Source organism: Blennius ocellaris (genome assembly GCF_963422515.1).
Source record: "Blennius ocellaris genome assembly, chromosome: 10".
In the NCBI taxonomy this organism is placed as follows: Eukaryota; Metazoa; Chordata; class Actinopteri; order Blenniiformes; family Blenniidae; genus Blennius; species Blennius ocellaris.
Window position 1 is genome coordinate 19,701,626 of NC_137659.1, and position 72,089 is coordinate 19,773,714.

At 46.6% G+C, this 72,089-nt stretch overlaps 1 protein-coding gene across 1 annotated transcript; it reads right to left on the reverse strand.

Moving 5' to 3' along the window:
- Nucleotides 1–4,412: 4,412 nt before the first annotated feature.
- Nucleotides 4,413–58,871, reverse strand: chd7 (chromodomain helicase DNA binding protein 7; the record flags this gene model as incomplete). The annotated part of the gene is given in 45 exon segments (XM_080503717.1): nt 4,413–4,868; nt 4,870–5,435; nt 6,232–6,412; nt 6,521–6,625; nt 6,733–6,873; nt 7,046–7,261; nt 7,347–7,390; nt 7,393–7,414; nt 7,417–7,584; nt 7,673–7,762; nt 7,764–7,841; nt 7,843–7,845; nt 8,057–8,311; nt 9,251–9,417; nt 9,725–10,738; nt 10,829–11,037; nt 11,230–11,650; nt 11,943–12,046; nt 12,312–12,441; nt 14,347–14,450; nt 18,193–18,282; nt 21,429–21,588; nt 22,059–22,258; nt 24,542–24,753; nt 25,966–26,076; nt 26,177–26,356; nt 26,507–26,674; nt 26,981–27,176; nt 28,261–28,477; nt 28,558–28,759; nt 28,876–28,974; nt 29,068–29,211; nt 29,341–29,517; nt 31,059–31,302; nt 31,951–32,072; nt 33,259–33,396; nt 33,501–33,584; nt 33,840–33,954; nt 35,034–35,089; nt 36,217–36,282; nt 36,741–36,872; nt 37,892–38,036; nt 49,123–49,601; nt 56,415–56,749; nt 57,392–58,871. Coding segments are annotated over 45 exon segments (10,026 nt in total).
- Nucleotides 58,872–72,089: the final 13,218 nt, after the last annotated feature.

Below are 72,089 nucleotides of genomic sequence, written 5' to 3' on the forward strand. Positions count from 1 at the left end.
GACGCAGCAGCCGCCACCATACTGCCTCTAAACCCAATGTCTCTCATGACACACTCGTTGTCGACGTGATTCTGCGATCCAAAACATCTCAACATTTCACATTTTCAACAAAAGGGAAGGCTGTCAAGTGACATTGTTTGTGGGAAGGAGGATTTCGAAACAAGCAATATCAGAAATGTAGCAGTGGTTCTTTTGAGACAGGTTTTTTTCCCATCCCCCCGCTGACTTGAGTCTCCATGGGTCAATGTGCAATCAGACTATACGTCCTTATAGAATAAAACAAATCAAAAGCGCTACACTTGTGACTACATTGAATTAACTACAGTTGAATTCCTGAAGACATATTGGACTGTAGAACTCTACTGTAAATACTTCAACACCTACATTCACCTTGTCTTCAGTATTAGGTTTGTCTTCACAAAGACGAGGAGTCCCTATAATGAGAGTGCACACACACACACACACACACACACACACACACACACACACACACACACACACTGGTGTCTGGCTGTCAGGTCATGTTTTGTCAGCAGCTCCAGTGGGAGAGGCCATTTCTGATTGCTGGCCGGAGTGGACGTGCACACGCTCTCTCTCTCTCTCTCTCTCTCACACACCCACACACACACACACACACCCCCCCCAAACCCATATAGCCACAAAATCAGCATCTATACAAATACTTAAGTTTTATTAAAACAAAAAAACAAACATCTTCTCCAGTGTGGACTGGTGGCATGTAATGACCACCGCGGCCTCTAGGGGCCGCTGGCAGGCCTCTCAGACTACTGTACGCCCTTGCACCTTCTTTCACTCACCTTATGTTGAAAGGGATCTGATCAGTCACTGGAAAACACTGATGCATTTTTTCCCCCCTAAGTCAGCCACTCTCACGCAGCTTCCAGCTTCGCCTGGAGTCGTTATTTTATTCCACTACGTGAGTCACGCTGCCGTACGACCTCGGGCATATCTACCCTTTAACTGTGTAAGCTGCTGAATCATGTGCTGTGATGTAAGCTTCAGCATCCATCTTCAGGCCTCCAGGCCTGCTTACGTTATTAGCGGAGTGGCGCTGAAAGGGAGACGCTTCAGTGTCTCAATTCAAAGTAAAAGGTTATTAAATGAAACAGGAATTTGTCAGCGAGCGGCTTCAACATGATACATGTCAATGTTTATTTTTACATTTTGTCATAAATGAAAGTAGTGAACAAGATCACATCGTCGTTGAGCTTAGATATTCCACATAACAGTGCTCTTTCTCTTGCCCCTGGTTTACACCAGCATTTACAAAGTCATGTCACTTCTTGATCTCACAACAAATAATTGAATTCATTCCACCTTGTGTTGATTTTAAAAGTCCTGTCATTTTGAATTTGGAGCGCATGAACGCAGTGCATGGAAACACCTCATTTCACTCTCTCGATGAAAAAACAACGATAAATTGCATCAGTCTGATAACTTTGAGGGCTTCTCAGCTCTGTGATTGTGAGAACTGTGAATCCGGTTGAAGATCTCATAAAACCCCTTTGATTCAAGATAGAATCTTCTCTGCAAGGTTGGAGAACGCTCCGCTTGGAAGAAAACAAGACGAGGAAAAAGCATTTCTTGATCTGCAAACTCAAGTGCTCAGAACATTTCATCACTTTACACTGAGGTGGAGCATGGTGGAGGCAGCATCATGCTCCTGGAGTTGCTTCAAAGTGAAATTGAGCTAAATGGGTATTGGGAGCTCATGTTTCCCGTCAAGATATTTAGATTGGTGTGAAGGAATTCCTACAACTACAGACCCAGAAAGAAATAACGACTCATGAGTACATTTGGCCTGAACTTCACCGACGTCAATGTTTTGCTTTAAAGTACACGCCCGTAAAAATAATTCCACATCTTTGGTCAGTTAACTTTAATGTGATTCCTTGATTTCTGCTTCCAGGAGTTGCAGCCTCAAGCTTCCCGGTCAGTCGTGTGAAATGACGAGACGCAGGCTGAGAGTTGGTTTCCTAGGCGAATATCATGATTCACTTTTATTAAAAGCATCATAGCTACAATTCATCATACATGATGTCTCCAAAAAAAACAAAAAAAAAAACAAAAACAAAAAGACACACACCAAAATAAGAGGAAAAAAAACATTTACATGGTATGTCTGTAAACTTCAAGGCTAGATAAGAATTTTGAGGTAATGCTCTTCAGCTTGCTGGCTAAAAGTAACAAAATGTCCATTTTTTTTCAAGAAAAGTAGCTAAGTAATAAAGGTACCTGATTATTTTAACTCTTTAACACCAGTGCATCAACAGGAACAGAGTGAGACAAAATTGATTGCAGTACTTATTTGTCATCATTTACAGTTTTAGTTTGTTTTCTATTCATACGACACTTGTGGTTATTCATATAGTGTGTGTGTGTGTGTGTGTGTGTGTATGTGTGTGTGTGTGTGTGTGTGTGTGTGTTGGGAGAGTAATGTTGGAACATTCAAAAGCTGCCTTGGTTATTGCTGTCTCAGCGTTGAGAGGAGACTGGATCTTTGACGGGGAAGGTGTCTTCCAGCGTGATCCGTCCCTCTCTGCATCTGCTGGGCTGGCTGTGATAGCAAAATGTTAAAACGACCTGGCCACAGTGTGTGTGTGTGTGTGTGTGTGTGTGTGTTTGAATGGACTTTCAAATATTTGAATCACTTGCAGTGCTTGATTTATCTCGGACACTTGAACTGGCCTCGGGGGGGAATGGAAACAAATCAAGCACCGCCCGCACTTTTCAAGTATTCAAAAAAAGAAGAGACAAAAAAAACCAACCATCTAACAACTTTATCTGCGACCAGAGTTGTACTTCATAGAGGAACTAGTGAAAATCCAACTCCAATGAAAACGTGTGGGCCAGGCCTGGTGTCAGTGTGTGTGACTAGAGCAACAGTCTTTAAAGAGAAGATCACGAGGGAGCAGCACTTGGTCTGAAACTAGCGGGTGTGAAGGGAAAAGAAGGGAAGGAGATGTTTTTGCGGCGGCAGCGACCGTGGACAGCGGAATAAGAGGACAAGACAACCATCTCATGTGCCTCTTGTAAAAGAATAAACCTGAAACATCACATTCCTGTGTGGACTGCCGCTCTGAATCCATTCACAGACGCCTCCGGACGAAGGAGGCCGGCCCGGGTGGCACGGCGCCGGCCAATCAGGAGGCCTGGCGGGTGGCAGACCCAGCCCGCCTGCCACCGCGCCGCACACACCGGCCGCCTCCACAGCTGGAGGCCGGATCCAGACGTGGCAGAGGAAAGACTCGAGACTGGTATTCAGTGTGGGACTGGGGTTAGAACAGTATTACACACACACACACACACACACACACACACACACACACACACACACACACACACACACACACACACACACACACACACACACACACACACACACACACACACACACACACACACACACACACACACACACACACACACACACACACACACACACACACACACACAGCTGGGACGAGCCCTCCCAGAAACAGTCACATGACAGAGAAGGTTGGGGTGTGTGTGTAGTGGTGGCCACCCGAATGTCTGTGTGTGTGTGTGTGTGTGTGTGTGCAGCTCATGATCAATGTATGCGTTGGAATATGAGTGTTTGTCGTCAGCAGTGTGAGGCTGAGCTTTCCGGCCCGCCTGGTTTGGGATTCCTCCTCAAGTCTAAATGGTCTGATATGTGAGAACTTAAAACGAGAAGCCTGCTCTGACACAGAACGGCTCGATCAACTACATTACCCACAATTCCTTTTCTTTCGCAGCAGCTTGGCCAGACAGACAGATCAGCTGTAATGCCGTTTCTTCGCAGCCGAGAACTGGCGGAAGAAAGAAGCGTCTTCTCCTCGCCGCTGCCAACAACCAAAACGGTCCGTATGAAGAAGACGGAGGCAAAAATAACAAGACTTGATAGCTGAAAGCAGCAATAATAATAATAATAATAATAATAATAAAACTATTGGAACCTTGTGAAGTCCTATTTGAGGGATTGTGAGAGAAGCGCACGGAGGCCGACCAGAGAGAGAAACAGTCTATAAAGAAGAGGCGAGCTCTGGGCGAGCGGCCGCCAGCATTTTCCCTGACTACACTATCCATCAGAGAGATTTAACTTAACACAACACACACCTCGTCCTCTCTGACGCATAGTCAATATACCTGGCCAAATAATACACAACAAATGGTGAAAGAGAAATCATCAACGCAAAAGGAAGAAGAAAAAAAAAAACAACAAAAAACAAAAACAGGATTCATAATAGTTTGGATATTTCTGGTGGAGGCGTGTAAACGTGGCAGTGAGGGGGGGGGAGGGGGGGGGGGGGGGGGGGGGGGGGGGGGGGGGGGGGGGAGGAGGTCAGAGGTGAGGAAATGTCCAAGGCCAGTCAGTTTTGTGTTTTATTTCAGTCACTTGTGTCCTTCTGAGGAGACGCCGCTTTCTCCTCCTCCTCTCCCACCATCCCTCCATCCTCCACGGCCGAATCCTCAGCCTCGCCCCTCGCCTCGCCCTCCGCCGCTCCCTCCCTCTCCTCCGCCAAGTCACTCTCTCCCCCGCCATCCTCATCCTCATCCTCCTCTTCGTCGTCCTCCTCTGCCGGGGCCCTCGCCGCCGCCTTCTTGTCCGCCTCCTCGTTCCTGGGGGGGTTGGGGGTCATGATGCTGCCCCCCAGCGCTCCGGCCATGGCGTTCTGCAGCTCGGCCAGGGTGGAGGCGGTGGGGAAGCCCGACAGGCTGAGCGCCCCGAGGCCTGGAGGGAGGAACATGGAGGGGTAGAGGAGGCCGGGGGCCATGGTGGAGAGAAGGAAGGGGTTGAAAGCCAGAGAGTTGGCGGACATGCCGGCGGCGGCCAGCAGGGCCGCGGGCGTCGCCGTTGATGGAGGCCTCGGCCGACGAGTCGGCGGCCGACATTTGGGCGTCGTTGTGCGACTTCATCTTCTCTGCACCGCCCTCGCCTTCCCGCTCCATCCTCTTCTTCTTCGCCTTCTTCACTCCTTCCTCACGCTCCTCCTCCTCAACCTCGCCGCCCTCTCCTCCCTCTTCGTTCTCCTCCTCCGCCCGCTTCCTCTTGGACGTCTCCGTCTCCTCGCCCTCTCCGTCCAGCGTCCCGTTGGTGTTGCCCGCCGCCGTGGAGACGGCGGAGTTGGAAGCGGCGGTGACGGCCGCGGCCGTCGCCAGGTTGCCGCCGAAGAGCCCGCCGAGGCTGAACATGTTGGGGAGGGCGGCGGCCATGTTGGGCAGGCCGCCCATGCCGGGCAGCATGAGGGGCAGCATGGAGGCAGCGGCGGCGCTGGCGGCAGCCTGCTTGGGATCGGTGGGAGGAGGGAAGGCCATCAGACCAGCAGCCAGCTGGAGAGACTGGAGGCTCTGGAGAGAAGACAGATCCATCCCACCAAACAGGCTGTTCAGCAGCAGAGGGTTGATGCCTCCTGCAGGGACACACACACACGCGCACACACACACAGGGTCAACATTGAGCTCTCTGACCTTTACTGCACAAAAACATCAAAGTTAGAACCCCCCCCCACACCACTGAATCTCTCCAGGCTGTTGGTTCCTGTCATCAATATGAACGTTCAGAAGACATTTTGCTCCTGCAGACTGATAGAAGCTACTAGTGACTGATACATCAACCACAATGGAAGCACATCCAACTCAGGCTTTAATAAAAGTCCTTTAAAAAATTGGAGTCGGGACGTTCTGAATTTGGTAAATACACCAGCAGACCTTGAGAGAACTCCTAATAAAATGTTGTGATCCCACAGTATTGACATGCTCATCATCCAGGTCAAATTCAAAACAATCCTTCATGAATTGAAGTGCTCTTGTCTCCAGCTCAAACTGGTTTATCTGTCCAGGTTCTGGTTGCTCCGCCTGTGATGAGCTGGATGCTTGGCTGCATATGTTCTCGCCTCACAGTGACACTTTCTCCATTTTGGACCCGATGTGGAGTTTGCATGTTCTCTCATGTGGGTTAAATCTGAGTACTCCCGTTTCTTTCCACAGTCCAAAAACATGTGCTTTAACGATTAAAATGAGATGAAACAAGTTGAAAAGAAAAAAAAAAAAAATATATATATATATAGAACAAAACAAAAATATTATAAAAAAGCCAATTTCAATATACTGTGAGGTCAACTAGTGATTCTAAACTGCCCGTTGATGTGAAGGTGATTGGCTGCTAGAGAAACGCCCGGAGCAGGAGGAGGAGCAGGAGGAGCTCACCTGCAGAAGAAGCAGCAGAGGCCAGTGATGCCTGTGCAGCCTGAGCTGCTGCTGCTGCCTGTGCGGCGGCAGCAGCCTTGGCGATCTCAGACTTGGGCCGACGCCCTCGACGACGGGTGCCCTCCTCCCTGACAACCGGGCCGGTCAGGAGGCGGTCAAACATGGCTTCTGGGAGGAATCCCTGCATGAACGAAGGACTTTGGTTAATTATGCAGAAAGTTCGCAACAGAACGTCAAAGCTGATGGTTTTGATAAAGTGTTGACGGCCGTTATCTGATGGTCTACTGACCGACTGTTTGACGATGTCTGTCCAGTCCGGAGCGATGGAAAACTCCGGGTTCTCCAGTAACCACCTGGGAAGCTCCTTCATTGGTGGAGCCATGGCTCCGCCCATCTTCAAAACAAAACGGCATGTATTTTTTATTTTGGATTCGGGTAGAAACAAAACAATCCAGACTGTGACATTAGACATTTTGGATGTCTGCAGTTGTGAGTGGCCACCTTTCGTCCATTTCGTCTGTTGACCACGGGCACCCTCTCATCCCCGGTCAGGGTGTTGATGTCGATCTTGTTGGGGTTCCGACAGCGATGGCGCTTCTGTTTAGGCTTCGAGAACTGAGAGAGCATCACGTCCTCGCTCTTCTGTAAAAAAACCAAAACAAAGGTAGGTGTGAGAACTTGTGGCTCCGGGGGGGAGAGCAGGAATTATTAATGGGAAATTTCCATGAGGAGATAATCTGTCTTAAGCTCTGAACGTGTACAACAGTAATGAAATAAAGGTGAAGATGAAGGGGAACTACTAAGTAGGAATTACTGGTGTGAATCCAGCCATGTCCATGGTGTAGGTCGGGTGCTGCCTCAGCCACTCTCCCAGCTCTTTGTTGGAAACCGCTGGCTCCTCTTCCTCCAGACTGCCAGAGGCAAGAGATCTGGCACTGGGACTTTGTTCGGGGACGGCGACAGGTCTGTGGGCACGGGGAGCCTCCTGCACCCCCTCCACACCCGAGCCCTTTGCCCCGTCAGCATCGTCCTAAAACACACGGGGAGAACGGTCACATTCATTTGACCCATGGACATCTGCGGTGGAGAAAACGCGTGACTGTTCCGCTACACACCCCTCCTGCTCTCTTGTTGCTCATGAACAGCAGCTCCAGGCCTCCACATTTTTCCTGCGGCCACGCCGAGACTCCTTTTCATGAGGGGCAGGTCAGCCTCCAGCGAGCCATTGGCTCGGTGTGCAGAGGGCGGAGCTTGCTGCAGCAGCTCCATCTGGGCCTTGAGAGAAGGGTTTGTCACCAGAGCGCTGGGGAAGCCAGCCAATGACGGCGAGGCCTTGTGGTGATGATGCATGCCCTGATGAGCGAAGAAGACTTCAGTGAATAAACTTGACGACGGGCATTTGAAAAGCTTTGTTTAGGATGTGCTGAGCCAACGGGAGCACCTTGGTCAGGTCTATGGCCTGATTCTGGGACTCTGCAGCGGCATGGCTTTCTCTGAGCTGAGCCACCATCTCCATCAGGTTCCGCCTCTTGGGCTGCCCGTTCCGCCTCAATCTCAATCTTCCTCCTCCTCCTCCTCCTCTGTCGAGGCACCGTCAGGCTCAGAGCATCCATCCTGTAACATACAGGTCAAGTTACGGTGGCAATCCTTTAAAGACCTCCTGAAACAATTGTCTCATCCAGAGTCGAGGGCATGTGTCTATAGACTAGTGGAGAAAAGGAGGTTTTATTTGCTACGGTCGTTAAACTGACAGCGGGCCTAACTCGCATCTACTGTGAAGTCTTATCGACTCTCTGAACGTGTGTCGATGAGCACAAACACTCACGTGGACCTGTGGCGATAGTGTTTTATCTTCGCTGCCACTGTACGCCGTGTGGATGCCGGCCATCGTCAGCTCGGCCAGGCTCCGCCTCTGCAGCGGGCTCTCCGTCGCTGTGGCGATGGCGGCTGCGGTTGCCGTGGAGCCGTGCCCCGGCAACAAGTTGCTCGGGAAGTCAAAGATATGGCGTCTGTTGACAGGCCACTTGCCCTTCAGGACAGCCTCACAGATGTTATCCATCCTGTTGATCATCACTCGGTCCTGCGGAAGGAGACGGAGATTAGTTATTGGAGCAGTTCTGCCTCAGTCCCGCTTCAATAAACCACACAGCTCACTGTGGAAATCCAGGCCTTTTCATTTGCCATTGTACAGAACTAAATGTAAATTTATTGCAGAATCATTTTAACATTGAAGCGGATTCAGTTTCAGCCTGTGATTCATCAGCATTAACGTCGGAGCCGGGTTCAAACCACCAGGGACAGGCTTCATTTCTTCCTCCTCCCTCCGGCACACAGGCCGTGACGTTAGCAAGGAAAACAAAATGTCTCTCATGGTGTCGTAACACGCCAAACAATCTCCCCGCAGATCAACAGAAGCCCTCTGTCTCCGGGCCTTTTCTGCTGAAATTTCCAGGCCGTCTTCTCTCTCTCTAATAATTCTCCCTCCCCAGCAGTGGCTTGCAGGATCAGCCAGAGGTCCAATTCTTCTAGCTCCGGACACGCTGTTGCTCCCACTTCCAACACAAAACTCAAACTGTTTTACATTATTTCTGCTGAGTCGGCTACTGTCCAGTTAACACTTGGACACATGTTTGATATTAAACGCGGTTCAAAGTCCGAAAGCTTTTTTCCCCCCCGATAAGAATTTACTATTGGGCTGGATTTGATTATTTATGTGGCCTATTAAATTTAACAAGACAGTGTAAATGCTTATCACAGCCCGACGGAGCTTAGATTGTTAAAATGTTTACTGCAAAAGGAAAAATAACTGCAGACAGTTTGGAACAAAATTATTTAACAAGTTATGAGTTAAAATGGAAAATCTATATAGGTTTGACTACAGTTTTAAAAATGTAATGCTGGCTGCATAATTCTCTTGTCTTTATGTACTGACATGTGGCCCAGCAGAGGCAGAGTGTGGGGACATGGTGCAGTTGTAGTGCCGCTCCTCTCTTTACCCCACCACCAGCATCCAACTCACTTTTGGCCAGAAGGAGAAGGCGAAGGTGCGGTCCTGTAAGGCCTGCAGCGCCGAGGTTTCCGGCAGATCGTCGGGGCAGAATCCGTCTCTGGTTTCGTCTCGGGCCGACGTGCTCAGAGACGCGATGCTCTCCTCGTCGAAGTTCTTCTGCTCCGACGCGGCGCTCGCTGTGCAAAAGGAGGAGGGAACGTCAGGCTGCACCTCTTAATTAAAAAAAGCTCCCAAACAGTCGTCGAGGGATCTCAACTCATTTTACTCTCTCGCCCCTGGAACGGAGGCTCATTAAAGCAGTGACGAGTCAGGAGGGGAAACACCAGAAATAGGTCTGTGACTGAGAGTGGGGTCAGCAAGGAGGAGGCGGCCAGCAAGCAGGGCAAGTTAAATAAGCCGTGAGATACTTGGCCCGTCGCAAATTGGAAATATCGGTGACTTCAAATTCTTCCAAGCAAAGACCCCAGTTAATAGACTGCTTACCTTCGGCCTGCGAGGATTTCTCAGACTTGTCGTCTTCATCCAGCCTCTCCTCCTCTTCCTCCTCCGGGCTCTTCACCGTCTCTGCAGACTTTGGAGATTTCGGAGAGTCCGGGTTCTCCCTCTCCTCTCCATCTTGCTCCTCTGCAGGCTTGTTGTCGCCCTGTGCTTTAGAAGGAGAGTCCGGAGGTCCCGGGAGCTCTGCGCTCGTCTCCTTGTGGTCGCCGGCAGAGTCCACGTTGGTCTTCTCTTCTGTCAAATCTTTGTCTTGATCACTTTCCGTCTTCAAAGTCTTGTCTTCATCTGCACTTTGTTCCTCCTTCTGCGCCTCTGGCTCCTCATTTTGGACTTCGGGCTGGGCCGCCTCCTCTTTCTCCAGCTCCTCCCTCGGTGAAGCGGCGGCCTCCGTTTTCACTTCTACAACCTCTGCTTCCTTTTCTGTCTGCTCATCTGGAGTTTCAGTTTTGGGGTCAGGAGTGTCATTAGCGTCCCCTCCCTCAGACTCCTTTTTCACCTCCAGCTCCTCTTTGCCTTCCTCCATTTTTACATCCTGAACTTCTCCCACCTCCTCCTTCGTGGCGTGAACGGCGATTTTGGCAGCGGCCGCGGCGCTCGCCAGCTCTGCGGGGGTGAGGAGAGGAGCCGAGGAGCTTTCCGCGGCTTCCATCCCAGGCTTGCTCGCCTCTGCTGGGACTCCGGCGGAGACGCCGGAGTTGCCCCGGCCCGCGTAGCGCTGGTGGGACTCCAAGAAGGCCAGGGTGGTGTCGTTTAGGATGTGATAGTCCGTGCGGCTCACGCCGTGCTTGGAGGCCCCCAGGAGGAGGTCCCGGTCATGCCGACCACACTCCCACCACTCCGGGAGGTCCTGGGAGGGCTGGCACAGCTTGAGGCGCTCCGAGAGCAGCGGATGAGGGAGGACCTGCTCTCTGATACGGCGGAGCAGCTCGATGCGGTACAGAGTGCGAGAGGCACGCTCCTCCGTGATCGGGTCGATGATCAGGGTCGGGTCAGGGAGTTCTGCTAAGACAACGAGGCAAAAACACAACAATGAATGACTATGGAACTAAACTACTGCACGATAAATACCTTTTTTTTCCCCTTTCATACCTGTTTCAGTCTTGACCTGCATTCTGCACACTCGTTTACACATGGCGATGAACGAGTAGTAATATTTCTCCAGGCTCTCGTCCGTTTTCTTGTCCAGTCGAGCAAAAGCCCTGAACTGTGACCAATCGAATTTCTGATGCTGCGTATCAAAGACGACTCCAAAAGTAGAAACAACGCGATAGAAATCGGCCTCTTCGCGCCGGGTCCATCTGAGAAAAAGAGAGAGAGAGAGAGAGAGAGAGAGAGAGAGAGAGAGAGAGAGGGAAAACTAATTTGAAATTTCATTTCTTACTACATTTCCAGGATGTTTCTGGGATATTGACTGGATGGAGGATCTGTATTTTTATTGCTTTTGCACATCAGTGACTGAGTACCTAATGCGGTATTAAAAGTATCACTACCTTTGTCTTCTTTCTTTGTAGTACATGGCTCCATCAGTCATCAGGGAGCTGGCAGTCATCACTGGAGACGCCTCTGGCATGAACTGTCCACCTTTGGCAAAATAGGCACTTCCTTTAGCCAAATACGGGCTTCCGTCTGTCATGAACACCCCCGCTCCATCTTGTATGAAAGTCGTTCCTCCTCCCGTTTCAGTAACCATGGCGATGGAAGGCAAGAACTCCCTGCGTCGCCGCCGCCGGCCATCGGGTCGGTTCATCGCCTCCTGGCGAAGCTGCTCTCTTCGGTTTGAGCGTTGATAGGCCGTGATGAGGCGACGCAGACGAGCTGTCAGAGCCGAGGCGGCTGGCCAATAGAGTCGCTCGCTGGAGCCTGAAGATCCGCCCACAGCAGGCACGGGCTGACCATTTTCACCCGATTTGGCTACAGGACAGTCAAGAAAAGAGGCGTGATCACCACTTCCTTTATTTGCACTGAGGCTCTGTACTGTTTCCTGATTTTACGTTTTGTCATTTTTATCAGTTCTCTTCCCTTTGCATCAATCGTCATGAATCATGGGATGTTCACACATATCTGTATTTTGTTGCCTGAGACTCTCACATGTGAAGCCTCTTATCTTAACTTCAGTGGAGTTCACACATTTGGAAAAATTCTGCTTTGAGTGCATCTTTCACCCTCAGTGTTGGGAGCAATTTAAGTTTACCTTCAGATTCACCTTCCACTGTGTCGTCTTTCTCATCCAGGGGAGAGTTGGTGAAGTCATCCATGTCATCTTTGAAAGGCATTCGCAGCGGCTTGTACTCTGGATCCTCATCCTCACTGGAGAGCCAAGCAAAGAAATGCATTTAAAAAAAATGTTCCTTCACTGGCTTTAATTGAAATATTTTCTATGTCAGGGACAAAAGGCCCACGGAGCTCGAGATCCTAAGTCGAAACTAAACTACTACTAAAGAGGACAAAATGGAAAAAGCATTGCGTTGTGACTAATCAACACCCGAGACAGGGACTTGACACAGACAAAAACTACAAGGACTTGAGAGTAAAGAGCTGCATTCTGGTCAGCAAAGCCTGCTTGCTCTCTTACCCCTCAACACCATCTGCCATCATGTCGGAGCCCCTCTGCTCAGCGGCGATAGCTTTGGCGTCTGGCATGCCGACTCTCTCCAAGAAACACAGGGCGGGGTCGGCTCGCATGGAGTTGTACTTCTCGTAGCCTGAAGGGGAAAGAGAACGACATGAGTAAGACTGACGGGGTTGACCCCTGCAGGTGAGGGAGGCTAGAAATTCCACTTCAATCTTAAAACTTCCCTCTGAAAGACTTAAAAGATATTGGCCAACACACACACACTGCTGAAAACAAACTCCTGGAAAGATGAGTGAAGAAGGGGGGGGGGGGGGGGGGAAAAAAGTTACTCACTACTAGACAGACGGGATGCTGCACGGTCCCGACACACCCAGAGTCAGTCAGACACACACGCAAGCGCGCACACACAACATCCATATTAATTGAAGGAATAGACAAAAACAGCAGCAGAAGGGCAGACCCCAGGAGCCAGCTGCTGACAAGACAGACAGCCTGTGCGTGCGTGTGTGTGTGTGTGTGTGCGTGTGCATGGGGTTTTGTGTTAGAACGCTTGCCTCCGTTCTGCGAGTGCATGTACGTGTGTGTGCTTATCCAAGTGAGCCTGCAGGTGCTCATTTGTGTCAGAGAAGGAGAGCGCAGGGGGGAGAGAGACAGAGAGAGAGAGAGAGAGCGAGAGAGAGAGAGTTGGGGGAAGAGAGAGAGAGAAAGAGAGAGAGCGAGGATGAAGAGGAAAAAGTGTGCGTCTGTGAAAGTAAGCGTGTGTGTGTGTGTGTGTGTGTGTGTGTGTGTGTGTGTGTGTGTGTGTGTGTGTGTGTGTGTGTGTTTGTCCGTTAGGAGCGCTCAGGCAGAACAGATTAGAATGTGCAGATCCTACTGAGACACGTTGTGAAGGAGACATGAGGGGAAAAGGGGAAGGAATGGGGGTGAAAGGCGAGTGTGCAAGATTAAAAAAAAGAAGGTAAAAGATAAGGAGAGGCAGAGAGAAGGACATGGATGGAAGGAAACTAAAAAAAAAAAAAAAAAAAAAAGAGGGCACCAGTAAAAGAACCACTGCACCTCTTATTTTCATTTATTCCTCTTTTTCCTTCTTCCTCTCAATCACATTTCAGTAAGGATACAATTTGACGACTCATTGTTGCACACACACACACACACACACACACGCACGCACACGCACACGCCTGCAGCCAAACGTTAATCATCAGGGCCTTTATAGGCCATCACTCTTCTGTGTGTGTGTGTGTTATTTTGTGTGCGTGTTCGTGCCCCTGAAGGGGCCTCCCTGGTGAATGAGGATTATGATTAACTATGGGTGAGCCCTTTTTATTCGTGTGTGTGTGTGTGTGTGTGTGTGTGTGTGTGTGTGTGTGTGTGTGTGTGTGTGTGTGTGTGTGTGTGTGTGTGTGTGTGTGTGTGTGTGTGTGTGTGTGTGTCCTAATTGAATCATAGAAGGTGGCAATGATGGAAAAATTATGACAATTATGCTAAATTAATATGAATGAGGGTCTCCACACCCCCACACACATCACCCCCCCGGAGAAACATTATTACACCCAGTGTACACCTAAATGTGGGTCAATGTGATAATAACACATTTGCACATGACGTTTAACCAGCTCTGTAGTTAACAGGCTGAAGATTTTGCCATTCGATGGCTTCCTTCACAACATTCACACCTGTAACTCCGAGTGTGTAGACACACGTGCACGCGCGCGCACACACACAGGCTCATAGCCAGTGGTGAAGCCAGCTATCAATCACACTCCTGACAGCCCTTAGAGCCTGCTGGCTGCGTACTGCCATCGCCATGGCAACACCAATCAACTGGTGGCAGCAGAAGAGGGTGTGATGTGTTTGTGTGTGCGCCACGATGCTTCACTGGCTTGGGAGTCACTTGTGTGTCTGCGTGCGTGCGTGCGCGTCTGTGAATGTGTGTGTCGGCGCCCCTCATGTGATCAGCGGGTGTGCGATGTGTCACCGCCGTGGATCTGCGTGTACGGAGAACGTGCGAGGACGGCGGTGGGTGTCCCGTTACCGTGTTTGAAGACGCCGACGAGCAGGGATTTGTCGGCCTCGCTGTCCCACCAGTCAGCTGGGACCTCGGCGTGGAACGGCTGGGGAATCCAGACATCCAGCACACTGTGGCGGAGGCAGAACAAGACTCACGTCACCGATAGTCAGACTAAACTGTCCGCGTGTTCCATTTAGTCCAGATGAGCATCCGTCTTGTATTTCAATGGGGAACCAAACGGGAGGAAAACGAGAAGTGGAAATCTGATTATGAGCCATTTGGGCTGGAATCAAATTTTAAAAGCCGTCAGCTGCCAACCTGAGATAAAGATCAAAATATTGAAGTATTAATGTCCTTGCAGACAGCTTCGGCTCTCTGTTGTATCCTAGTTATGTTCTTGTTCACTTGAGCTGCACAGCTGCATCTTTGATATCCACAAAGTGTCTGCATGACACAAATAAATCTAAACGTCCCCCCCCTCCCCCCAACCCCCCAACTGAGCGGCGAGAAGCAGCATATTCAGGAAAAACAAACAATGCTCTGAACAGGAAGTGCTGCTTGTTGGCATCTGTTTGGTTGCCATGGAAAGGTCAACCTGGAAATCACTGTGATTTGAGAGACTGAATGTCAAAGGTCAAAAGGACCTAAAGTGTGCAGTGGAGTGTCACTGCACACAAATAATTTCCATAAATGGCATGGATTTTTTTTGTGTGTGTCCGACGCAGGGTGAAGGAAGAAACAAAGGGAGATCACGTTTGGTAAGACGCTCACCAACACGGCACATGATTCCATGTCACAGTGAAAGCAGCGGTTACAAATCATGGATGCACATGTTTGCTTGTTGTATACCTGCATCTTTAATTAATACCAACGAGAGGAATTCACAGGCGACAAGAACCTCATTAAGTGACCATGTTGTGTAACTAAGCCTAGAAACAATGATCAAATAGTCGTTAAGAAAGTTGCTGTTATGTTTTGCCTCTTTGAATTTATCTTTTCCTCCCCCCAAAAAATGTGGGGCCAATGTGAAGCCAATCTTTGACAAAAATACAGCTTTAAATTTAGAAACATTTAGGAAATTATTTATATATAACATTTTATTTGTACACGTTTATTCAAACAATTACACATTAAAGTCTCGAAACATTCTAATCACACCATTAAATTTGTCGACTTTAAAGCATTTAGATGATGGGTTAAACAGACTTGTTCTCGTGGCATTTCACTCTCATCACGGCCTAAAGTCAGTCGACAAACTGTTTATTCAGTCTTTTCTGGAAATAAAGCATTTCAAAGTTTATGCCGCCATTGATTAATGTTAAACTGTTTAGTTTCCAATGTAGCTTCCACACACAACTTGCATTTTGTTTTTGTAGGTCTGCATTTTTAAAATGTTTTCATCTATAGTGTACATTTTAAGAGGCCGTAGTAATTCACCTTCAAAATCAAGTTTTTGACCAAGAAAAACAAGATGGAAAGGCCATTGACCTGCAATTAATCTGAACAGTAAAAATTTTGCTTTGCGTCTGTATAAAAAGATGTGACGCTAAATATTTGCATTATTCTGCAGTTTTATTTCTAACAGGTTGGCTTTTAAAGGACTTTTGCAGGCATGCAAGTTAACTTGCAATCCATTTGAGATATTAGAGGGTAGGTTGGAACTTGAAAACTAAATATTGCGGGCATTCTTGGCTTGCTGGCGTGGCTGTAATCCACTTTTTAAATTACAAGTGCCACTAAAACCAGATATCTGCTTTTTTCACACGGGCAAACAAACTGCAAATAGTTTCAATGTGGAATTACTGGATGCTCCTCCACACTGCGGCACCAAAACGACAAATAAATAAATAAAAGCCTTCCATTATGGAAAGAAAATGGTGTTTCCAGCTAGTTATGGAGAGAAAAGGGTACAATACACAATGGAAGCAGAAAGACAGAGGGTGACAGGAGGAGAGACGGAACCAGGGAAACAGTCCCTTATCTCTGCAAACAGCAGCATGCCCGGCCTTGGCAACACACACACTGACGCGTGCGCGCCAAGACTGGCATGCTAAATCCCCCTGGCATATGTTGGCACGATGGCACCCCGTATGCTCACGTCTGGCACGCGCTCGCTCACACGCACACACACACACACACGAGCCTGTCACGGTAGCCATCGGGTAGGGGGGGGGCCGGGGCGGGTGGAAGAGATCAACATGGAGTGCACGTGCTCCACATTATAAATGCATTCACATCTGGGTGGCAGGGTGATGAGAGAAGGGGGGGGATGGGAGATGATGAGAGACTAAAGTGCACTGCCGAGAGAGGAGGGACGGACAGATGGCAAGAAAAGTGTGGTGTGACAGAGAGAGGGATGGCGGGAGCGTCGGAGGAGCCGTCGCGGGGAGATGAAGGAGCGCGTCAAGGTGAACGGCGCGGCTCACCTTCACGCCGACGCCGCTGCACTCCGACACCTCGCGCCAAATCGTAATGGGCAATGAGCTCGTCAAAAAAACAAAAACAAAACCAAAAAAAAACCTTCTAAATGGGTCAAACTGATAGAAAAGCTTCATTTCCCCTGATGAAGGAACTGCGTGTTGCGTCTGTCAGAATAGGGAGAATCCTGCCAAACAGGCCACTGGAACAGACTAAAATATACTTTAGTAATTATTCATCACACGCTCGTATAAATATCCGCCTCTCAACTCACTTTCATAATGCGTTCAATACATTAAGCCTTTCCACTGCCTTTCCAGCTGGATTTAGTTTTCTAGGAAAATTGTTGTGCTGCATGGTGTGTGTGTGTGTGTTTTTTAGGTCAGTTACTGCCTGTTTACCAATCATACATGTCACAACCCAAATTTTATCAGTTCCTGCTTCAACATTTCTACACTTCTGAGACGCTGCCAACCAGTTAGAAACATTAAACAAGAGCAGCACTGAGCCAACAAACCAACCTGTACTTCTCTTTTTATGATACGTTCTTACTTCCAACAGTTCAACTCAAGTTCCTTGTTGTTTATCGGTGCCGACATGTTCTGATCAGTATCTGATTGTCACTGGTAACATTTTGCCCTCGACCAGAATATTTTTATAAGGCGGATTAAACAAAAAAAGAGAAAACATTTATGCACAATGTATAGAATTATCATGGGTCTTTGAAAATGTAGTCTTTGAATCTTTAATCACAACCTCAAATGACCATGTGTGATTAAATGCTTGTGAATACGAGAAGCTTGAGAGCAGCTTGTCTGGCTTCAGGACAACACCAGCATCTCTCAATGACGAGGCTGAATCAAGAAAGAGTCAACTTTTCAGTTCCAGTATGCCAAACACGGACGAAATGGAGAAGTGGCGTGGCACAATGTGATGATGTTCTAAATGATGCTGAAATGGAGAATATTTACCTTTCTGGATTTTACTTCGGTAAATTACGCTGAACTGCACTAACCTGCATTAAAGGTTCATTACGAATACACTATGTTGGTTGGTAAAAATGTTGAAATCCTTAGTGTAGCTCTCTAGACTTTTTCGGACTTTCGTTCAATACGAGCACACCTCTGAACAAAAAAAGCACAATTGCACGGCTCAGAGCAGGAAGCACAGCTTAAGTTCTTGGATTTCTTTGCATATTTTGACTGAAAACTGAGATTCAGATTCTAATCCTATATATAAAAATCGGTAAAGGTATATCCACAAGCCTGAAGAATAAAGCTGCCCACTTCAGGCAAAAGTAAAGCCTTTTTTGGGGGCATGAAATAACCAAGAGCGCGTGGCCCCCGGGCCATACACTGCCGGGACCGGAGCAGGAGGTGATGACGCCTCATCCGAGATGAGAGAAGGAGCGAGAGCCTGGGGGGGGGGGGGGGGGGGGGGGGGTCCACTCACCTGGAGTCACCTCCGTCCAGGATGTGCTCGGCCTGGTCTCCTATGACTTCCTGACGCAGATAATACAGCATTCTCACTCTCAGCAGCACCCTGGAGGACAAGGAGGGAAAGAGTCAGGTCAAGTTGAGCAACTTCACTTCAAGTTTCCAACACTATCAAGCTATCTTTCCATTCGTTTCCCCATTATTCAAATAGCTGACCAGAACCCCCAATGCCACATCTTTGCCACAATAAACTGGTAAAAATATTCCTGTAATGCAAAAGACACCCAACATGACTTAATACATACATTGAGGTTGATGTATAATCTTGATCATTTCTAAAAACGATACCCAAGAAGAAGTGACTAAATGTTAACTGGCGATCAAACATAATATAAATGAAAGTTCTCAAATGATCACTTCCATTACGAAGGGTCACGGACATAAGAGGACTTCTTGGAATAGCTTGTTCAACCTTTTCACAAGTCTTAGGAGACCTAATGAAATAAAACACAGAAGCATTTAATTTCCAATCTTTAATATTAATCCTCTGATTAATTCAATTGGTTCAAAGATAATTTATTAAAAAAAAAAGCAAAGTCTGAATTTCCACCATCGGAATCAAACCTCTAAAGATGTTTCAGTCCCAGAGGAAGCCCTGATAATACTGCTCACAGTGGAGGGATTGTACTGGGGGTGGGGGTGGGGGGGGCCGTAAACTGAAATAAGGGGGCAATTTCTTTGAAGACTGAAAAGGGTTGGGGATCTTTGATCTTAAATTACTCCGATGGATAATGTCCCCAGGTTTTCTCCCGCTGATATACTGCTGCTAAAAACTATAATTCATTACTGTGCCTCTGCGCTCTGTACAGCTGCTGTCAAGAGGCTGGTCATCTTCTCTGGATACAAATTACAGATGTTCGGTGTCAGAATTCGCTCCGAGTGTGTCGCCCTTCCCCAGTTTAAATGGATCGCTTCAGTCAGAGGGAGAACCAGTCAGATTTGATCTTGTGACATTGGAAACGCTGCTATCTGGGAGATCTGCTTCACTGTAAACATTTGTCACCAGATTTGTCACCAGGATTTAATGCCAGTAAAGGCCTTTGGAGCAGAAGACCGAGAAGGAGCGGAGGGGGGGAGGAGGAGACGAGTGGGAGGAGTAGAGAGAAGAACTGAAAGGACGGAGCTGTGCTGGATGGGAGGGAACAGAAAGTTTGGAGAGGCAGTGAAGAGAGGGGGGAGGGTATGAAGATAGTCATTTGCAACTCATTCTGCCGTGTGTGTGTGTGTGTGTGTGTGTGTGTGTGTGTGTGTGTGTGTGTGTGTGTGTGTGTGTGTGTGTGTGTGTGTTGATGGCATCACAAGTTGCAGTGTGTGTGTTTGTTGGCAGGCTGTGTGTGCTCATCCATCAATGTGCCAGGCCTGATTAGCCACACAACGCTGTGCTCCAGCCTAGCAGATGGCACCACATAATCACCCCCAAGTGTGTGTGTGTGTGTGTGTGTGTGTGTGTGTGTGTGTGTGTGTGTGTGTGTGTGTGTCTTTCACCCACTTCCAACAGGTCTGCCTGCCTAGCACCTGGCCTGGCATATAGCCAGACAAGCACTCGCACGCACGCACGCACATACACACACAAACAAACAAACTTCCCCCTCAAGAAGAAAAAGAAAAAAAAAAAAATCTTGGAATTGAATGTGGAGGGCAAAGAAGCATATCTGCCTGACGACAGGAGAGAACTGACCACAGACGAGCATGTGTGTGTGTGTGTGTGTGTGTGTGTGTGTGTGTGTGTGTGTGTGTGTGTGTGTGTGTGTGTGTGTGTGTGTGTGTGTGTGTGTGTGTGTGTGTGTGTGTGTGTGTGTGTTCAGACAGGAGACTCCTACATTGAGCAAAGTTTGAACCTTAAACTGTCCACACCTAATTTTAGGTCTGTCCTCGCTATATGTATTTGACAGATTCAATTAAAATTCATATATTTTAATAACCATCACAGCAATGGCTTGTGTGTGTGTGTGTGTGTGTGTGTGTGTGTGTGTGTGTGTGTGTGTGTGTGTGTGTGTGTCAAAAATCTCTGTACACACTTTGCATAACGAAACTGAAAAAGCAAGACAAGTCAGCAACCTCACATCCATTTCATGTGCTCGATGAAAACAGCATTGACCTTGGCATGCAAACGTCCTCCTGCTACGCTTCAGCTGCATCCACTTCAGTTATAAAGTTGTCCAGCCACGTGGATCCCCCCCCCCCCCCATAAAAATTAAAACATCCAAAGCCGCTATTCCTGAGTGCATCAATTGTAATTGCACAAACATTGTTCGCATTGTAAAAACCAGCATTTCTAAAGCTGAATCCAACGTCCCGCGCCGCCTCTCGCAAACAAAAGTCTGTGCAGAATTAGATTAGACTTTAATAAAAGCCCCAAACTTCTGCTTGCTCTCCTCGCTCATCAACATCTCTGAAACTGTTCACACTGTAGGGACTTAAAATGCAGTTTGCATTTGTACTAAAGGCCCCTTTCCATTTGAAAAACCGCTGTATGTTTGGATTACTGTACGGCAGGTCACAATGTCACAGACAATACACCCTTTCACAATAAAGCGGATGTGTTTAATGAACTTTTTGAATATATATCGTCTGACGCATTGACATTTGACAAATTTACAACAACAGACCTGGGTTGAAATCAGAGTGAAAATGACCAGAGATGAGGAGGAAGACAACTATTCAGCAGGTTGGGTCATCAAATCAAACATCTGCTCCGTAGTAAATGATGAAGCCTGACCCGAGTCGCTCTGATAATACGTCTCATTCTGGTGTTACCTCATGATCCATTAAGACGAGCACGAGACATTTGCTAAACTGACGATAGCTGGCGAGTGGCACCGAGACGGCCGAGGTGGCATAAAGACGTGTTTGTTTAGCAAACTATTGCTACAGAAACGGCTCTGCAACATTCTGCAACAGCTTGTCCTGCACCGTCTTTGCTCTGCTGGATACTTAGTAGAGTTTATTTCACGAGAAGGAATAAAATCACTGAAAAAAAATAACATAGAACCATGACTGGTTACAGTGTAGGCTGCTGCAGGAAACAATCCTGAAAACTGTAGACCAGTTTAACAAATCATAAAACCAGTGGACAGTTAGAGGAAAAACTGAAAAACGTAAATAAAACATGTTCTCCCAACAGGATCTCTGTCACTCCGACGAGCTCCACGTGTCCGCAGTGTTTCAGATGAAGGTTTGATGGCGCCTTACTTGTTGCAGTGATGTTTGAGGTGTCTCTTGTAGCTGTCCTCCTGCAGTAAGTGGTCAGGATTGCAGCTGGCCAGCCAGTCGGCTCGAGGAGCCTGCGCTGGGAGCGCTTGCGGCTTCCCTTTCTTGCCCTTCCTGCCTCTGGGAACAGGAGTAGAGAGGCCTGGGGAGAGAACAAAGACAGACGTGAGACAGATGTTTAATGTCCCCAAATCAATACGTGGACACCTGCTTGATACAGCTTGTATCAACCATACCGTAGTATGGAGTGGCTATACTGTGTTACAATTCCGTTCTTGAATCCAGAATGTGAAGTTTAAACCCAAACTTAACATTTCATGACTTTGCGTTCTAATATTTTCATAGCATTTAGGTACTTTCTGACCGTGTCAATGACTTCATTGAGTAGAAAGCAATTGTGTTCTTATAAATGAACAATGACCTCAAACTAGAAGTTTTGATTTATAATGAGAAAGAGCCGGCAATAGTTCTGTGTTCATACTGTTTTCTGATCATGTAATATTGTGATCAACTGGACTGCAAGAATCTGCTTTTCCCGCTTATGTGTGGTGAGACAACCGGAAGGCAGAACACGTTTGGCATTATATGCTGTGTAATAGAGTGTGCCGTCACCAGAGTGGTTGGTCAGCGTCTTGGTGGTCCCGTCTTCGCTTGGTGTGATCAGATCCCAGATGAAGCTTTTGATGTTTTCGTCTCCACGGTAATGCAGCAGGCAGTAGGCCAGCAGGGCCCGGCAGATCGTCTCCACGTCGGCCTCCTTCAGGGGGCGCTTGAAGCGACCGTGAGCCAAGATGTCACTCCACCGACCCCAACTAGGAGCAAAGAGGAAAAGAACCATATCCATCAATGTGTGCACATATTCCGTCCCAATCATATATGTAATAAAAACACCAATTGAGGGGGCAAATGAAGCAAACAGCTTTAAAGTTAGGTCATCAATATTTTCACTTGGTGTGAAATGATTTGCTTCTTGGAACAATATTTCTACAAACATTAATATTAATATATATTTACATTTTCTTTGATCTGAAGTTTGTAAACTATACATTAAAAACAAATAAGTTTTCCTTTGCGCAAAGCAAACAAGCAGGTTTTCCCTTGAATGTCAGTAATTGTGCTTCTGGTCTCAGACGCTCTCCTGTGTGTGGCAATTATTTCACTAAGTTAGCCAGGCAGGTTGTAATTCTGTGCTTCACCATTTAATGGCTCGTATGACCCTGATCCATCAGGAAAATACACAAGCACACATCAGCGTGTCTCTGGCAGGCACACGCTCACGCACACGTGTTGGGCTCTCATTATATTGCACATTTTAACCAGTCTGCTGATTTAACCGTTACTGGCACCCTAACTAGTGCCACATGGGGGTGCGTGTGTGCGTGTGCGTGTGTTCATGGCTCACAGCCCCCCTCCTCCCCCCTGCCACCACCAGCGCGAGAGCGAGCGACCCTAAAGGCTGATGTGGCGCCCGAGATCCTTCAGCCTGTCTTGTCCTCGGCTGAAACCTCCTCCACTGCCCTGTCCCAATATCCAGCCGACCATGTCAGCCAGTGTTACTGTGAACCTTTTTAGAAAGGGTAAAATGGTGGGCGAGGGCGAGTGAGGGAGAGGCGGATGATGGGAAAAGACAACAGCGCGCTGAGCGGAGAGGACAGGCCCAGTCAGACAGTGTGGTTTTGTGTCCTACAGCCTCGGGCCACGAGACTAGACTGTAACAATAACAACGCTGACATCTCACTAGCACCACTGTTCTTCTTACACACACACGTCACGCAAGTCAGCCATGAAAATGGACGGGACCCGCCGGTTAATCACTGTCTGTAGTAAGTGTGTCAGTTGGTGTCGTGCGCCCGTGTTTGTGACTCTGCTGGATGCTACTGGCCGAGTTGAGGGGAGACGTCCTGCAACGAATAGCAAACAGTCAAACGAAAGGTTCCACGCAAACTAATCAGCACGGGGGGGGGGGGGGGGGGGGGTGCATCTGAATGTCACATTTTCAGGAGGAAATAAAAACGCAAGACGAAGCAAAATTAAAAATAATGCATGCATGCAAAGTGAATTTCATGGGATTTAAAGTGTGTGTGTGTGTGTGTGTGTGTGTGTGTGTGTGTGTGTGTGTGTGTGTGTGTGTGTGTGTGTGTGAGCTAAACACTTTGCTCTCCAAGGCCACTTTGTGTGCATCAGAATAAGCATGCCTGGAGTCTGCACACGCGCACGAGTGTGTTTAGAGACGGCGTTGATTAGTGGCTGTGTGTGTTAATGGCCTTGACTGCAGAGATTTCTGTCTACTAAATCACTCCATGTGCAGGTCTGCATCCATTACCTGGCGTGCTCTTTTACACACAGATGCACACATTAACTGAGCGATGAACTCCACCCACCAGCCTGACTGCACATCCACTGCAACCCAAACCAGGCTCGCTTTTCTTTCTCCTCGCGTGTATTTAAGACGTTTAATTCAGTAAAAACTTACTGACGTCCGTGTCCGCTTCATTGGGAAATACCTGTGCCAACTGCATGATTGACCCGCAGATACTAATGTTCAATAAAGATTCAGCCTCAACATTAGTAAACAAATGGGTTTTTCTTGTGGGCAGCACTCGCATATCAGTTCAAATTATGAGGCTGCTATAGCTCGCCAGTTTGCTTTTGATAATTAGACAAATAATTATCACCATAAATATGTTTTCCTCCATTTTCAGTCATTAAAAGTGTCTCCTTGTTCAATGTATAATATTTGAAAAAGTGATAGTCTGGATGTGAACCCGTCAGCAAGACGCCTCTGTTCCAGTCATGGTGGAGTTATAAATATCACTGCTAATAGAGCAGGCGTTTTCAAGTGGAATACAGTATTTTCCCATATTAAACCCAAACCAGCCCATTAAGCCCCAGAATAAAATTTGCATGTATGATTTGTCCCACATTTCTGCAAATTAGGATAGATTTTAGTAGGAAACAATGGCATTATTTAAAATGCATTTAGGTCACGTCGGACTCGACAAGGAGAATGGTGTCCGTGTGTCTCCGGGTTACGCATTTCAAAAACTCCTAATCGGCTGACGTGGATTCTGCGAAACCAATAGTCAGCAACGCACCCGTAGACCAGCAGGTTCTTCTCCACTCGGAAGCACTCGGACCGGGGATAGCCCTGGGCCTTGTCTTGGGGCCGCCGTGGTTTGGTGGAGGGTTTGCTCGGCTCGTCGTCGTCACTCTCCAGCTCCGAGAACTCCAGCATCTCTTCCTCTTTCACACTGCTATAGTGCCGCGTCTGCTTCCTCACCCTCGGCGTGTCGATAACCAGCGTGTTCTGGAGATAACATTCAACAAAAGAGGCTTCAGATGAAGTACTTTTACGGCTTCTTTTCATTCAGGCATTAACTTTACCCAGCCCTCTTTTTTTCACTGGAAGCTGAATTTCCCTTACAGATGGTGTCAAATCTACCAATAACAATATGCAAAGTACCTTCTGTTTCATTCCCCTGAAGTGGCCTTCTCCCATTTATAAATACCTTGTACATGCCGACTTCTTTGACTTGTGTGAACCTTGTGAATACACAGCATCCTCAGGACCAAATCTGATTAATTGGATATTTGGCCCCGCGATTCATTCCAGATACTGAGAAAATTGCTGCCGAGCTCAAACATAAACTGGCATTAATTATGTTGTCTAATGAATTACATTTTTGTTCAATTAATTTGATTTTTTTCCCCCCTCCTTCTTGCAATTCCATTAATATGCGCAAACAGGGCAGTAGTTAGTTCCACAATTATCACAGAGTGCTGCAGTCATTTCCATTTTAACATCACACAATAAGAAATCCCAGGGGAGCGGGCCGTATTCAGGCTCGCAGAGCTGGATTAAGTGTTCCAGTGGAGGGCCCTCCACAAGAGAGGCAGCAGAGAAGAAGTCATCAGGAGAGAGAAAGACACAAAGGGGGAAAAAAGAAGAAGCTGAGGATGTAGGAAAGGAAAGGAAAGAGGAATTTAAAGATGCTGGTTAGCAGAGCGCTGAATGTGTGCAAGAATGTGACGGTGGTTGTGTTTCTGTGTGTGTATGTGTGAGCGAGCGCTAGCCTAAGTGATATCTCTGTACCCTCCAGGCATCTGCGCTCTGTTAAGTGGAGCTAAGCAGCTTACTCTCTCTCGCTCAAACACACACACGAGAGCAGGGAAACATGGGTAATTAAGGAAGAGAGGAGATTCCCAACTGTCAATATTAATCTCCCTCTCTTTCTCCCTCTCTCGGTCTGCTCCCCTCCTGTCCTCTGTCTCACATTTTTCCTCCTAGTTTGTGGCGATAGCACTGACTAATTACCTTCACTAGCCCCGTTTTCATAAGGGGATCACCAAGACCATGTGTGCTTGTAAGACTATGCATACAAAATATTTACATACACGGTGTGGTGATTGCTTCTCGGTGGTTTTATGGCGACCAACCTGAGTGGTTCTTAGAGTGCAGAATATTAGATTTACAGTAACTGCGTGTCGTTTACACGTGTGCGTCTCTGTGTGTAAGTACCCTTCCATTGATGGCATCCATGTCCAGCTCGGCCTTCTTGGCCCACTTCTGCCAAAAGTCTGGATCCTCCAGGGAAATGTCTGTTCGGTTTCCAGTTGCGACAAAGCTGGCCTGCAGAGACACAAAGGAGATCCCGCTTCTGCTCCAGCTGCTGACACAACGCGGCCTTCACACGCTCGAGACGAGATGGTGGGGGGGGTGAATCTCTCACCTTGGCGAAAGTGGAACCCTTGCCCTCTGACTCGATGGTGATGGTGTGGGTTCGCCTCTGGAGGATCTGGTCGATGTCTTCCTCACAGAACTTCGAGCCTTCGTCTTCCTCGTCCATTAAAGCGCCATACGCTCCCTTTCTCAGCAGGTCCTCAATCTCCTTCTTTGAAAGCTGCTGGACCTGGACAAAGAACACAAGCCTTTAGCCCATCCATCTTTGGAGGCGAGAACTTGGTGGGGGAACAATAGGAGGCAGTCTGAAAAGATGAGTGATTGTCCGCTGGGGAAAACCAGTTTGGCTTAATAAAACAAATGAAGTCAAGGGTCATACCCCACTGTTGGCGTTCTCCCGTCCGCTCATGCTCTGGAGGACAGCCTTGTCAAGTCCCAGCTTCAGGCTGGCCTTGTCAAACATCTCCCTCTCGTAGCTGTTCCTGGTGATCAGACGGTAGATCTTGACCGCCTTCGACTGTCCGATACGGTGACACCTCGCCTGGGCCTGCAGGAGGATGCGTTTAGAGATACGGCACAATCCTACACAACTGGGTATTCCTCTCACCGGCTCCAGTTCGCTCTGTGAGAGTGTATTCAGCTGGAGATGTAGGGTTACAGCAGAGGACTAATGACACGGTCCAGTGAACCGGAGTGAAATGTGGCTGGCAGAGTCATTACGTCAAGCAGAAGAGGAACCTCAGCCTCAAACTGGCCACCCAGAAGGCTGGCAGTGCCCTGCAGAGCTCTGCACCAGGCACCACAAACGGAGTAGAAAAACAAGCTGCCGGTGAAGCCCGGCGAGGGTTTCTACCTGGAGGTCGTTCTGAGGGTTCCAGTCGGAGTCAAAGATGATGCAGGTATCTGCAGCGGTCAGGTTGATGCCGAGTCCTCCGGCTCTCGTACAAAGCAGGAAGACGAAACGATCCGAGTCCGGTCTGGAGAAGCGGTCGATGGCGGCCTGCCGCAGGTTACCACGGACTCTGCCGTCGATACGTTCGTAGGGATAGCTGGGTGAAAAAGAGTGGAACCATTTTCTGTGAATTTGTTTTCATGCTTAAAAAAAAGAAAAAAAGAAGAAAAGTCAAGTGCAACCTGTCATTTGAAACAAGAGTTTAAGAGTCAGTCTGAGCATATTTTAACATCTCAGCTAAAGTGAACCCAATGGAATGCAGATCCTCTCTTTGCTCTGTTGTGCTTCAACCATCTCGACCGGCTGTTGATAAGCTGCTCTCAGTTTTGTCAGTCAGGCTGTTCAGTGCAGCATCTCGTTGCATATGCAAGCATCTGAGTTGGCAAAATACACAGAGCCGCTAAGCTTATCGGATCCTGTCATCTCTGCTCTTTGTTTCTTATTACCAAAGCTCGGTGCGCAAAACATTCCAGCGAACAGTTTGTCATTTTCACCCAGATGGAGTTGCTGCTGGGCTAATTTTTGCACGTGGCTCCAGTTCAAAATGGAAATATTTCAGCTATCGCTAACCGAGATTAATAAGGAGTAAATTATTGACGGGTCAGAACAGAAAGTGGAAGTATGCTTAGCGCATCTCATTTCTGTACCAAGTTGAAAACCAGTTTTTGCTGATAGAAAACATTTTCCAAACCAAATAAGGTGTGCAAAACATTTGGCAGTTTACAGTGTTTGTTTCACCGTGCCAGATACACATTTAATCAACTCGGCATATTTTCTTCTGCAATTCAAACAACACTGAAGATGAGATTCTTATTTAATTTCCAGGTGCAGTTTGAGCTGGGCAGCTGTGTAACTAACCCCATGAAAAACATTTGTGTGCCTCCCTTTACGACCCCAACGTGCTTCTCCCTCCACACAAAGATGCAGCATCATTTCAGCTTTTCAACATGTATTTAGAGAGCTCCTGCTGCATTTCGGCACTTTTTCCGTAATAGCATGACACTGGCCAAAGAGGAAGAATGTGTGTGTGTGTGTGTGTGTTCCACCGGGTCTTTTTGGGTTAGGGTGAATTCAAGTGCTAAATCTCTGGTGCCATAAGTGAGAATACCAATTATGAAAAGAAAAAAAATCTTCAATTCATTTCAGCCTTTTCAGAAATGCTCATGTGTGCCAAGTCTCACCGTTTCTGGATGAGGTAGTCCTCAAGGATATCCAGACAGCGAACCATCTGGCTAAAAACAAGAACTCTGTGTCCACCAGCTTTCAGTTTCGGCAGCAGTTTGTCAATGAGCACCAGCTTGCCAGCGGCCTGGATCATAGCTTGGAGCGCCATGTCCGGCACGTCTGCTCTGCCTCCGTGCGAGTCCCTGAACTCCTCGATGATCTTCTCTTCAGCTCCTAGACAGGAGAGCGGAGGGCTGATTAGGATAGAAGGCAGACAGTCATTCATTACGGTGAGCGGAGGGTTGATTGCGCACCATTGATGAGGTAGGGGTGGTTGCAGCATTTCCGCAACTCCATCATGGTGTTGAGGAGGTTGGGAACGTTCGCTCCACCGCCGCCGCCACCTCCACCTCCTCCTCCTCCTCCTCCTCCTCCTGCACCTCCTTTGGACAGGAAGGAGAAATTCTTCTCCAGAATGGCCCGATAGTATTTCTTCTGGATGTTGGTCAGCTCCACCTTAAAATAATAACTCAGTCATTTTTCTTCATTTTTTAAAAGAAAATTCTTGGTCAGTGAGGTTTATGTTTTGTTTGCTTGCGACGCCTCCTGCTCTCTCCAGGTGTTTGTCTCACCTCAATGATGGTCTCCTCTTTGGGGGCCAGGTTCTTCTCCACATCCTCCTTTAGTCGTCGTAGCATCATGGGTTTCAGAATGCCCTGCAGTTTCTGAACCTAGTACACACAGAGGGGGATCTTTAAATGCCGCACACACAAGGACAGTGCCGCACCTTTCTGTTTACACAGCATCAAAGCTGCACTCAGTACCTGTTCTTCAGTCTTTAGGTCTCCAAATTCAGTCATGAATGTCTGCTCTGACGGGAATCTCTCAGGCTCCAGGAAGTTGAGCAAGCTGAAAAGCTCCTCCACGGTGTTCTGGAGAGGAGTTCCGGTCAACAGAACTTTGTGCTCCTGGAGGAGAGAGCGGAGACAGGAAAGACAAATTTAGAATCTCTAACAGGAAAGCAGGATGTGTCAACAGGGCCCGAACAACTGAGGAAGAGAATGATACGCAGAAACAAAGAACAGAACATCACTCACCATGTCCATCATTTTCAGTCCTTCCAGCAGTTTGCAGTTTCGGTTTTTGAGGCGGTGTGCTTCATCTATTACCACACAGCGCCACGGGATGCTGCGGAGCTCCGGACAGTCGGTCAGAATCATCTCAAAGGTGGTGATCACGGCGTGGAACCGATACACTCCCTTTATTACCTTACCCTGGAGCGGCAACACAAGGAGGGAAGCATGAAGGTCAATAGGAAGAGTGTCGCCTCTTCATTTATTATCTTACTTGGTGGGACTTTGAGAGAAATGGTTTGAGCTGCAAGTAAATGGTGTAAAGTGTGGCCACGGCCGTCGTGAGGTAGCTCTGGTATTTGCCAGTTTCGTTGGTAGATTTCCCCCACAATGTCAGGCAATTTCCATCGAAAAAGGAAAAACAAACCTTGGGTTTATTTGGAGAGTATTCTCCAAACCCCAGATCTACCAGAATCTATCTCGTGTTGTGTGTGTTTGACACAAGTGGTGGAAGATAAAAGAACACAACGTTCCTCCACGGCGACCTTGAGGATTACCTCTGCTTGGATTAGGAACAAGCAGCTAGCAAGCACACTGCAACTCCAGCTTATTTTCTTCACGGGCCGGCTGTGGCGAAGGTTACACTCGGAGATGTTAGCAGCACTGTGCAATAAGAGCTTACAGAGTATGGCTTACAGCTACAGGACGGTAAAGAGCTTATGCAGCAGAGGAGCAATGTCCATCCCAAGCTGGCTGGAGATTTCCCCTCGACTGAGGAGGTGTTCAGATCTGCTGACTGTCTCACACAACAGCATCGAGTTTCCTCCGCCCACTGAGTGCCCACATGATCCTCCCGGAGAGAAAGTGTAATGGAAAGTACACGCGCTAATCTCACGTCTGTGTTAACCGTCTGTTTAACGCTTTACCTGCTAATCGTATCAAAACACACATGCACGTTTACAAATTCCTGGGATTGTGCCAAGTTTGTTTTTTGTTTTTTTTAAATTAAAGCTTCCCAGGAACATAGAAATATTTTTTGTAAGTCATGTTCAACGGACTAAAACCAACAACCCAACCCTGCCCAGCCTTTAAAAACATGACAAACTGACTGTATAACTTTGAAATGGCAACGAGCGTGCCAATCCACACAGAAGAGATCCCGCAGTACAGGTTATCGAACAGCTGCCACATTCAATTACCAATTTCTCATTTATTAAAAAAAGGAACTGCTGATAAAGTAGTTCGGTAGGTGAACACAGCTTTACATCAGTTTATTCTAAAATTATCGAGCAGAAATCATTAAACTCCCTCCTGTAGCTATATTTCATGCAAACAGCATGTTTCACTCTATTGTATTGCAATTTAAAAACACGTTTCCAGCGAGATCATATTGTGCCTCAGTGTCTGATCTAAAACTGTGTTCAGGGCGAATTCAGTGCTCGGCAAATGTTCACAATTGGTGTGCAATTAAAAAATAAATAAATAAATTCAATACTATTTTATATCACAGAAGAAAAGCAACTGAACCCAAATTTTTAACAAAAATATTTCAGCCAGGAGCAGATTGATGTAAATTTTCACCCCAAATCTAAATTATATGTATGTGTTTTACTGTTTATTCCCGTATACCATTCTGGTTTTAACAATGTGATTAAGTTGTTTGTAACAGAACCTTTCATAAACTCTAAACTAATACTTATGGTTAAATTCTCAATCAACCTTTTCATGAAGGCTCTTTTTACCTGTGCGTCTCTGTAGTACATCTCGTAGGCCTGAATGGTCTTCCGGCTGGCCTGGCTGCCATGGTAGACCACCACGTTGAGCTCGGTCCAGGTCCTGAACTCTCGTTCCCAGTTGGGAATGGTGGAAAGCGGGGCGATGACCAGGAACGGCCCCTCGATGCTCTTCATGTAAATCTCATAGAGGAATGTAATGGACTGGATGGTCTTCCCCAGACCCATCTCGTCAGCCAAGATACAGTTACGTCTGTGGGGACGGAGGACGTGGACCCCAGTTAGAGGCTGAACCCTGCCTGCACTGTGGCCCCGAGGCAACATTCCACCACTTTTACGTGACTCAAGTCAATAGGCTCCTATGAACAACAGGATTTTTCCTCCTGGCTTATTAATGCTGCTTTTCCGAAGGGATGAGGCAAAGTATTTTCCATTTGAGTGATCTAATGCAAAAAACGTGGGAGACAAGACGGAAAATGGCTGGAATAGTGGCCGACTTGTCCTCCTCTGAGATTTGACTGGATCCTTCCAGTATGTGACCAATTTTTTTTCTTCTTTCATATAGAGAACTGCTACTCTCATGCAAACAGTACGATTTGTGGAGCAAATAAAAAATTAAAAAGCAACAGACAGACATTTTAATGTACTCGCACTTTAATTTGATTCTATCTGTGCTAGTGAGTGGAGATCTTATTCTAAAGGCTCTTATGGTACCGATGGAGCATACATTTCAGGCATGGATGGCGCCAATGGGAAAACTTAAACAGCAGTAAGCCACAGGGCCACTTAATGTTCACTTTAATGTCCACTTAAGCCTATTAAATGAGGTGCTATCACATGCACAGGCTGACAGTAGCAGTTAGGGACTAATTCTAACAAAATACAATTAATGGTGACTTACGAGTTGTACCAGTTGAAGGTTAGCCAGTTGAGGCCTTCGAGCTGGTATTCCCTGAGTGCGTTGCCGATTCTGTAATCCCTGGAGCCCTCCTGCTTTTTCCAGTCGGCCGCAGGAGGTCGATCCTTCACACAGGGAGAAATTATTTCAAGGTATTAAGCCACAAACACTCAATTCAAAGGGATGTTGATTTTGTTAGACGACAAAGCTAATTGCCCGAATGACTTTAATGAATTCAAACAATGATTCTGATTAGTCATTTTGTGTTTCAATGTTCTTCAAACAAGGTTAAGAAACACCTTCCGGCTACAGTGACTGCGTTGTCTTTCTTCTGAAATGTTTGATGTTTCAGAAGTGCCTTTTTTTTGCATTACAGTTTACAGTAAACTGGGCTTTCTCAGTGTAAACATGTGACTCAAATGAGCTTTATGCTCAGGCAGCTGAGGGTGTGGGAGGCAGCACCATGTTTAACTTTCCTGTTATGGATGAGAGTTACAAACAAACATTCCTGAGCAATAATCACCCTCCACATGTTGAAAAATTGGGAGTTCAAAACACAGCACCTTCAGTGATGCCTCTTATGTCACACGCACGGGGAACATGCAGTGGGATGTTGCTATCAGAGGTCACAAGGCCGCTGAAGTGGCTTAAGTTTTATAAGAGGACTCTAAAAGACCCAGGTGGCTGGAAATAAAGTAGGCTTCAATCCTTCATATGTATTTCAGCAGTTTCAGGATCTTGAATATGGGACAATGTCTTCGCTTTGAGGAAGAAAAAAAAACCCCTAAACTGTGGCATTCACACTCCAGGGGAAATGGATGTCTGCTGGAAATTGGCTCAACGGTCCGAGAGTCCATCTTTTTGAACTCCACACTGTGCGAAGAGGCTAAAAATAAAGCCGCCTCCAAATACAGCCGCTGTATGATGGAGAATTTCTACCAATGCCCTTAAGGAGAAACAGTAGGCAGTAGTTAAAAAAAGATGGACACACAGCGAGGAAGGGAGTGATGGAGGCAAAGACCACAGCCAGTCAGCTGCTTCTGTTCAGCATTAAACACACTGTTAGTGGTTTGGCCAGGCCACAAGAGCGGGGCGTGTGTGACTGTGTGTGTGTGAGTGAGTGTGTAAGACCACAAGAACGTGGCCCTGTGGAGAGCAGTTAAGGGAGCTGTAAATCTGGAGGAGGAAGGCTCAGGCAGCAGGCCAACACACACAAACACACACACACGCACACGCCTACTGGGAGGAGGCAAGAAGACAAATGGCACCCAAAGAAAGACGGAGCGTCTGTGGGTGCACGCCGCTACTCACCACTTTGTTAGTGTTGGGTGTGCGTGCCGCTATGCGCTCGTATTCGTCTATTTTGGACTGGTCTATGTCGGCCTTCAGCTCCCAGGTGGAGTCCTCGTAGGGCAGACTGCACCACTTCACCAAATATAAGGTCACCGTCTGTAGACGAACGGGAACAGAGGGGGGGTTTGGTGAGCGTGCGTCACGTGGAGAGGCTGCAGAGAGAGCGGGGGGGCCCAGAGCCGCGGCGGAGATCAAAGCACCTCTCCGTTTTCATCTGTGCTCTCTGAGACGTCCAGGACACGGTCCACTTCCACGTAGTCCGGGTTAAAAGGCTCATCGTCCATCTGGAGAGAAGGCGACATATTACAAGTGTGTTTGGAAGATTTTGTCAGACTTTCCAACAAGTTCAAGGTGCTTCAACATGTCAGTGGTATAAGTCTAATTCCAATATCGAGGACTGCAGATATCCAAGTCGGATTTGGACACCTTGAAAGTTACAGCCAAAGTCACAGCCATTGCCATTGGTCAATTGTTTTGACCCCTGGGAGCAGTTTGTTTCATGGTGCTGGACTGGCTGCAGAGCAGAGCTCAGGTCTCACCTCAGTTATAAAGTTGTTCAGTTGTTGCTTGGCCCTAAACCTCTTGATCTTCTGGTGTATCCTCTTGTCCTTTTCCAGTTCCTCCAGGTCTGCCCAGCGGCAGTGGAGGTAGGAGCTGAGACGGGAGAAACACACAATGCTTCATGTCAGACCGTGCTTGAGGAGAATGATGATGTTCAGACTTTAGTGGGGTGAGAAAAGGGAAGTGGAGGCTGAAATAGCAAAAAAACAAATCTGTCACGTCTCCAATCAGGCTGCTAAATAAATTGTTTTCACTTTTACATGGAGGCTGTATGACGACAATCCGGGGAGCAGTTTTATCCAAGTGTGGTTTGAATAAATGCAGACAGATTGTCAAAATTGACATTGAGTCAAAGCTGAAGTCAGTCACAACCTCCGTCTCAGAAAATGTACCGAAACGTAAAATTTACAGAAAATATCGTATTTATCGACGACAGCATACTAAATACGAGTGGTTTGGGGATAAAACTGAATATAGTTTGAGCTCAAGCTACACATCTGGAGACTTCTGTTCTCAGCCTTTCACACATCAAACTACCAACAAACACAATAACTTATTTGTTGCAACCCTGTGCAGTCTGCCAATATGAAAGGATGCTTATATTAGTTATTTAATCAAGGACTGCAGCTGCTGCCAAACGTATACAAAAGATGATGTGCCATTGTTTTTCCAATACAACCGCAGCTGTTGCCTCGCAGCTGTGTGTGATGTCACTCGCTAAGATTCACATTAATGCAACAAGCGAAAATCAAGCGAGTTGAATCGGATGAATGCAGTCATTTAGGCCCTGTACAACACTTTCTGCTACATGCTGTTAAAACGTGCCATCCTGTATAAAGAGCAACTCTGTGTAGGCTTGAGGTGAAACCAGAATATCTACAGTTAAAAAATGATTGACCATGCAACCTTACACTTCCAGTGCCTGCCACTGACACGGTGCAATTGTACCGTTGTAACTGATGCACAAATAGCAGTCAGCCAGGGTCTAAAACCAAATAAGACTTGATGGCTGAATATCCAGAGCTTTTCACACTTAAAGACCAACGAACACCCCGACGTGTTTTATAAATAGGTCTTATTAAAAAAAGAGAGAAAGCGAGAGAGGAAGCCCTGCTGTGAGAGACAAGAGGTGGAGAAGCAAAGGGGGAAAATAACCCAAAGCTACTACTCACAAGCCCTTGAACTTGACGTAGAACTCTTCCACCTCCACCTCCTCCCCCGACTCCAGCTGAAAAGGGAAACAACAGGTTAATAATCACAGCAAACGTAGTGGGCAGATTGAGCAGAAGTGGTTCGTCATTGTTATACAACATGTGGTAGAATTAGTGAAGTGGCACAGAAGGAGCCTGCGCGCTCGTTTCACACTAACATGTCAGTCAACACTGAATTCTCCCTCTGCTTGACGTCCTCACGTCCAGTCACTCCATTGTTTCACTTATGTCTCGTCAGTATCAGTTATTTGCCATTTTGGCCACTACATAGAGGCCGAATGCTAATGGCGCTGGACTGAGAATAGCTTGAAAATGTCCAAATTTCAGTCTGTTTGTCAGTAAAGACATAAGCAGTTTCAGCTCAAATCCAAGCTTGCGTACCATGAAAGGATTTGCTGTGTTTTGTCCACACATTTAGGCTTGTGTTTGAAAAGAAGAAGTACCGAAACACTGGCCCATTTGATCCGTTCACTTCCATTTACTACTCTACTGCTGCAGCAAGACGCACACTTCCTTCGCCATGCTGATACTACTACTGTAATGCCATGAATCATCACACACAGGCACACACACACACATGCGCGCGCACACACACACACACACACACCCTGAGGAAACGCTAGCTTGGCGTCTGGCGTAGCTGGCGTTGTGGTTTTGGCTGTGTGCCAAGCCCGGGGTCAAGTCTGAATGGAGCCGTGAGAGAGCGCGGGTGTCTATGTGTGCGTGTGCGTGTGCACGTGGGGGTGTGTGTGAGCAGGGGGAGGTAACCCATTGGCAGCTGGTGAGTAAAGGAAAGTTGGCTGGTGACTATGTGCGTGCATGTGTTGGCTCAGGGATGAGCTTTCTTTAGACAAGGCGTATAAAACAAAGCCAGGCCGACACACTCACACAAACAATCAATCAGAAACGCACACACACGAGCTGCAAGCGCACACACACACATTGAAATACAAGAAGTCATATCGCCGCTTACAAAGTGAATGTGTCGCATAAACTGTGTGTGTGTGTGTGTGTCTAATCTGCTTAGGCCAGCTGTGGAGCGGCTAATCACATGACGTAAACCATGACTCGGGCCAGTCTGTCCATGTGTGGATCTCTGTGTGTTTCGTGTTCAGCGCCTGCCGAGTGCCGACTTGCATCCTACCTGTTTTTTGGAGGTGCGTAAGCCCATGATCTTCTCCACAACAGGCCCCTCAGCCTCAGCCACATCCTGGAGACACACAAAACAGAGTGTTAATCTCGCTGCCGGCTGTTTACACATCACCTGTCTGATACCACAAGTCTTAAAACACATTTTCTCTGTATTAAAAACGACACTGAGGGATCATTTAACACACGATGATCAACCTTTGTCTTCAAAACAATGCATTTTGTTTGTTTTTTAATGAAACACGGGTGCCAATTCATTGTGTTAAGGATTCAGGAGAATCGGTCAAAGCCTTTTTTATAGACTAAATACGTGCATCAACATTTTACATCACAGCCTTTTTGTTAATTACCCTGCAAATGGACAGTATATACATGTAGAAAATCTCACTGGAAGAATATACCTTGTGATCACCAACACAACCTGAGACGGTTACAGGAAGTAACCCGAACCAGGTGAACAGTGAGGTAAAACCAGATTTAAGTAGATCAAATAACTCAAAAACAGAAATAATACGCCACCTGTTGTTGTGATGAGGCCGATGGGGATTTTGGCGTTGGCGAGTCATCTCCGCTGTCATCATCCTCAGAAATCCTGAACTCCAGATCTTCCGTGTACCTCTTCCTCTTCACCTGCCGGCTGGAACGACGCTTCTGATATCGACACAGAGAAAGAGAAGGGGGTCCTTAAACCATCTGCTCATCCATAAGGGCCGGGTACTCGTTCCGTAAAATCCAAAGACGTGACCCGTGAACCGTTTCATCCCTTATTTTAAATGCTTATGAGCTTTCAAACAAAAATTTTGTGGAGGTAAAAGAAAATTACCTCCACAAAAAGTACGCTACTACTTTGTATTAAATCCAAAACAGAAACAAGAACAGGGCCATGTGTGCTTATCATTTACCGGCTTTGCCATTCCAAGAAACAGACCTCATTTCATTATTCATTATTCTGTTCCATATGGTCCAGCATGTTCCCCATATTGACTTTGAGGACAACATCACCCAATTTGTTGGGCTCAAAATGTTGCCATATTATAAGAGTGTAGACAAAGTGTAGCAGCCTGCAGACTACAAAGGACATGCAGCTGCTAAGTTACTTTCCTATTTGAGATAGAGCTGCAACATACTATGCAGCTTAATAACCAGATGCGACTCTGCTCCTGGCCCACATAATCACATTTCCACACAAATATGAACCTGAAAGGGAAACGCTATAGAGCGATGCTTGTTTCTCCAAACCACACATAACCAGCATTTTATATGATTTCATGCAACCAAAAAAAAAAAAAAAAAAAAAACCCTGCAAGGAGTTAAATTGTATTTGGAATTCAAAATGTGATTAAAAAATAAAATAAAATAAAAAGTGTGGAGCAGCGGAAAAGTAGCTGATGATGCAAGATATGAACTTGACGGAGAGCTCGTCTGCTTGCTGTCAACAAGGTGTGGTATACAACACAAACAGCAGATGCCTACGGGCTCAGTGCTCTCCACTTTTACAGGCCGCCACACTGAAAGATCTGAAAATATTTTGTGGATGCCTGCTTTTTGGAGAGCTGACAGAAACGTTGTTGGCCACCACAGCAGCTCCCGCTTCTCTAGAAGCCTGAAAAGTTGAAAAAGACAACAAAACAAACCAAAATGTAGAAACTTTGTGATCCAGGGTCTCCCACCTGAACACCGTCGTCGTCCTCTTCTTCGGGCGGGGAGGGGGGAGGAGACTTCACCTCCACATCGTTGTTCGCAGATACCTCTCTCTTTCTCTTCGAATCTTTCTTAGCAGCGCTAGATCCGCCCTCTGACTCCACCTTTTTACTGCTGGGGAGAGAAAAAAAGGGAAAAAACCAAAACTTAAAATTCATTCATTTAGAAAAAGTGTAAAAAAATCTAACAGAATCCATTTCTCTAGTTACCTATTTCACAGATGACCATGGATTTGCGTGTGCGTGTGTGTGTGTGCCTGAATCTGTCCCAGGGCGTTCGCCATGTTTGATTTACCCATTTAGAAATCATTAGTGTGCCTGAGGCTCTGGCACACAGGGGGTTAATATGATGAAAGACTGCATGGAGGCACAGGGAGAGGGAGCAAGATAGAGAGATACAGGCACAGAGAGGGGGGCCCAGGGAAAGAGTGATACAGGGAGGCATGGAGAGAGCAAGACAGGCAGACAGAGGAAGGGAGGGTAGGAGGCAGGGAGGGAGGGAGGGAGGGAGAGAGGCCCCAGAGAGTGAAGGGGGGAGGGGTTGAGAGGCCCCCGGGCTTCCTCTAATCTCTGGCATGGAAAGAAAGAGGAGCTGGCTCCACTGGTGAGTGTGTGTGCGTTCACACCACTGAGGTGAGAGGACACTCAGCAGCCCTCCTCTGCCTCTCGTCCAGCCTCAGTCCTCGCTCAGACCAGCAACCACTGAAGCTCTCGGGGAGGAGAAGCGCCTCGGATTGAATGTTTGCACAAGAGATGTTTAGAGAAAGAAAGAGAGCTAAGTTTAGTTTTAATGGGGAAATTTAGCTCAACCAGTACGTTGAAATATCCGCAGTGGTTCTGTAGAAACCATCGTGTAACATATTGTACATTTACTTTGTGTTTTCATTTAGCTTTAGAAAGTTACAGAACTAGAATTATTTATACACATTTAAATCCATCAGAATTTCTTTATATACAGCTTCAAGGCCTGGGAGGTGATGAGCTTCTGGAGTGACAGTGGTTCAGTTGGTCGTCTCTCGGTTGCAGGTTCAATCCCCCCACCTCCTCCTGTCTATATCCCTGCCTCTGTTCCACTGAACCCCAAATTGCTCCCAATGGATGGATTGAGTGAGCGCTTTGCATGGCAGCAGTCACCATTGGTGTGTGTGTGAATGGTTGAATGTGATCAAGAATGTAAAATGCTTTGGGGGCTGCTGAAGCAGTGGAAATGTACAATAATGTGACACCCACAGAGGGTTCGTCTCAACAGGCTGGTGGGTGTCCGAGGTGATGGGAAGAGACAGAGGGATTCTGTTGTTTATGTCTGTTTATTTGTCATGATATTTGGAACTAAAACTTCCTGCTGCGTTACCTTAAAAATGATGCATGTGTATTGACAACACGTGTTAAAAAGACAGCTGGATAAACCAATCAAAAGTCACATCTCCAATAAGACTTCAGATGTCATTGTGGTTTGAAGGCACAACAAACTAAAACAGACTAAGTAATGCATTGCTTTCAGAAGATATAGCGCGGTGGCAAATAGGTCAGAATAATAAAGATTTAGATCACTAATGTGACTGCCTTCAGCATTCACACAATTCTTCTTCTTCAAAAAAAAAAGGCAGAATTCAAACATCATCAAACACTGTTGCTGCAGCAAAATCCAGGAGGGAATTCTGCAAGCAAATTGCCTACTCTGTTAATACGCAACTTTGTGAGATTATATAATATTAAATCAATGGGTGTTTATATTTTCAATCGAGCTCTTTTGAGGCTTGGTTCCCGGTGCAAGCTCGTTTTTGTTTAGTATTAATTTCTCACCGCGACGGCGAAGAGGAGCTGTGCGTTCCATAAATCCACGTTTATGCAGCTCCGCCATGTTTGACCATCATCATTAACCTCCCCATTTCACATGCAACCCTAATGGGGTTAATGGACTTGGGAACAAGTAAAGAACAAGTACTTCAATGCGGTCGGGGACGAGGCTGGAAACCTGGAAATGCGTGTCTGTGCTCCACGCGTACGTTTGAGTGGTCTATGGACGCGCGAAGCAGCAAGTATGTTCCAGCCTGAAGAAGGGAACCAGTGTTGGAGTATGAAACACACGGTTAATCCTGAAGACACTTCCATAAGAGAAAACCCAGCCTCAGCTGCTGCCACAGTACATCAGGAGACTGAGAAGCATGAGGAGAAGCTGCCAGGCCGCGGTTGTAAACAGCCCTTCCACATTTCTATGGTGACGCCTCTTTTTCTTTTTTTTTTAATTATTAACTTTTCAATATCTTTATCACACTTCAATCGTCCATTCCACTGAACAAGAATCAAAAGCAGAACAAGCCGTTAGGCCTTGTCAGTTAAATTTAGGCTTTTCATTTTATGGGCGTCACCCAGTTATTCAGCTCTGCTGCTCATCCTGCAAACACGGGTTTGGTTTACAAATGTGGCATCACTTACGAGTTAAATCAACTGGCCTGTGGAAAAACAATTGAAAAGAAAAATGTTGAAACAAAGAAGCAATCTACTAAAAGCTTTCTTTTCCATTTGAGTGATTTAATGAACCCTCAAACATCCAACAGTGACAACACCAGAGTATATACATCAAGAAAACAATTGGATTATTTTAAACAAAAAAATGTGGCACAATACGGTGGAGAAAGCAGGAATGGCGGTTATCTGCTGACGATCATTGAAATTATATTTGTGGAAGGAAAATAAGTTGTAGTAAAGAAAAAGGTGGGGATATTTCACTAAATCCCAACTGCAAAACAGTACTGGCAAACAGCTTTCAACCAGCATAGCATGAAGTTCTGCTCCAGTTTGTGGGGCAAACTAACTGAATGAACTTTGCTTGGCCACAGCTGGGATCTGCCACCGCTGATGTTTGTCACTTTAAACAGTAAAGACAACAAGCACCGGTGGCGATAAAGGAAAATGTTTTGTACGTTGCCCTTTGCTGATAAAGACACGAGGCAAAAAAAAAAGGGAGTACAGCAAAAAGGTTTTATAAGAGATTCGTTAGCATTGGGGATTAGGGCAGCCGGCTAATTTGCAAACATGGAACTGGATCAACAACGGAGTCGGTCATCAGAAGTCGGCCGTACAGATTCATGCAGGAGGTATTTGAAATGCAAACGTTATTTCTTGGTTTTCAGGGGATGTTTGTGTGCAACCTTGCTTGCGTATTAAAGCAAATGCAAAAAAAAAAAAGTTGTGCATGTGTTGTCCGTGTGCGACGCCTTCCCTCGCCTGCTGCATACTGTAAGCCTGGATGTGTCCCGCTCTCTCTCTCTCCCCTTCTCCTGCTCTGTGCCGGTGTCGCTCGTCCCCTTCCTGCTCTGCGCCTCTCTCCCTCCTTCCCTCCTGCTCACTCCCTTGCTCTCCCCTCTCTCTCCCTCTACATCTCTCACCCCCTCTCTGTCCCTGGGGCCCTTCTCCTTTCATCCTCACGCCAAGAGCAATCACCATCTCCGTGGTAACGGCTGGTCATGTGACCTGCACCTGTTCCTCTGGCTGGTCGCCACACGCTGGAGCCATCTGGCCACACACACACACACTCACTCACTCATGCACGCACGCACACACTTCTCTACTTGGCTGCCTTCTCCCCTCTCTTCCTCCGAGCTTCTTCATGGCCTCGCTCTTCAATAGCACCATCACCTCTCTCTCTCTCTCTCTCTGCACAGCCCGGCTCTTCACTCATTTCTCTGCTTGAAAACTCTCCAACACTCCATCTCTACCTCTCACTTTCTGCAGAGTTAAGTTTTACATAAATGAATATTTACTATATTGCTGAAAATCTTTTTTTTTTTTTTTTTTTTTTTTTTTAAATTAGAAACATCAAAAGCGTTGATGCTATACGGAGCGGCAAGTCTTTCATGTTTGTACCGTCCGTATCGACAAAACCCAAAGTCCCCCTTAAAATCCAATGCAGTCGTCATCCAGTGACACCAAATAATAGCCAGACAACAGCTAGTCAGAACTCCTACAGTCACCGTGTCGCAGAATTACACTTCAGCTGTGACATTTGGGACACCAGGCACCCTGTGAGCGTCGAGGTAAACATCTATCAGGCCAATGTGCTCTCAACTGCTTTCCGATGGCCTCCAGCTCCAATGGATCCGTCGTCCTGCTATTAACACCTCATGTAACTGTCAGCTTGATGAGCCGTGCCTGAAACTGGCCAAAACAGGTTTGCTCGTCAACCATCTTTAAGTATAACTTAATTCCTTGGTGTTATTTGATGCCAACGAGCCATTGGAATATCCCATACAGTGAAATGTTTGATCACAGTTCAAGCAAAGTACAAAGAACCACTGCTTTTCAGCAGCCGTGCGTGTGATTACAAGCATCAGCAAATCACGCAGTTTGACGTCAGCAGGTTCTGTGTATTGAAGCATCATCAGCGAGAACAACACTGGTAACGTTTAAGTTAAAGGTCAGTGTAGGGAAAGAAATCGTTCTTTGCAATTTTGTCCATCTCGGATGAAAGTCGTCAATCATGAAGTCTTTGATCGTGGCTTAAAGTCTTTGGTCTTATTATGGAAAGGAAACACGATTTGAAGACAGCCGAAGTCAGAGAGCAGGGGTTCTCAATCCGGGGCCTCGAGGGCCGGTGCCCTGCAGATGGGAGACGTCCACAATGTGCAGGGCATCAGCCCTCGGGGCCCAGAATTGAGGCCCCCCGTCATAGAGGGTCGATCAAAGACAACCTGAGATTATTTTTCAACATTGTCAGGAGTATTAAGACCACCACGTCACTAAACTACACGCTGGGACTGCAGCTACCAACAATCAAAGCGACACCAGCGATGCACCTAAACAATTCTTGCAGATTGTCAAGAAAGTAAAACGCCGGACCAAGAGCACATCTTTTTACATGCCAAGCTTCATTCCTGCACATAAATGCCAATAGAAGAGCCGCTACATCCTCTGTGAGCTTTGTCGATTTCCTGAAGGCTCTGACATATTGAAGCATGTCGAAGCAGTCTTCACCACTAATTGAATGAAAAGTACCATTGTGCCATCAAATGTACTGTAAACGCTTTTAAAGGGGGAACCTGTTGCTTTGGTCATTTATATAGTAGGCTACTGCCATTTTACACATTTCTACATTTTCTGTCAATGTCTTATAATATAGTCACCTCATACATGATCCCATTCGATTGCTCTGTGACTTCAGAAGTAATGTATTACTAGTGTGAACAATTAGACAAAACTGAAAAACTCAACTGACCAAACACCTATTCCATTATCATATAGAGGCAAGGTAAAACAGATGAAAGGCTGTGCTACTTACAGGCAAGTGAGTGACACAGAAGAAAGTAACTTTTGGGAAAACCTTTGGAAATTACAATCTACAGAGTAAATAAATAGAAACAAGAACCTGGCTGCAAAAGTAACATCCAAAAACAAACCCCCTTAGGATACTTTTCTATTCCATACATCACTCATTAAAAGACACTAAGGGGGGGTTACTATACGGTTATGACTGATAAGCAGTATTCGCACGTGTCATCCAGCTGTGCAGCACCGTGTGCAAACCAGAAGACAAAGTTGGGATGCTCTTCCAGATCGGGATGGAGGGAAGTGGAGGGAAGATGGAGAGCAAATGAGATAAACTCAAGACAAAGACAAAAAGTAAGGGTTGGGTGTAAGGGACACCTGCTGCCGTGATGAGTCATCTCACTGAGCCTCCACACACACACCCACCCAACAAAAATAACAACAAGGCCATAAGGAAACAAACACTTCTCATATGTGTGCTCAGAAATGGCTGTATTTGCACACAAGTCTGCAGACGCACAAAGCGAGGGGCCTGTATGCATGTTGGACTGCTTTGTGTGCACTGCAAACAAATCACACACACACACACACACACACACACACACACACACACACACACACACACACACACACACACACACACACACACACACACACACACACACACACACACACACACACACACACACACACACACACACACACACACACACACACACTGAGGGAAGGGTGTGGCAGCTGAGAGCGTGTTATTTATAGATGTACTTCCTCTGAGAGGTAGCCGGAGAGAGAGGGAGTGTGACCGAGCGCGAGAGAAAACTGGAGGATGGAGAGAAAAGGCAAGGTCAAAGGAGAGGAGTGAGCTGACTGGACAAGTAAACCACCTGATTCTCTCTGCGTCGGTCGGTCACACACACACACACACTCCTGCCTGGAGAGCTGACGTTACCACTGAGGACCACATCTGACATTCAAATGTTTTGTTTTCTGCTTTAGATTTCGGGGGTTCAATATGAGGGGCCATTTTTTTAACCATTTAAAAACGATCAAATCTGTTGCAGGCCTCAGTAACAATGTCAGTGTCAGTACTCGACACCAGCAAACTTAAAACTGCCAACATTCAATGCAAAATTGACAGAATCAAAATATGAACCAAAATAGGCTACAACCAGCCTCGTCTCTTTTCAAATGATTACCAGCATCGATAATGGATTTACTGCCATTTTGATCCAAACTTCTTGCAAAAACATCTGCAAACATGAAAGAGGCTGTGACAGTGCCACAGAGCTGTAAATTAAAGGGAGTGGAAACCTCAAAACAGCCTGCGTTCAAAGGGTTAAGACAAAGCCCAACATCCTGAGTATACCGATTAGAGGAAGGGTTCAGTATGCTCTGTGGTGGTTCATTTGTTCATACAAAAAACAAAACAAAAAAAACCCCACGTGCAGTGAGCAGTGAGAAAGCATGAAGTCGTGTGTTGCAAGGCCACAAGAAAACCTGAGCGTCAGGCCCGTTTCTCCACAGAATGCAATGAAACTCGTGGCCCTTAGAGGTTTTTCCCGACAGGAGTGAAGTTTATTCAAGTTTTTTTAAAGGGATTTAGCTTCCAATTAAGCGCATAGTTTGATAAGAAAAGAAAGCAAAGGAAATACCAATTCTAGGACAACTCGCCCACAACACTGCAGCCCCGGTCACCTCGTCCACACATGACATTTCAGAATTATTTGGAGAAAACCCATCCTGTACAATGTACTTTTACATATTTCTAATTGATATTTTATATAAGTTTCATACATTTGATTTTATTTATTTATTTATTTTAACAAAGGAAAATTTAAATATGAAGCAATGGAAAATAAAAATGAAATAAAAATAAGTAAAAAAAGCCAATTTCAATACAATACACATTTGACTCGTTCGAAAAGGGATAGGAAGAAGTCATGCATGTTTGTATGTTTACAGGCAGCAGTTTAATTATTGCTTTATACATTTACATCTAGTATATGTCCAGATACATTTAGTATGGCATCATCTGGCTTTTTATTCCCATGAAGAATGGTGGTCTTTGTGCACATGACACCAGCCACCTCAAACTGCTGCACATGCACCTTCCAGCTCGTTAATGACCATCAGTCATATTTTCATCATGTTTATCATGCAGCGCTGCTACTGTATGAGCCCCGCAGCTCATTAATATGTGGGAAGGTCCTCTTACGTGATGCACCTGAACGCATCACTCAAAGAAGCAGTGGCGTTCTCCCGTTCCAACATCGGGACACGACAATGTCTTCACACCGTTACAAAGATATATTAGTTCTGAGGTAGTTGTCAAAAGTTCTCCATGTGTAATCCCACAGTTTTTTTTAAAAACCAGTGTTTAAAGTCGGTACTATCTTTACTAGCGTAATAATATTGTCACGCGTGCTGCATCTCAGCAGAAAGTAGCTTCCGACACGTTAACGAGCACCTGAACGCATCACTCAAAGCCGTCGTCTACGAAGCGGCGTTTTAACTTTACGGATTATTATTGTGTCAGATAGATGGATATATCTTATGTTTTTGTGCCAAATATACTTAATAATCCTTCCAAATGTGTCAAAAATACTTTGAAATTCAATCCTTCAAATAAATAATGCTGGGGGAAAAAAAACAGAAATGCTTGAACTCAAGGGGTTATTAAGTTAAAACGGCTTGAAATTAGATCATTTTTATTAAAACACAGTCATGAAAAACAAACAACCTACAGTAAGATGTTCCAATGGGGAATGAGCCATGACTAATGAAGAGCTCAACATCACAAGAGCCACGCCAAACTTCATTCAGAAACATAGATTTGATGCTTCTGTGCTGCGGACGGCTTCATTCCTCAGCATGAATGAGAACGATGGGCAGAGAGGAAGTGAGAAGATGAGAAGAGCGGCAGGAAGAATTAGATGAAAGGATACACTTCTGTCTAACAGGAAGAGGTGGGATTGAGGGAGGAGGGAAGGAGAGGGAGGAATAAAAGAGGAGATAGTTGGTTGATTACAGAGGTCCACCATTTTGGAGGAGCAGTGAATGGCCGGCAGCCATTATTATGCTAAATTAACCTGGGAGCTCCAGGCTGCCACTCAAGATGGAGGAAAGCCTGACAACAGATAAGAGCCAGTTTACCAACACACACACACACACACACACACACACACACACACACACACACACACACACACACACACACACACACACACACACACACACACACACACACACAGTTGAGAATGGACTCCCCACCCCCACAGTTCCTCTGCCCTCTCACACACACACACTCAGAGTTGTGGCAGTGGAGTGGTCAGCGGCATGGCCCTCATTATCATTAGACGCCATTTTCTGCCACAAAGATTACCAGCGACCCCTCCCCCAACACATGCATGCATGCGCGCGCGCGCACGCGCACACACACACACACACACACACACACACACACACACACACACACACACACACACACACACACACACACACACACACACACACACACACACACACACACACACACACACACACACACACACACACACACACACACACACACACACACACACACACACACACACACACACACACACACACACAGGGGCCAGCCCCCCTCACTGCCTCACACACACACACCAACTACAGCGCCCCCTCCCTTGGTTCCCCACCCCCGACTTTTTTTTTTCCCAGTGGCCAGCTCATGCAAAAGCATGCACGCACACACACACACACACACACACACCTCCCCCAGTGCTGACCCCGGCCTGCTGCTTCGGCCCTCCCTCTTCCTTGGGATAAAAGAGGCCGAGAGGAAAGACAGAGGGAGAGATGAGAGGGGGGGAGAGAGAGAGAGAGAAAGAGAGATGGGGGCCATCCTGACACATTCCTCAATCCGATCAAGTTTCCACCTTCACAATGAAACCGCCGCCGAGTCTCACACACTAACGTCCTCCACTCTCTTTGCCGCTGCCCGTTGCGTTTGATGACCCCGACGTGCAACAATGGGGGAAGAAGCATCGATATAAAGGCGAGATTACAAACCTACACAACTGTAGAGCCTGAAAGAGCAGAGCCCATGAAAATGTGTAGAGAGATAAGATAAAGAGAGGAGGAGTGTGTGAAGAAGGGAGGGATAAGACCTGAGAGCGCAGTGTAAACAAAGTGAAGGTGATATTGACGAACACTGATAAGCCCGAGAAGCACAACCGAACTGGTTTATGACGAAAGGTGTGTGAACAAAACCAAAGTGGGCCCAAACTCAAAAGCTGAAACGGCAACTCCTCCGTGCTGGTGTGAACTGCAGCGTCTCGACGCTTGACATGCTTTATGATGATGATGATGAACAGAATCTGCATGTTTATTCTGACGTGAAGTTAAATGCTCCGTCTAGCTGGTAGATATTAGCGTCACGACAATCTCGATTGGGATTTAAATCGCCAAGACCTGCAACCAAGTGTGAAAAGCTGTGGTCGTGGAGCCAGGTGCAGCATGAGCAGCTTCACAGCTGGCGTGAGGAAGCAAGGTGAGCTTTGTGAAAACTGCCCGTGGAGCTGCAAGCACCCAGGTAACAGAGCTGGAATAAAAAGCTCGGGGTAAAAACCGGCCCGCTCCTCCGTTCTGCTGGTCTGATGTGTGTTTGTGGAACAACAAAGTGGAGGCTTTGGGGGTGTGGGGGGGCTTTCAGCTGGTCCCTGCAGAAGCGCTCCTTCCTTACTACTTCATCTAGGTTCTGAGCTCCCTCACGGCCCAACGTCTTCACCACAAGCAAACCAGACTCCAATATGCACATGTTGATTCATTAAAGCTTTCAAAAGTCTTGTCTGCACAGTGGAGGAATGCCTTTGGCTCATTTGCACCAATCAAATGCCCCAATGGACAAACAGAGACACTTTGCAAAAGGGTAAAACAGCACGTGCTTCATGCCATTATAATAAAAAATACTACCAAGATGACAATATTCAAGTCGTAGTATTTAAATATTCTTAATTTTACTATCGAGGCATAGTGAAGTTAATGTGATATGTTCTGCACAATTAAGTGGACCGTGGAAGAGACAAATTATTAAAAGACATTCTGATCCAGTGAAACGCACCTCATAGGACATTTTGAAAACATACATACAAACGTCTATTATAAGCCTTTAATGGGCTCCATCATCTTTCTTCTGTATGAATTTATCCAACCTGGGGACGTCATTAATGTGCCAATATGACCCACAAAGAAGAGGTCTGAAAGCGTTCTCTACTTTTGAGTTCCTGTTTCCTAAACAACAAAAGTATAAATGGCCAGAGTTGAAATGAGATGAATGACATTTAACGTTTGGTGTGCGTCACACGCCACAGTCTCTGCGGTGGCGAGGTGCCACAAGCGGCACCGTGCTGAATAAGCAGTTGTACTTTCCGGCTGACCTGCAGAGCTACAGTGACAGAAGTTTCAACCCTGTTGATCAGCATCTGAAGGGTAAGATGTGATTGATCCGGGGCTCCGTCTGTCTCGCGGCCCGTGCTCCATGCTCCACTACACCCTGTGATCACTAACTCACACTCGTATAAACACGGTGAGTGGCAGTTCACAGCCCAGAGGTTGTGACCCTTTCGGTTCCCCCTGGTTGGTCACGAGAGTGATGGCTCTGGTGTGTTTCTGAGCTTGTGTCTGTGTGTGTACACATTTGGAAAAAACTACTCCACTGGACCGATATCGAGATGACGACATGTGTACGATACACACCGCAAGTCCACTAATGTAGTTAAAAGAAAATGGGTTGAAATGGAACAAAGTATCTTCCATTTCCCACTCGCTGACGACAAGAGAAACATGTTTCTGATGTGCAAATGACACTGAAGTGTCTTGACTGCTGTGGGCCGACGCTCTTCTTCACTGCTATTCCACCACAAACATGTACAGAGGACATATAGAGTTCCTACCTGGTTTTCTTGGGAGTCTTGGTCTTGGGCGTGGAGCTCTTAGCTTTCTTCTCCTTGGGCTCCTTGGGCTCTTTGGGGGTCTTGGGTGTTTTGGGCGTTTTGGGCGTCTTAGGGATCTTGGGCTCTTTGGGCTCCTTGCCCTCCGCCTTCTCCTTTGGTTTCTTTTTCCGCTTCTTCTTCTCCTCCACTGGTGGTGAGCTTCCCTCCACCAACCCCGCAGTGGGAACCTGTTCACCGGCTTCACATGCGGCCGGAGGAAACTCGGACTTCACGTCTTCCTCTCCGCCTCCTCCCGGCTTCTTCCCACTCTCTTCTTCATGTCCTTCCACGACTTTAGCTTTCTTCTTCTTCTTCTTTTTTGGCTTGGTCTCCTGGTCGCCCGACTTCTCTGTGCTGATAGGCTGGCCGGGGACCCCGTCAACCGTTGGCCTGTCAGGAACCATCATTGAGGCATCACCTGACGGGTCAGTGGGGGAATGCTGCATGGAGGAGAAGGACATCGTGTCATTAGTGTCATTTCACAACTTTATGAAAACACACATTCCAAATAACATCCAGCGTGTAAAAATTCAACAATGCTTCAGAAAAGAAAACACTGAAGAGCAACATTGTGCACCAAAAAGTGTCCAGCTGTCCAGGATTACGGCTGCCCAGCAACATTTTAGAAGTAGAAAGGGACAGCTCTGATAGATGATCTTTTTAGAGACAACTAGTTAATAAGGCAATTCATAACATTTCTAATTTAAAATCTAAGACAGTCATTGGAATCGTAAAATTGGATACAATATAATTTCGGGGCAATAAAATGCTTGCAGTTTTCTGGTAATTAGAGGTTTTGGTTGATGAAAACTGAACAAGTGTTTGGCTCGTGACCACGATGATGACAAATTGTGGAGGCGTTTTCTTACTTTACCGAATGAGGTTAATTCTCAGGGTCAAACTCCTTGTTAAAACTTCTACATAGACCGTTTTGTTGATTACTCACTGGAGCTCCAATATAAACATCACATCGAATGTGTACGAGTCTCATGTGCCACAAAATGTGTCTGAGGATGTTTTGCTTCAACGGTGGTTTTGCCCCGAACTGCCTGCCTGTCAATCCTGGTACATTTTCTGCAGAGTGGGGGTTGAATCTGTCAGTAATGGCAGACCAGAGCAGGGGAGGAAGAAGAGATCCATCCATCCATCCATCCATGCACACTGCTGCCACCTCCTCCCTCTCCTCGACTCCCTGTTGCTACAGTTTCCGCCCCCCTCCTGCCTCCTCCTCCGGCAGGCTAACCTTAGTAAACAAACCGGCTGACACCTCATTTTTCCTCCTCCTTTGCTCTCCTGCAGAATAAACCCTTTCTCCTTGCCGCTTCTTCTCCTCTCTCTCCTCCTCCTCCTCCTCCTCGCTCCCAAGTAAGCTTTCTGTGACAGGAAACTGGTTACCAGCTGTTGGGAACCTCTCCAGCTGCCTCTCCTCCCTCTCCCTCTCTTCCAGCCCTCCCTGCCTCCTCCTTTCTCTCTCTCCAGCTGCTCAGGGTCCCAGTAGCAGATGGGAAATCAGGCATCATGACACGAATAAATTATCTCCATACTTCAAAAAGGCGCAGCGAGGGAGTATGTGTGTGCGTGTCATACGAGAGCGAGAAGACTATGCCTTTGAGAGTTGGTGCTGGTGTGCGTGCGCTACACATGTGCACTCCTGCATGTGTCAGTGTGTCAATGAGGTGTGTGTGAGCAGCAAAATGCCACAGCAGCAGCTTCTCGCTGCACGTGCACACTTAACGGAGCTCGCTCACATGAAGGAGGAAGGAGTTGGGGTGCCATCATTGAAAGTCCACTCCCGTCAGGAGAATGCGAATGCACGCGCACGCACACAGACAGAACTGCTGCAAGGTCACACATCACACAAACCTCTGCACACGTGCACACAAACACCTGCTGACACACACGTAAACTGAGCCATTTAGACACACAAATGGGGAAGAGAGGGAGGGCAGGGAGTGTCGTTGGTGGAGAACGAGAGAGAGAGAGAGAGAGAGAGTGTGTGACAGAGAGAGAGAGAGAGAGAGAGAGAGAGAGAGAGTGTGACAGAGAGAGAGAGAGAGAGAGAGAGAGAGATGGTTGAGGGGGATGTGGTGCCAAGAGATAAATCTGTCCTCCTGCCAAGCTTCCGAGATAATCAATCACACCAATGACAATGGACACACACACGCACACACGCACACACAGAGACGCACACACAGGTTTGACGTTTCGCAGCGTGAATTCAGCTCCGTTCACTTGGACTGGTTCAAATCCGGTTCTCATCATGTCACCAAGCAAAGGTTTCGTCGTCTTCCACTGAAGGAGCAGGTTAAAATCTCAGCCATGGTTATAAAGTAGTATAGTGAAGGTGAATACGGTAGAATCGGGGAAGGCGGATCATGATTTTGAGCGTAATAGTGGACGGGGGTAGATTTAGAAGATGAAGGTGAGCCACAGTGCTGAGGACACTGATGGGAGACTTTTTGACAAGAAGCACAATTTAAGAAACATTCAAGACTCTTGACCAGCAACATCGGAACCACAGAACTTATTCCAACTGCATCTCAGTCATTGGATCCCCATTGAATGAAAACTTCTACTTCAATGCCTCATTGCCTTTCAACACATTCATTATGTCACCCCTGGTGTCACATCATGTGAAGCATGGACCTGGGCTGTGGTGGACCCAGGTTTGAATCCTCGTAGCAGCTGGAGGAGCATGTGGCAGAAAATTTAGCCAAGTCTGGAGTGCAAGTTGCAAAAGCTTGCCGTGGTGACCCCCCCCCCGTGAAACGGAGCAAACTTCTGATTTGAAACGAGGGCTTTCATTTTTGAATGAAAAGACTATTTAAAGCTGATCACAGACTTATGCAAACGTGAAGTGGCATGACTTCCACATGCAGGTAATTTTCCACATGCTATTCACAGAGCTGCCTTGTCTAGGTCTTCTCAAGGCAGCTCTGGGTGGTGCTGTAACAAATGGCATCTTTACAAAGTGACACGTTCAAGAAAAACTGGTTTTAACACAACTACGGTTTAAGTTAGCAAATGATAAATGTTCCAACAGATGCAAACTGGTTGGATGACCGATGTTGAGAAGAAAAAAAAAGAAAGTCTATTGCATCGGCATTATTTGTCTACAAGTTTTAACATTATACTGCTGGATTCTTAATCGAAGGTGGTTTTGTGTTCTCCTTTCTTAAACCCAACAAACATTGTGCAGTCAAAGCAGTCTCATAAGAGAGAGCATCTATTTTTATTTTCTTGGTTGCTCAATATACAATTTACAACAAATACGGCCACCTTGAAGATAGCCCAGAAGAAGGCCCAAACTCCCACGCAGCACTGCAGTGTGTTAATAGATGGAAGTATGGACGCTCCATGTCAGCTACATCTATCAATACTGAATTTGTCTCATCAGCATCTATGAAATCAGGTTCAAACTTTAACAGGCATTTTGTGGAGCAATGACAGTCACCGTTGTACTGGACCCATATATTGATGCTTTGTCAGGTGTTTGAACGTGTAATGTACCATATTTTTCGGACTACAAGTTGCACTTTTTTTCTCTCCATAGTTTGGCTGGCCCTGCAATTTATAGTCGGGAGAGACTTGGATATCAAATATATAACACAGCTGGTATTAGGGGAGCACCTGTCCTGTCCTGTCCTGTCCGGGACACTCGGCACTTTAAAGTCTTTGCCACAGCGACGATCCAATCTGAAGCCACCATCATCAGTCACCCGTTAGCATAGTCACCTGCATCAATCAGCGGTTAGTGACGAGGGGCGCTCCACACCTTACACCTTGGCGTGGGGAGCACACGTTCAACCGGCCGTGGAGATGTGGGGCGGGCAGATGCCCGGCCGTCTGGCTCTCGCGGGCTGGAACCGGGCTTGGGTACAGACACCGCAACCATCAAACTTAACCCCCATGGTCATTTTCACACAGAAAACCATGTCAAAACACTGAATGACTTGCCTATCCAGATTAAATGTCTGTTCTTGGTCTTGGATTTTGTGAAATACATTTTCAATTAAATGCAACTTATAGTCCAGTGTGACTTGTATGTATTTTTTCCTCTTCATGACGCATTTTTTGACTAGTGCGACACACACTCTGGAGCGACTTATAGCCAGGAAAATACCCGTTGGCTTCAACCACCACATCAGATGCAGAAATAGTAAATGCCAGTAAACAACTGATTGACTTCCTTCTTTTGGCACAGCTACAACTGTTCTTTGGAAAACTATTAAACATTAACTTTGGCCAGACGTGTTTCAGAGAAAACGTGAACTGAGGGCAGTGGGTACAAATTCTGTCTTACCATGGATCCTTACACTGAATTAAGACGCATGTTTTTAATGAAGTCAGTCCATTATTATTTGCATTGAATTCAAACCTCAAACTGGGTTTTATTGCACTGACGAAGGTTGGGCTATGAATGAAAATGCTTATTTCTGCAGGTAATTATGGTGGGATTCATAATTGCACCAGGGTGGCCTTTGAGTACGAGAGCAAAACATTTCATAATCATTACCATAATCTAATGTCCACATTCATTTCTCAATATGCTTTTAATTACATCCATGATCTAAAACTAGCCCCTCTCATCTCGTCTTTATATATATTTGTTGTGTCTGATGCCCGGACTCAAAACACATTCAGACTTGTATTTGGGCTTCTAAGCCGAGGTAAAACGAGCCATATGCTGACATAATGTGTACAGCATGCTACTGCTCTTTCACAAAACATTAATAGTTTGTGCTTGTAACCAATGTGAATCAAACCAGGGGAGTACCCCCTCCCTTCAACCAATCCAACACTTTCAAAAACTATTTTTATAGAACAAAATCAACTCCATGTTCAGACACCATGCAAGTGAGATGGGCTTCGCAGCAAAACGAAAATGAACGAAACAACAAAAGACTATTTCATGCAAGTTGTTTGTTTTTTTTCCCATCAAATTGGCAATTCGGGAGTCTTTTGCCATGGAAAGACCAGTGACGTGTATGCCAGTATCTCTTTTGGTGGGAAGATGGAACCTGGTTCACTTGAAACCATCGGGGGGAAGAACACATGTGAAACTAGTTGTGCGAGTGTGTACACTTCTCTTTAAAACCTAGAGGAAACCCATCATTCAGTGCATGTGGTTTACCCATTCTCTGTTTGTTGAAATCAGCACAAACATAGGGGAGACGGCGAAACATGAAAGCATTTCCTCGAAGCTGCACAACCTCTGCGAGCTCCATGGTATAGCAGCTCGTCGGGTGCGTGCAAAAGACGGGGGAGGGGCGAGACAGGCATGTTATATGTCAACTAGAGTGCTGCATGCAATATAGTGTATGTGTATGTGTGTGAGATGTAGAATAAAGGTCACAGCACAGCACTCTGCCAGAGCTGTGACCTTGAGCTGCTGACGAAGGCACGTGTGCATGTGTGTGTGCATGTGTAATAACCATGCTTAGTGAACAGATGGAGCTTAGAGTACCAGACATACAGTCATCATGACTGACTGACCTGCTTGGTGTGTATCGCGCACGCGGGCGGGCGCCTTTCTAACAAGTGCATCGCGAGGCACACGGAGAACCCCCGTCCTGTGCAACCGATGTGCGCGCGCACACACACACACACACACACACACACACACACACACACACACACACACACACACACACACACACACACACACACACACACACACACACACACACACACACACACACACACACACACACACACACACACACACACACACACACACACACACACACACACACTACTCCAAGTACTCGTCCAGTTCGGCTATCCTATTTCCTGAGGCACATTCGCCATCGCTCTCCAGACCACACTGTATGTGTGTGTGTGTGTGTGTGTGTGTGTGTGTGTGTGTGTGTGTGTGTGCGTATAATGACGGGGGCTGCCGGGCCTGCAGCTAAAGTCAGGACGGCGCACGCAGTGCGCCCAGGCGCGGAACGGGGCTCACCAGTCAACCTGGCATCTAGGTCAGGAGTGCTGGATAAATTAAGTGTGACGGCTGAAATGTCAACCACAGAACACAGCGACGCGGGCGTGGAGGTGGGGAGTGGTGAGCGAGGGGAGGGGAACAGTGTGAAGAGAAAACGAGGGCTCGCTGTGTGTGTGTGTGTGTGTGTGTGTGTGTGTGTGTGTGTGTGTGTGTGTGTGTGTGTCCACAGGCCTGCTATTGTGTATGAATGGGTCAGTGGAGAAAGGGGGCTTTGAGCAACAAAACAAGCTAATGGAAGGCGAGGGCACGTGACAGGCAGTGGCGATGCTGCATGCTCACACACATGAAAACACGGCGGTTGCCACCGAGAACTGCTTACCTACACCCCCACACCACCCCCCCCCCCCCCCCCCCCCACCCCCCACGTTCCCTTCTGCGAGAGATCCCGGACCCCCTCTCATGAGATCTTTGCTTGTTTTCCCACTTCTTTGGTCTTGGTCTTAGCGTTTCTCCCCTCCCCCAAACTCTTAATCATCCCCCCTTAGATTTTTTTTTTTTTTTTTTAAGTCCACACGGTCTCCCTCCTTTCTGAGCTTGTCTGTCTCACTGCACATCCTGCTACACAACATTAACTTAGTGATGACACCCCTGAAATGCACAAGACAAACAGTGGGACAGACAGCCAGAGAGAGAGAGAGAAAGCGGAAAGAGAGGAGACAGGGGAGAGGGAGAGACAGGAAGGGAGGTTTCCTCCACAGCGGAGGGGGAGAGTGGGAGCAAGAGGAGGAGAGATTATGCTGGTGGCGCCTCTGTGTGCACATGGGCGTGCGTGTGTTGCACACGTGTATAAGGATATGCAGCTCACAGGAAACAAACAGCTGCAAAAATCCATTCACGCACACACACACACACACACACACACACACACACACACACACACACACACACACACACACACACACACACACACACACACACACACACACACACACACACACACACACACACACACACACACACACACACACACACACACACACACACACACACACACACACACACACAGAGAGAGAACCCCACTGAACCGGAGCCTAATGCACCGCTGTGCTCTCAAATGTCATGTACACACACATTTATGCACACACACACCACACTTCCCTTACACTCCAAACACACACATTCCCCCACCCACATGAAAAATAAACATTCACATGAAATACACCCACACACACAAAAACAAATGCACAGACTTGAGCTCTCTCAGACACACACCATTGATATTACATCAAAGTGCTTGATGGAGCCTTACCTGTATGTGAGGCACTTTTTGTGGGGTAAGAGGGGGTGAGGAGAGCGGGTGGGAGGTGGAAGGCGGAGGTGCCCATGGGAGGGAGCCCTGGTTGGTCGGAGGAGGCGTGCTCTGCAGGTGGTGTGGATGTGGGGGCAGATGCGGATGCTGTGTCTGTGCACTCTGGCCAGGTGGCGCCAAGCCCTGGTTTGGGGCCGGGGTTACATGTTGACCAACAGGGGGGCCCTGGAAAACCATGGGAGCTGGCTGCATGGACTGTCCACTCCGAGAGGCCGGCTGCTGGGCCTGGAGCAGACGCTGGTCTCCCCCCTCTCGGACCGGAGCCTCATGAGGCCCTGGAGAACGAAACAGGAGAGGACATGTCACAGGCTGAATGAGGAAACCAAAATTCAACCAGTACATCAGGTTTTGTTTTTGTCACACTATTAGAAAGTGCCGAAAGTCTCAAAACAATTTTGACTGCCGTGAGGCTAAATGAATGAATTCATACGAAAGAAAGTTATTTCTAACTATTCAGAGTGGCGGCTCATATCAGATTAAATTTTGATACTCGTAATCTGAAATACCCACAATCAGCAATGACCTAAGCCAAGATTAGCTGTATCATCTGACTTTTACTTGACCACTGAGGGTATATAAAAAAAAAAAAAAGTTTTGCATTTGCTTTTATTGCTCTTAAATAATCTCTTCCAGAGAACATTTTGTGAAAAAAGAAAACTTCAGACAGGAAATGACATGTCACAATGTTCACAAACATCTGTCTAATCCAAAGTAACTTTAGCTGCTCTGCTCGGTATTTATACGCTGCATGCAGGCTATATGAACAGCAAATGTTAAAAAAGCCTCTTTTGTTAATTTCTCAATATTACAGATGGCCTTCCTTCCCATTTCTATATTGCTTTTGTAAATATTCATGGAAGGGATCACGGGTTCATGAATTGGGGCCAATAAAGTTATTTATTTGAAACTCCATTTACCTTGTTGCTGGAGCTGAGGCCTGTTTGGTCCCATTGGTGAACCACGCTGTGGCCCCATGCCGGGATACATCTGTCCTGCATTGGGGGGCATGGTGTGGGGCTGCTGGTGTTGGGTATGTGGGGTAGTAAGTGGTGTTTGGGGGGTTCTCTGTGGATGGGCCATGGCATTGGGTGAAGACTGCATGGCCGTGTAGGCAACCTCCGGGGGCCCAACTAGTCCTGCACTAGGTGGTCTGCCCTGTGGGGGAGGAGGGGTTGGAGTTCCCAAAACCCGCATGGGGGACATGGAGGAGGGGGAGGGGTAAGATCCCTGAGCTGGGGGTGCAAGGTGGGACTGAGGTTGGTTTTGGGCCTGCGGCAGACTCTGGGGGTGCTGTGGGTGGTTCAGGGGGTGCATAGGCTGGCCCTGCTGCCCTGTCTGCTGCTGCATTGGGGCAGAAAGGGTTGGATGGGTTTGGGGTTGGTGTGGTGGTCCAGGGGGATACCTCTGCGCCTGTGGCCCTGGTGCTGGTCCTGGTCCTGGTCCTGATCCCTGGTTGAACCTCTGGCCAAGCTGCCCTGGTCCCATAGCCTGGGTTGCAGTAGGGCTCACATTAGCAGTAGTACCCTGGCCCATCCCAGGTCCCATAGCTCCATACTGGGCCTGATAGCCTGGATACTGTGTACCTCCAAATCCCGCCATGCCTTGTTGGTGCTGGTGGGGGAGTGGAGGCTGTCGGGAAGGGGAGTGTGGGTATCTGGGTGTGTGCCCCATATTGGGATAGGCCTGGGTTTGTTGCTGAGGTTGGGGGTGTCTCATCTGGGCTGCTCCCATTCCAACATGTCCCAAGTAGTGAGATGGATCCTGAGCAGGAGGAGGTGCCATGCTTTGTGGAGGGTAGCGTTGGTTCATGCGAGCTGCATTTGACGTAGGTTGACCTTGCATCCCACCATAGTTGCCTGGAGACATCTGGTAGCTGCCCATCTGGTTGGGACCACCCCCGGCTTGTGCTGGAGCCTGTGGATAAGCTGATCTGTTCTGCTGTTGCTGGCCCCAAACGCTACCCCCACCTCCTCCTGCCCCAGCATCACCCTGGTAGCCATGGTGGGGGTTGCCAGAGTTAGCCTGGGTATTATGGTAGTGGGAAGCTAAGCCATTCATGGTTGCATTCACATTTGGCTGCCCCTGACTGGGACCGTTCTGGGCCATCATTCGTCCTCCAGGACCACCAGATTGATCGTAGCCTGTGTAGGGGCCGTGGTCATACATCTGCCCCAATTTAGGCTGCCCCGGACTGGGGCCAGCAGCATGCATCATCCCCTGGTGGTAGCCCCTGTTTCCCTGGTGCTCATGGTTCAGGGATGGGGTGGCTTGCTGGGCGAGTGGGTTGGATTGACCAGGAGCTGACTGTTGAGGAAAGCAATCTCCTAAACCATCTAATCCATCTGAGAACAACCCTGCATCGTCCCCAAATAAACTCAACATCCCTGGGTCCGCCATGGCTGGGTGGGGGGCCCACAGATGGAGGGGACTTGACGGAGGGAGGTGTGTTGTGCAGTGAAGAGCTAATCAGATAGCTGCTAATTTGAAGCCTTCGACTCCATCGTCCTTATTAGGGTTCCTGGAGAGAGATGCGGGGGGGGGGGGGGGGGACAAACACTGGAATTAGCAGAGGTATTTATGGGGGCAAAGGCCTCAAATCAACTGCTGGATTACAATTCCTGTAACTTTAACTGTAAGCCGATAAGACATCCACACATATTATTGCTACTATGACGATCGCTGGTCTTCCATGACTTTGTGAAATATATATATAATATTTCACCACTTCAAACTAAAAATCAAGAAATGAACATCATGGCTCAATGAGTGTTACATGTTCCCGTTACTTTTAGGTCAGTTATCCATGCAAATAAAAAAACTCTCGTAAAAACTTTGAAAGGTTATTAAAAGCAAAGCTTTAGTTACTTGGGCTAGCGTAACAGAGGCTTGGCTTAATAAGCTGACAGTACTTTCATAATGATATTCAAAAAGCCAAATGCATCTTCTATAGTATTTCTACAAAGAAAACTTAGTTCAAAAGAGCTTGTAATCAAACAAAACAGTGTTAAGCTTGAAGGAGTTTGTATTAAACAGCATTAATATGAAGCAAGAATGAGAAAGACAAATGTTTCTAAAAAATAAAAAGTCAGCATAGTTGGCCATCTTGAAACACTGCATGAGCTCAACTAAATTGCTGAGACGCCAGAAAAAACTATGAGTCGTTGGCTGGAGGTATAACTGAATGACATGCACATTCAGCAAGTTAATCACTTGTAAGCTGCCCAGAAATTAATGAGACCAATTGAAAAACAGGAAAAACTTTTTTCACATTCACTCAGTCTGAAACACAATTCACATTAGCGCTCCACAAAAAACACCCTCCCCCACATCTATTTTACTACCAAACAAAAGAACTTCTTTCTTTTACAACACACACTTGGAGTCATTGAGAGAGTGCAAGTGTGTGTGCGTGTGTGTGTGTGTGTGTGTGTGTGTGTGTGTGCGCGCGTGTGTATGTGTGTGTGTGTGTGTGTGCATGTTAGAACAAAGGGCCCAGCAGATGCAACTCTGTTTGAACAGCAGCAGCTGCCATCCAGTCAGGAATCAGCCAGCCAACAGGAACGCAAGCTTACCCTCTCGACCAACCAGTCAGTGGGTAACTACCCCGTCTGCAACCAATCCAACTGGCCTACTGACCGGTCGGTCGGTCGGTCGGTCGGTCGGTCAGTCAGTCAGTCCCAGCAGATGTTTCAAGATGAGGGAGTTAAGCACCGGCTACATTTGAGCACCAAAATTAAAAAGAGACTCACAAAAGACACCAGGTGTTACTTGTCTGTTGGACCTTCAAAAAAACAACAAAAAAAACCACCACAAATGGGAGTTGAGCGTCAAGAGAATGGTTGGCTAATGCAACACACCCAGGTTGCAAGGTGGATCTAAGCATGCATCGGTGAATGCAACAAGAGAGGACCGGGGCAGGGACATGGCCGGGGAGATTGGCTTGTTGCTTCAACGCAGGGAAAAACAACACCCAGGCCAACTTATACCAACACAGACAACCCCTCCCCCACGTCACTTCTTTCCTCCTCCACATTTCACTCCCACAATTTTTTCTAGGACCTCTCATTGGTTCATTACAGACCACAGCAGGTATCGGGATGAAATGTTTCATTATCTACTCTCACAGAAAGGTCCACAACCATTAGCAACATTTTCAATAAACATTTTGTTCCATTAAAGCAAACTGTGCCCTCAATAAGTGGTTCAACAATCCACTCGCGTCAATTTAACAACATAACGTCAAGACGGCAGCAGGAACTGAAGTCACAAGTAGTCAATTGTAGCAGCGGGCTTTTCCTGCTCAGGCATATCCCAGCATGCACCGAGCAAAGAGGTGGGGTACATCCTGGACAGCTCACGTGTCGATCGCAGAGCTACGAGCCCACATTTGATAAAGTCTGCATGCAGGGTAGTAGCGGTGTTTGTCAAAATTATGACCATAGTTCACATAAACCCTGCTGCTTCCTGTCGCAAGGCAGCTGTTTTCTCTTCAGATTTACTCAACAGGATAAAACCGTTAGAACTGATTGGTCCACCAGCCTTTCATTCCTTCCACCATCTGCTATTGCAAGAAACTCAGAACACTATAAAAACCACTTCCAGTAATCATGAAAACACTCCTCTGTAGGTTGTGAAGAAACATAAAAACCAAGGGTGTGGACTGGTGCTCTCAAAATGCTTCAAGAAGTATTATCTCGGTGTCGACAACAAGTTAGTCGACGCTTTCAGAGCAGGAAGCTTATAAGCCAATGCTAATTCTTTGTCACCCAAATGCTCCCTAATGAGATTCATTGAAGTCCTTTTGCAGCATCACCGGCATACCTACTCTCCAATGTGTAGGTTGTTGGTGACAAAAGAGAATACCTATTCAGCGAGCCACATGACATTAGCATGACACTGGAATACAGGGGGGAAAGCCTTCCTTCAGGCCTTCCAGCTTTACTGCTGGAAGCTTCCACAATGCATGATGGGAGTATATGCTGTTGTTGTGTAAATAGTATTAACAAGTCCTTTCCTCCATGTTTCTGTTTTCTTTCCTCTTACTAAGGTGCCGTTCACAGGAGAACGCTTTTTCACGTAGCCGATCATCCACACAGAGGTTCAGGACCAGAAAAGTGTCGGGTTGTTTATATTAAAAAAAAAAAAAAAAAAAAAAAAAAAAAAAAGGGGTTCTAAAGTGGGGGAAATTTAAAATACTGCCATGGGTGTTAAGTGTGGCTGGGCAAGACGCAAACGTGCTGAAAAGGACGATCTCATCACCCTCACCCCATGACGCTCTCCGCGACATCACTTAAAAACATCAATGGCAAACTTCATGCTCCAGGTTACTGGCGTAGTACTCCGTCTTCTGCAGACTGCATGCTCCGCGTCGTCTCCGTTTTTGGTGTGTTCTCGTGGCAGTTACAGCGCCACATAAAGGCCGTGCATATGCACTACATCGTTTTGAGTTGTGTGAATTTTTTTCCTGTGAATTAAGAACGGGCGAAAAAAAGATTGTTTTGACTTGTGTGGACAGAGACTAAATAATTATTCAACAGGAGAGATTATCCAACACATGAAAAGACATTAATCACGACAATATTTGAGGATTCATCCAAACCACTCAGACACAGCTGTTTGTACAGATTGACTGTTCTGTATGTATGTACCATGTTATCTCAATTTCTGACTGTGCATGAGCTGTTAAATTAAGTTCAAGAGGAATTATTTTGATTCTCTGCAGCAGTTGGTAGCTTCAGAGCAACAATCACGGCCACAACAACACAGTGAACCCAGTCTGCTTTCAACTTAAATCACTGATTCTTCAGTACATCTCGTACATGACAAAAACACCAGGGGATAGAAATTCATTAACTATTGATTATACAACATTTTCACAACAGGGCACCGTGGCAGAGATGAAAATACAGCATGTTGTATAATAGACTAAAAAAAAAAAAAAAGGCCAGCAAAAAGTTTTAATGCATCAATGCCCCATGCAGATCACCTCACAGTTTAGCACTCACATGCTTCTTAAGCCGCGGTCCCACCACACCTTCTCTGGCGGGGCGGGTTTTCGCGTGAAAAAAGTTGTGGATGGTACAGAAAGAAAACCGTGACAAGCGAGTGCGATTTTCCGCGACCCCTCCGTTGAGGTACCGAGGAATGGGTCTGTGAGGAGGAGCCACGATGCAGCCGTCTGCCGATTGGTCGTGACGATCGCGACTCTCCACTTGCCCGCAATCGTAAAATGTTTCATCAGGCGTAAACCCTCCCGTTGTTGTTTACATGAGCCGCTTTGTGCTCATTGGTTATTTTGTTAACTGGGTTTATTGAAACGTTGACGCGCGACACAACACCGTGTCTTTTAACGAGGTACAGACGCTCCTCCCAGGAACAGGAGGAGATTCAACGGGAGCTGGACACTGCTGGACGACAAAGTTTAACCTGAGTCACAGAATGACGACTTGACGGCCGCTTCTGTGTTCTTGGCTGGATGTCTCGGAGTCGTTCACAACCCCGCCTACATTTTTACTCTACTTTCTGTGGTGGGGCCGCGCCACAGAGTTGGTCTTGGGTGCGCTTTGCCGTACCGTAACCTCCCGCTCTGCCACGTACTGTGGGACAGCAGCTTTAGATGAAACAAAAGCTAAACCAGAACAGAAATAAATCTTAATAAAATAGGTGTATTGGAGAACGAGAGAGCGAAAGTGTGAGATTTTAAACATGTCTTAGGGCAACCAAGATGTCTGTGAGAGGTAAAGTTGGATTATTTTTCAGTCAAATGCTGAAATGTCCCATTTAAACATGTGAAGCATCGATTTCAAATTGAAATGTTTAACTTAAATTTTTTTTACCATTTACAGAGCATGTGACTACATTTGGTAATAATGCATATCTTCATAAAGACTGAAATATATAAAGAAACAAATGTGTTAATTACTGAGATAGGCATTATATTATTTCTTATAAAAAGACAGATTCAAGCATTTCTACACTTGCTTTAGCGTGGTAGAATGTTAGAAAAACAGCTTCAACATGTGCACTGTGAAGAGAAAACTACTGTATCTGTATTGTTTTTAACACCAAGGAACGTGTAGTCATATCGTGTCCTTTTACAGATTGCATTGTAGGATGGCTATAACTTAATGTGTGGGCCAAAATTAAAAAGGGTTTCAGCCTATAAAGACTTTTTTTTTTAAAGAAAAATGGCGAGGATTTGTCCATTTTTAAGCTACTTTGCAAAGCGATGCAGCCGATCCGATCCAGTATCGGGTTCCAATATGAACGTGATTCACAGATCTGGAACTTCGTATCCAACCTGCGGAGGTTTCTGATCCATGAAGCTTCATCTGTGGTTCTGCTGAAATGAGTCCACGTGTGTTTTTGTTCTGGCTGCGCTGCTCGCTGCAAAATGTGGAATGGATTTCCTGAACGGAGGCGAGTCTCAATGAGAGGCAGAGGCGGGGTCACGAGTCAGCCAATCCTTTCCACAGTTTGCAGCCAGATTAGCATGCTAACGGAAGTAGCGCTATCCGTGCCCAATGACTTTTCATGACAACATGTCAATGTTTGGACGGGTTTTACGCTCAAAACACCGCAAAGGATCGACATGAATGTTTGTAAAGGCATTGTACAGCGAGGCTCGCCGAGGAGAACAGCTCGCTCCTCCACGGTAGCAGGCGATTCACACCTCTGTGAAGCTGCGTCATACTCCACGCTAAACTCCCTGAAAATAGTCCCACATTTGTGTTACTTTAGAGCTGAAAAAAGTGCAGCTTTTGCTGCGTTGCTAAAGAATTTCTCCAGGGATTAATAAAGTGATGCTGAGGTTTTAAAGATAGAACTAGTTCCTTATGAGATGATGACATCACACAGACCCCCACATTGTCCAAATGGAATGAAAATACTTTGTACTGCTTCCATTTCTGACCTGATACTAACCCTCAAGTTGCTTTTTGAGAGAAAACATGCAAACATTCAAACTTTACTGTCGAGAGGAGTTCATTACAGCCTCGTATAAACTCAACAATAATGATAATATTATTAAAGCAAACAGCACTGGGATTGGAATAATATCAGTATCGGCAGATACTCAAATTTGGGTATCGGGATCGGATGTCAAAAAACCTGGATCGGTGCTTCCCTAATTTCAACTAGGAATTTCTTTAACATGACTAAAAAAAAGCTAGGGAGGGTATAAAAACGTGGAACTACACATGTAGTTTGTATTACACTAGCAGATGCTCCAGAAAGCAGCATTGCAGTAACAATTAGTATCGGGAATTAATTTCCCCATACTCACCTAACAGGTAAAAAGGTTATCAGCCCCATATAAAGCAGCCATGATGAATGGGGAATGTGTTTCTGAGCTTGGCTCGGATATCATTTGTGTCATCTCCTCTTCACCCCCATCTTGACACCACTTTTTTTTTTTTCACCTGACAGAATCTGATAAGGGCAGGTCCCAGACATTCCCGGTTTGAGTTCCATGAGAACCGCACGCATGAAATCTGCAAATACACCTATAGAAACGCTTCACTTAGGTTCCACTCAAATGCCAGTTCCAGCTTGACATATGGTGACACTAAATAAAGTCAATGACACACAATGGCTCGTGATGCAGGCTGCCGAGTGGCTCTAACAGGAGTTATTGGCCCACTGGGGGGGAAAAAATGCAACAAAAAGTCCACCTCTGTTTGTGATTACAGGGTTTAACAACATCTTTGTTAAGATTTTTTTGTAATTCATCTCAGTGAAAACAAGTTAAAGTGTCAATCAGCCTTTAGCATGTGAAAGGCCACCACTGGATTATAACGCAAGCAGCAGTTATACAACACGACTGCATTTCATTCATCACAGGAAGGGGAAAAAGTTGCGTTTTCGAGGCAGGTGAGAGTAATTGAGTGTAATTTTACATCCTTTGCAGCAAGCTACTATGAAGGCAACTGATTTCCTGTCAGCTCTGTCAGACGCACACCACATTAGCCCATGAATTGCACAAAACAAAATAAATGGTGCCGTATGAGCAGTTTGCTGGCTACCGTGTGCGTGTGTGGTCTTATAATGGATCCCAGCGTGAATTAAACGTCTCAAGACAAGAGATTCCTGCCTGCTTTCATTCATCTTAATCTTTTGAGTGGCCACTGAAGTTGACCTCCGATACGACGACACTCCTCTGCACACTGGACAAAGCTGGATGGCTTTCTCATGCACTTCACCTCTTTCATCTCCTTTTATTTTCTTTTGGGTTTTTTTTTTATCCCATCCCTTCCATTTGATATTGTTGTTCCTCGCTCTCCTCCCGAGACCTTCAGTGTTGGGAGGAGATGAACTCGTCATTCTCTGGGGTTTTGTGCTCACTTCCTCTGCCATTTCAGTCTGAGTTTGAGCTCCGGTCTCATACTTGCCAGCAAATGCGCACGCACACATACACACACGCGCACACACACATCCAAACACATGCACAGTTTGGCACCGATACCCAGCTGTCACTGCAGAGGGAATTAGGTGAACGGTCAGTGTGCCGCTTTAAACGCCAAATCTCATCAAAGGATGAGGTATTTAGCCCTCCGTGCTCCTCCCGGCTCGCCCTGCCACTACTCATGCTTGGTGAAGAGTCGAGCGGAAGTAACTCAATACTGAGACCCACAGACAGATGTGGTCCGCGGGGGGGGGGGGGGGGGGGGGGGGGGGGGGGGGGGACTGTATCTCAACTTTGCTGCCCGAGACTGCTTTCCTGCTGTAATCTAGGAACATAAATCGCCAGCTAATTAAACGCATTTCAAGTGCACATATGATTTCTGCCTTCATCACATAACTCCCAGGTGCACAAAAACGGCTGTGGAGTTTCTGGCCATCTGGCGAGCGTTCACTCTGGACTTCATGGCTCATATTTTATTTTTTGAACGGCACCTTGAGCAGCATGCGGCACCAACACTGCTCCTCGCACCCCCCCCCCAGGATAGAGGGCTCTCTTTAGTCCATTAATATTTACATAGAGCAGAGATGACCCTACTTCAACTAGCAACATCGACAACTTAAGTGTACCCCAAGTCTGAAGATCAACTTCAACTGGTCTTGGAGTTTTCTTGTACTTCCTTCCCCATCAAGACTGTCACAAGTAAATCACAATGACACCAGTCAGGACCACACTGCAACGCTCTTTAACAGGTGCTTGATACTTAATCTGTGTGCTAACAGCATAGCAGCTACTGTACTTTTCAGTGTGAGAGAGAGAGAGAGCGAGAGAGGCAAAAAAAGAGGTACAGAGGCAGCCAAGAGCTTGTTTTCACTTATGTGGCTTCACAAGACCACAATGATGTTTATCAGCATTTTCCAAGGTGACAGTCAGTCTCTGCTCAACCTCTAAACATCAGGGGTCAGTCAGAAGGGGGGTGATTCACAAAACCCTCCGTAAGCCATCTGATAAAGCCATCTTTCCTCTCCGTTATTAGCGGTGCACCAGTACCTGCGCTTTCACAAGTAATCCTTTGTGCATCATTCTGTGGACAGTCCAAGACCGAGCCACAGTCTGCAGTGACCCTTGTCTGCATATTTATAGTGTTTTCTCTACAAAACTCGCACCAGTTTTCGTGCAATTTATTTGGGGGGTGAAATGAATCTTATTCGAAGAACCACACGAATTCCTGAGCGCTTCGAGATGAGCTTGTTCCATCTCATTCACGCTGGATGTATATCTAAAGTAGAAGATGTCCAAGTACAACACTTGTAGCTGGAGGATTAGAAAAGAAAATCGCTTCACATCAAGTTTTTTGTCGCAACAAAAATAATCAATCCAAAGCTCAACGGACGATTATTTTCATTAAGGCTCATCTCTAATTGAGCCGTCTTTCAAACACTGGACATCTTGTTCATGATAGTATCAATTCCAAAATATCGCCATTAATAATGAATTAAAACTGAGAGAAGACGGTCAATTTTTAATGGTGGAAACAGGAGGAATTAAAAGTTCGAAAACCGATCAAAAACATAATAAAAATAGCTGCATCTGGATATCAAACAAAAGGCACAGTGGACAAGATGGAAGGAAAAGCCTTTCTTTCATTGTTCTAATGTTGTGACTCCAAACAAACCATGTCCCAAAATAAAACTGGAGATACAGTATCAGGACTTTGACCTTGAAGTGGCTGTCAGTTTCCAGTTAAAACAGCGAGAAGGAACATGAAGAGGGTTTGGTCCCGTCACTGCCAGGAGGCAGTGCGCGAGCTGGTGACTCAAACAACATAATTAACGGCTCCACGAGTTCCACCTCACCTGGAACCGCGAGTAATCGCCGAGCCGCGCTAATGCGTACAGTTTTAGACGAGCTGATAAATGAACCGGCGTTCACCAGCCGGGCTCAGGAATTCACACCGACTGTGCAGCTCTGTCAAACCACAATTATCGAGGCCACCCGTTCAGCCAAGCCGTAACCGCAAAACATCACTGCCAAGTTAGTGCAACTGAATGGGCTCGCTGGCAGCCTGCAGCATTACACAGCCTCTCAGTGTAGTGCATTAGAGACGGGTCTTCGTTTAACCGAATCCCAAACAGGAACTCGCACAGAAAACACTGAGCAGTGTGTACGACCCCAAACAAAAAGCTCCTCTCATATTTTACTTTAAACAGAGCCGTGAGCTGGAATCGTCACGTTGGTTCACTCAGTGACAAGGAAGCTGCACGTTGTGAAAGGAGCACACTCGAAATGTGCACCTCCGGTGTTGCACTGCAGGTTTTCAGTCCAGCCAGCTGGGCATCAGGTGATCCGACTGAGGAGTTCTTCCAGTCCGAGTGTGACGTCTTCCTGTGTAAACTCTGGCTGAATGAAGAGCAGCAGGCACTGCGCCACTGCCTCTTCTTCCTGCTCTGAAATTCAGAAAAAAAAACTTTCTAGATCTCGTAAATAGTTGCAAAAGTTTTGAATCACCAAGTCAAATCTGAGAACTGAGTTTACCAGTTGTTTAAAAAATAAAAAAAAGTTTTTGCAATGTCGGACATTTATTAGTTTACTCTGTCCCAACATGCACAGGAAAACACATTTTGCCATAAAGTTGTGAACGCGGGGTGAGTCTGCAGTAAAGGAAGGAAGAAAGCAGGGAGATTAGCCAACAACGGCTCAATGCAGCGCTGTCTGTGCCGTCGACATTTTGGCAGCAAAAGCGTCTGTAGCCTCCAGGCTTTACTACAGGAAATCTCTGCCATGTCAACAACACCACGTTTCCTCCGAGACACAGACCGGCACAGACAAACAAAACCAAGCCAGAGAGACAAACTACACCAACAGTTCAGAACTGAGGCAGACACCTGAAAAACTGAGTGATCTCCCCCCTTCCTCTGGAGGACACGTGTGCACCCACCCACTTCCCATTACCACAAGGATCTAAGCCACTATAATTTATACCTTTGTTCCCAAATGGAGGACAGCACGCAGGAGCTGGCTAGCTGTGTGTGTAATTACGCCCAAGTGAGGGGATGCAGGGCCGTGTGTTTGGGGCTGGGATTTGAGGCCCGGAAGGAAGGAAGAGAGAAGAGAAGAGGGGGGGGGGGGGTGGTTAGCGGGGTGGGAGGCGGGTGAGGATCAAGAGAGCGAGAGAAGAAAGAAAGATGCAGTGGAGCTCGAGAAAATCTGGTTATTTTACGCACGGCTGCTTTGTTAATGGACAGTGTGTGTGTATGTGTTCCAGGGAAGGGAGGTGGGCGGCGGGGGTGGGTCAGCAGGAAAGGGCTGTGTTTATCCAATCTGTTCCCTGCCTTTACCATGTGGTAGGAAAAACCACTGGCCGGCTCTCGGTCTCGTCCCAGAGGACATCGAGGCAGAGAGACAGACACAGGAGAGGGAGAGAGCGAGAAGTAGGCCACAGGGGGTGGCTGAGGAACCTGCGAGCTGGAGTGTGTGTGTGTGTGTGTGTGTCCGTCCAAAGAACCTGTTATGCGTTGTCCAAACCCTTACTGATCTCTTCAATCACCCGTTTATTAGGAAAAAGTTAACAACGCAACCCTCTTGAATGCAAGAGTAAGAAGCCCAGTTGTTTGTTGGAATCCTTTTCATTAATAATAACCACTTCAGAGAGGATCACATGTTTGACTCGACTATTGAAAAGTAAAACGGCAAGAAGAAAGTTTTCGTTACATTTCGTAACACACAATTCACATCAATTATGAAACAATAGTCGCATGGAACGTAAATACACGTCTGCAGTTGTCCCACCTTCGAAGCAAAGAAAGAAAGAAAAAAAAACAAGATCAGAGCTGTCAGATTAGGTGCAAATGTTTGCAAACTGGTTTGGGAGTGGGACGAGACGTATTTCAGCCTCAGACATTCAACAGTTGTTTGTGCTGTTCAAGAATGTCCTGTCACATGTTGAGACCCACAGATCTATCGAAGGCGTCTACAGGGACGTTTGTGGATATATTTGGGTCCGTCGAAGAATTTAAACAGATATAATCACTCCTTTCTCTAGACAGTGAGCGGAGCAGTGAAAACTCCAGTGTCTTGATCATCCGATGCAAACAAAATCTTAAAGAGATCTGCAGGCGGCAAATTAGATGAGTGTGATGGGTGTCACAAATTTTTTTTTTTTTTTTTTTCAAAAACACAAAATTGACATTTGTTGATAATATGTAGTCGGAGACTGTAAATTAAGTTACTGACAGGGAGAGTCTGAGAACTAAGCTACGACAACACTAGAAGGCGTCATTGACCATTACACGATTAATGACAGTGATTGCGTTTTTAGAAGTGGGAGCTTTTTGAAAAGGGTGTAAATGCATTTCAAAACTTGCTTTGTGAAGTTCGGAGCCTTTCAGCTGATACACCAAAAGGTTTTAAACTCGACATCTCCGTGACTCCAGTAACAATGGCACTGAAATATAGGAATACTGTAGTCTGGACCCAGTACTGAGCTCAGTGTCATGGAGGTCAACTGACAGAAGACGAGGAACAAAAACAAACTTCAGGCAATCTAGTGAACAAACTTTGGGCAGTAGTAAAAGCTTTGGTGAGGGGAACAATTTATTCTAATCAACCAGTGACACTTTCAGATTGACCGTTTGCTCCACTTATCTACTTAAAGGGTCAAGATATGGTCAGTACCCAGGCTTATGCAAAACCCTTCTATATAGACGCTTTCAATTCAGACAACCCCATATAGTATTCAAGTTAATTGTAATTTCTCATCCTATAAAACAGAGACTTGACTTTACAGCTCAGACTGGAGTCATGTGATCTTAGCTTTGGTTCGTTTCTCAGCTTTAGATTCAAGACCTTCGTGGTCCAGGTTCTACCCCCATTTCAAGCCCTCTGCACTACCGACTTCAACTCGTGTGGATCTTCATGTGAAGTTTGCAGCTACACACATTGAGCGACATGAACCCAATAAACTTTGGGCACGACTTGAAGTTTGCAGATTACACAATGAAAAGGCAGGTTGAATTGCAGCCTTCAATGTACGCGAGTCAACACGATTATGCAGGAATAATGCGTCATACGCAGGCTGCATCCACTCATGAATAGGAAAGCAAGGGAACATGAACGTGGTCTTTGTGTTGGGAGAGAAATGCCCCAAAAGTTTTGGATTACGTCCCACATACTTTCGATGTGTTTGGCCATTGTGGTCAAGGAGACTTCTTCTCTTCGACACCAGCAGGTGAGCCTGCAAGCGGAGAGCAGAGCAGAGCAGAGCATGCAACCATTGTTTTGAATTCCATCTGAAGCAAATCGACATCCATGAATCAACTCTTGTGTTTTCAACGTGGATGTGCAGCGTTATGCTTTTTGTGTCTTTAAAAAACCCAAGTCTTCAGTCCTCCTCCTCTTCAGCTCCGTCTGTGTGGTCAGAAACATTTGGAGGCGTACAGAGCGGTGACACAGAGTGGCGTGGCGGCTGAAATGACGCAATTTGGCCGCACGGAGCTCACGGAAGTGTCGAGCATAACACAGCCTTTAGGGTAAGGTCGCTACGGCAGCTAATGCAGGAGCCTCTGCTGGTCTGCAGACATGCTTTCCCAACTTCTGTTTCAACGTCACCTCTTCTCACAAAAAACAAGCCGCATCACAAATGTGTGCACCACTCATAGCTAAAACACACACGCCTCGCACAAATGTCACAATGCGGCAACATTTAGAGTAAACCTGAATGAAAAATTGAGTTCAAACAAATGCAGGTGAGGGGAAATTATCTCCAGTGAAAACGACTTATCGTAGTCATATGCTGCCAGAATTTCAGGTTTTGGGGAAAACCCTGTCAATTGGTGAAAACGTTCAAAGGTGGTAGTCTTTTGAAAAATTACAGGATTTGTCACTAACTGGGAAGTCTGCTCGGCTTCACAAACAAAAGAACGACAGTGGTTTTTGAGGGATTTGTCATCGTGTCGCAGTGAAAGTAAAAGATGCTTTGGAAACAGTTGCAAGCATCAAAAGCATCACATGCAGTACTTTTCTGATTTTCATTCCCATGACAATGATCAACGTGATATGACGTTCCACTGAGGGGGTTTTCACATAAATATTATTTATTAATTTAGCAGAAAACTGAAAACACTTAAAACTCCTTTTATGCAAGAGCAAACAGGAGAGCTCGCATACACTGAATATAGAGCAGGTTCTATAGCGTGCTCCCCCCACTTCAACCCAAT